The sequence below is a fragment of the Henckelia pumila genome, chromosome 4 (assembly GCF_033568475.1).
Source record: "Henckelia pumila isolate YLH828 chromosome 4, ASM3356847v2, whole genome shotgun sequence".
Lineage (NCBI taxonomy): Eukaryota > Viridiplantae > Streptophyta > Magnoliopsida > Lamiales > Gesneriaceae > Henckelia > Henckelia pumila.
In genome coordinates, this window is record NC_133123.1 from 23,498,151 (window position 1) to 23,570,239 (window position 72,089).

General features: G+C 34.5%; 5 protein-coding genes across 8 annotated transcripts; 3 read left to right on the top strand and 2 right to left on the bottom strand.

Annotated features, from left to right (window-relative positions):
* The first annotated feature begins 5,038 nt into the window (after positions 1-5,038).
* On the top strand, positions 5,039-9,259 carry LOC140860338 (cell number regulator 6-like). 2 transcript variants are annotated; one of them, XM_073263312.1, is made up of 5 exons: positions 5,039-5,276; positions 5,351-5,476; positions 6,351-6,465; positions 7,816-8,084; positions 8,849-9,259. In XM_073263312.1, the coding sequence occupies exons 2-5, from the start codon at positions 5,366-5,368 to the stop codon at positions 9,074-9,076; spliced, it is 723 nt and encodes a 240-aa protein (XP_073119413.1). In that variant the 5' UTR covers positions 5,039-5,276; positions 5,351-5,365; the 3' UTR covers positions 9,077-9,259. The 2 variants fall into 2 exon arrangements, with proteins under 2 accessions (XP_073119413.1, XP_073119412.1); XM_073263311.1 differs by having other exon boundaries at positions 5,039-5,224.
* Positions 9,260-9,721: 462 nt separating this feature from the next.
* LOC140860670 (probable aquaporin TIP5-1) lies at positions 9,722-11,085 on the top strand. Its single transcript, XM_073263676.1, has 3 exons — positions 9,722-9,845; positions 10,291-10,544; positions 10,711-11,085. The coding sequence occupies exons 1-3, from the start codon at positions 9,722-9,724 to the stop codon at positions 11,083-11,085; spliced, it is 753 nt and encodes a 250-aa protein (XP_073119777.1).
* A 6,112-nt stretch (positions 11,086-17,197) lies between these two features.
* On the top strand, positions 17,198-19,306 carry LOC140894345 (NADPH-dependent aldo-keto reductase, chloroplastic). The gene is made up of 5 exons (XM_073302841.1): positions 17,198-17,317; positions 17,637-17,812; positions 17,972-18,215; positions 18,437-18,616; positions 19,079-19,306. Exons 1-5 carry the CDS (start codon positions 17,198-17,200, stop codon positions 19,304-19,306), a joined length of 948 nt encoding a protein of 315 aa, XP_073158942.1.
* Positions 19,307-19,838: 532 nt separating this feature from the next.
* Positions 19,839-27,067, bottom strand: LOC140863364 (uncharacterized). Of its 3 annotated transcripts, none has more exons than XM_073266739.1 (16): positions 26,796-27,067; positions 26,631-26,714; positions 26,398-26,471; positions 26,273-26,306; positions 25,540-25,598; positions 25,263-25,377; positions 25,111-25,148; positions 24,495-24,592; positions 24,362-24,417; positions 22,943-23,210; positions 22,691-22,797; positions 22,360-22,413; positions 21,730-21,795; positions 21,115-21,189; positions 20,770-20,829; positions 19,839-20,274 (listed from the first exon to the last, which is right to left on the bottom strand). In XM_073266739.1, exons 1-15 carry the CDS (start codon positions 26,949-26,951, stop codon positions 20,770-20,772), a joined length of 1,344 nt encoding a protein of 447 aa, XP_073122840.1. In that variant the 5' UTR covers positions 26,952-27,067; the 3' UTR covers positions 19,839-20,274. The 3 variants fall into 3 exon arrangements, with proteins under 3 accessions (XP_073122840.1, XP_073122839.1, XP_073122838.1); XM_073266738.1 differs by having other exon boundaries at positions 19,839-20,269; positions 20,755-20,829; XM_073266737.1 differs by having other exon boundaries at positions 20,755-20,829.
* A 20,069-nt stretch (positions 27,068-47,136) lies between these two features.
* On the bottom strand, positions 47,137-51,629 carry LOC140863478 (uncharacterized). Its single transcript, XM_073266936.1, has 2 exons — positions 48,744-51,629; positions 47,137-47,756 (listed from the first exon to the last, which is right to left on the bottom strand). The coding sequence occupies exons 1-2, from the start codon at positions 51,436-51,438 to the stop codon at positions 47,344-47,346; spliced, it is 3,108 nt and encodes a 1,035-aa protein (XP_073123037.1). The 5' UTR covers positions 51,439-51,629; the 3' UTR covers positions 47,137-47,343.
* Positions 51,630-72,089: the final 20,460 nt, after the last annotated feature.

The following is a 72,089-nucleotide window of genomic DNA, read 5'->3' on the forward strand; positions in this document are numbered from 1 at the left end:
TCCTAATTATGCATGCGAATTTACGTATTAAAATTTCCGGGTGTTACACCTGTAAACTGCTTCTTCGCAGGAGGCTGCGAAGATGGTCGCTGATACGCAGCTTGAAACTGCCTCTTCCCCTGCTGCTCTCTCTGAATCTCTCTCCGACCCTCCTTGGAACGCAAGGCTCTACTGACTGCAGACTCATAAGTAAGGACGTCTGCCATGCGAACATCATGCTTGATATCCGCCTTCAAACCCTCCACAAACTGCCTCAACTTCTCTGGTGGACTATCTGAAATCAGAGGCACAAAGTGACAGCCCCTCTCGAACTGTCTCACATACTCAACCACTGTCTTGTCCCCCTGACGGAGACTCATAAACTCACGGATCATGCGACTGCGCACATCCTCAGTGAAGTACTTGGCGTAGAAGATACGCCTAAACTCTGCCCATGTCAGTGTAGGAAGGTGAACTCCTCTGGCTGCACCCTCCCACCAGAGTGCTGCATCACCCCTCAGCATGTACGTCGCACAGTTCACCCTGTCGGTGTTTGTGATCCCCATATAAGCAAAGATGGACTCCAGAGAGCGAATCCATCCCTCCGCCACCAAAGGATCGGTGGTACCAACAAACTCCTTGGGTCCCTTCTTCTGGAACCTCTCAGCAACGTCCTCCTCATGGGACAACCTGGGACGAGTAGCCTGCTGCTCTAACAGAGCAGTAATCCCTGCCATCATATTCGCATTGACCTGCTCCAATGCTGCTAGAGGGTTCTGCGGAGGTGGAGGTGGAGGTGGAGGTGTAGGTGGAGGTGGAGATCCCCCACGTCTGTTCATCGGTCTAGGAGGCATTCTGCACCACGACATATTTCTTTACGTAAATCACCATGCATAACTAAGTTGTTTAAAATTTAATGCTAACTTAAATTCTAAAAATTAAATCATGCTATAAACACTTAAAACTTACAGACCGGTAGCGTGGATTTCTGAGCTCGCATAGCAGTAATGACCCCTCCAAGAACCGTGCTTTGATACCAACTGAAACGACCCTAACTCTATAATTAATAAATAATATGCGGAAAAATTTTTTTTTTTATACTTACTAAATAAAATATGTACATATATGCCCATACATATATGCACAGAATAAAAAGATTTAAAAAAATAAATAAATAAATAAATAAATAATTAAATACTTAAATAAAAATGCATTCTTTAAAATAAAATAAATATCTGAGTCAAACATTTAATTAAAAATACTGCATAAATAAAATGATTAAAATTTGCATGCACTGACAATATTCAATAAAATATTCAAAACTCACAACCACTGAAAAATAATATAAAATGTGTAACGTGCTGACATAATAAAAAACATGCATGTGACTCAGACATCTATCACGGTCACGGGGTCACTGCATGCCCGCTCATACATCCTCGCCTCCGGTGGGTACAACCTCATCCTCAACGTACTCACCTGCACCATACCAGTGTAGTGAGCCTAGAGGCCCAACATGCTAACATAACAAGGGTTTAAAATAATTTAAAACAATTAAATACTAATACATACATATACATGAATGAGCATGCTTGAAAATTTCATAACATAACATAACTTAACTTAAATAACATAATACATAAACATTGTTGAGCAATTTATTTTCTAACATCGCATGGTTGTATCCGTAGTGTAACCTTAAATCATACATTAAATACTGATCAGCGTGGAAACCAATGTACGTGGCGGTGACGAATCACCTCTTAAATTGGCAGTAAACTGCCCTTCAATAGTTCATATATGGGGACGAATCCCCCTTAAATTGTCACACTACTTCAAATTCCAACATAAAATATTTTATTATTGCTCAACCTTAAACATTTAATTATGCATAAAATTATTTCATGAATGCATGTACTTAATTAAAATGTGTGTCCTTCATATATATTTAATTTAAATTTTTTACTAACATATAAATATTAAAATAACTTCAATGCATAAAAATAATTAAATATATAATCAGGGCACATGCAATTTTCTCATGGATGGTCCTGGACTGCTGGCCCTAAAACTCAAGCCCATTTACTTAAATCTGACCCATAAACACTGAGACTGGCCCAATAACATACTTAAGCCCAATAAAAATTATTCTAAGCCCAATTAAATAATTAAAGCCCATTAAAGCATTCTAGGCCCAATAACAACTTAAACTGGCCCAATGGGCCCAAAAGCCCAAATACTGGCCCAATAACTTTTATGGGCTCAAAAGCCCATAAAATTAATGGACTAACTTAATTAAAATTTTAAAAACCCAAATAAAATTATTTGGAAGTCCAAATAATTTTATTTCTAATTAATTGGCCCAAAAACCCATTAAATCATAAAATACTTTAAAATTAAAAAGACTCGAGCCCGGCCCACCAAACCCGGACCCGAACCCACTTAACCCGACCAACTACCCTACTGACCCGACCCGGACCACACCTAAAACCCTAAACCCGATCCCCCTTGCCTCTTCTCGGCTGCCGGCCTGCTCCGGCCGCCCTTGGCCGGAGCGCCGCCGCCCAGACGTAGCCCACGTCTGGGCGGACCTGACCAGCCCCAGCCCCCATGCAGTCCCACGCACCGAGCCGTGGCCCTCTTCCTCGAAACCCTAGCTGCGCCTCTATCTGCCCTTCCAGCCCTCACCTGTTCGGCCGAGCCCAATCCAGCCCCTAGCCCAGCCATGGCTCGACCCTAAGGACCCTACCAGACCTAAGAACCATCAGCCAACAGCCCTTGACCGATCCATGCCTAAAAGAAGTGAACATGAAATAAGAATGGGAAAATTCGAACTCCTCAAACCATAACACACTTGTTCTTCTGAAAATTCTTGAAAGAATCCAATGCATTCACACACACACCGTTATACACTGATATAATACAAAGAAATAAAGAAGGGATCATGCCTTTCACCGTAAAAACGAAGAGAAAACGAGCGTGAGACGATTCCGGGACGACGGGAGCGATGACAACCGACTTGGACCTTCAAAAACCGAGGCTATGGTGTTCTTTCTTGTGGGAAGCCGATGAAGATGATGAATGGAGGGGAGGGAGGCGGCTAAGAGGGGTAATCGGTTAAGGGTTTGGGGTAGATTAGGTTAGAGTTTTTATTTTAATAAAAATAGGTTTTTAGGATAATTAAAATATATAAATAAGGGTTTTTAAATTCAAAATATATAACTTAAAACTCTAACTAACAATTAAAATCTGATAATAAATTTAACAATCCCGAAATACATAATTAAGAAAATTTTAAAAATACTAAAAAGTCAATATTTTAGCTTATTTTGAATAAAAACGGACTCCTAAAATTATATAAAATTAAATACTAAAAATTTTGAGATAATAAAACTCAAAATAATATTTTAGGGCTCTAAAAAGGCTCATGAAATTAATTGGCTAGAAAGTTGTCATCTCGCCCGTCCACGGTCCCGTCTACGCGATAAAATAATTAAAATACTAAAAATCATAAAAATCACTAATTATGGGTTAAATGCTTAAAAATAAATTTAAATCATACACAAATAATTCACATAATTATTTAACCCTTAAATCTAAAATTTACATAATTAAATATCCTAATTATGCATGCGGATTTACGTATTTAAAAATACCGGGTGTTACACATACTCTACCTTATTGTGTAAATTTCTTTAATTAACAAAAAAATATCATTATAAAAGAAATAAACTAGGGCTGCGTTTACTTAGTAGAATGAGATTACACGTGGATAAATCATATTAGGATTATTAAAATGATTTTGAAGGATTTAGAATAATGATGGATAACAGTAACATGTTTACTTCGAGTTATTAATTTTGAAATTGAAATAATGATTGAAGGAGGAATGACAGTTTTACCCTCAATTTATGATATACAATCTAATGCTTAAATTTGTATTCATATAATTTGGATTGAGTTATTTTTTAACTAAATTATTATTGATTCATACGGAGGCATTTTCATTTATCAAAATTATTAGGTATAAAAATATGTATTTTTTCAAAAATAATAAAATTAATAAATTGAGTTATAAAAAAGAGAGAGACGGAAAGAAATTAGGAGGAAAACAAAAAAATTGAAGGAGGGTAGATTAGGATTTATGTGTATTTTTTTCATAAATATTGGTTAGGATGTGTTATCCATTGTGTAATTAAGGATGTTTAATCTCACGAATTAGGGTTAAATGACGGGTCTTGAGATTTGAGAGATTTGATTTTTTTTTTAAGTAAACAATGGATTATGTTGGATTAATAAGCTTATCATATTGTTATCAAGTTAAGTAAACACACCCTAGATGTTTTTTTTTATTTGGTTGAACTTTTTATCTATACAAAATTTAAACACTTCTCGATAACTTAGTATTACACATCATGTCTAATTTGGAAATTGATTTAGGCAGAGTTTGGTAGGAGGATTAAATATTATTTTACTATTCATATTTGTTTTGTCTAATTTTGGATTCAAATTTTATAAATTATTAGTATCGTATAGCATTATATTATCTAAATATATTAATTTACTATTCTTATATTATTCATTCATCGTCTCGTACTCATACAGAGTCAAACCGTGTCTTAAACTTTTAAAGATGCATTTAAAGTTACATGCTAGCTAGTTACTTCGGATTTGGATAAATAACTTATAAAATATTTTTATAAAAATGATTTTTTTACAATTATTTCACGACAAATTTAAAGTGTTATTTAGGAATAAATACGCGTTCTGACAATTATTATATAAAAACTTTATAATTAAAAATAATTACGAAGATATTTGGATAAATATCTATGAAAACCTTTTAAATTGTAATATTTTTTTTCGATTTATTACTCCGCGTTTAAAAAAAAAAAAACATATTTTGCTTAGGAGAGAGATGATTCAATCCCACGTAAAAAGCAAAAAGAAAAAGAAAACAAATTGATTAACCTGCCTAATCATCTGACGTGGAAGAATTTGATTGGGTAGAACAACACGACGTTTTCTATACTCCGCCTCAGTAGAAATCAGAACTAACCCTCCCTGGAACCCACCTGCAAGTTACCCCAAGAAAATTTTCAGGAATTTTCGCACCAAAATTCTCGCAAATCTTCAATTTTAATTCAATGGCAATCGCGTTACTCATCAGTAAATAATAGCACATTGATTGTGTAATATACATTTATCCCCTGCGGTTACGTAGCAAAGTTCTTGTAACTACTCTGTATGCATCGGTTGTTTCTTTTGAGTTGATTTCTCTTGAATTTGAGTTGAAGGTATTCGAGAATGAATTGATTATTGTTTGATTTGGTCTGGGTTTTTGGGTTCTCTTTTTTTTTTTTCCCCTCAGATCTTTAAGAGGTAAATGGAGGAGGAAGTGAAACACGCGTCTGCGTATGTGAAGTTGAAGAGGGATCAGGTGCCGCTTGAAGACATTACTCCCGGAGAGCTTAATCAGCCCGTTGATGTTCCTCAGGCATGTTTTAGATTCGTGCATATTGTGTTATAATTGATGATGCATTTTTGTAGTGTGGACTCTTCGTGAAAAAGTTTGACTTGAATGGATCTGTGTAGCTCGATTGTTTTTGAGGGAGATGGGTCATTGTAACGAGTCGTCCTGGTTCTTAGATTATGAGTTTTTGTCTCGATGCTTTAATGTGTCAATGATATCAGGATTTACATGTGTATTTATCATTTTGATTCATGTTCTCTATTATGTATGAAGTTTAATTTTATAAGAGTGGGGATTCATTGATATATATATATATATATAGAATTGAGTGTTTAGGTTTGCATAGGATTGCCTTGAAACGTCTGGTTTGGTTTGGTTTGGATGCCTTCGAAAGCAATCTGTTTGACATCTTTTCGAGATGAAGTAACAAGCAGAGAGCTTCATTCTTTTGCTTGAACAATCATTGCTATGATCTTGGGTGTAAGATGAAGTTTCTTTTGGCAATTATTAGTGCCATCATCTTATCAATTGGGGCTAAGTTTGTACCTATGGGGACAGTTAATACATAATGATGAGGAGAAAACATATTCATTGATTTTAATTCCCACTGTGTAGCGGATCATTTGTATTTGAACTGATTCAAGGATATCCCTCATTTAAGCTCTTATGATATAGCATGATACTTCATGATATATTTAATCTGCCACTATTTTATCTATGAAACTTTTTAAATGCCGGTATTTTATCTATGAAACTTTTTAAATATCACTTTAAAATTTTTTGATGTGGTTTCATTCAAATTTATTTTGTGTTTTTGTGCTCACTACAATCTTACGTATTTTAATCAAAACATTTTAAAGTGAGGATTTAAAATCTATCCGTGTGCTTCCATCTGCAGCTGCACGTTCAAAAATGCAACGAATGTGGACAGCCTTTACCAGAAAGCTATCGAGCCCCTGCAGATGAACCTTGGAGTAATGGGATTTTTTCATGTGCTCAGGATACAGAAAGTTGTAAGTTGCATTCTTATCACGTCAGACAAAGTGGATAGTCAACTATTGTCAAATGTTTGATCACACTCTTATTTATTGGATTGATCTTAGAGCTCAATGTCCAATTATAACAGACTTGCGTAGACTGGCACCAGATACATGAAAATCAAGTAAATGAAATAGAAAATTCATGTCTAACAACCTTCCGAATCCACTATTGGAGCATGCTGTGAGCAACCAATTTGTCAACACAAAGTACATCTTGATTCCAAACAAGCGAGAAACAATAATCAACTAGGGTAGGTCCGTATTGATGAACCAAGGATCCAAGGGTAGGTCAGGATCTCTCTATGGCGGATGAAAAACATGCATTCTCATGTCCATGAGCCCTCCTTTCTTCAATTAAGATATCAGCTTCTACCACGGAATGTTAAACAGGTTTCTTGTCTTGTTATTTTCTTTGACCTTCATGTCGATCATGGTCATGTGGTTGATCTCCATGCGTGTTACGTAGTTTGGGATAGAGAGTCGATCCTTCATAGTTAAGCACGGCTTTGAGCACATACAGTTTCCACTTTATATGGATGTCATTTCTGTTTTACGTTCACAACAGACCTTGATGCCATGTATGGAAAACATTGTCACTCCAATACAAAATTGAGGCCTGTCATTGTGAAGCAATTTGGTCACAGAATGTATAAGGAATCCGTGGTCAGCCTAAAAAATTTGGCTATTGTGCATAACACTTTTATGTTATTGGCATAGTGGCTTCCGTGGTATCAAACAGAGATTAGATCTGCAGACCTGGTGATGGAACCAATCATTGTTACAACCATGGATCCATGGTTGTGCTTCCTTTGATTACTTGCAAAATGACCAGTGTTACGAGAGTCCTTTTTGTCATCTAGCATGGTTGTAATCATGGAGCAGGGACAGATTCGTGGTTACCTTGGTCAAGGTTTCAACACTCCATCTTCTCTACATCTTTAGGCATGTGATATGTCCTTTTGCTCGTAGAGTCTACGTGACATGAATTTTGTTGACTTCCCTTGATATTTTTCCCATTTTTTTCTTCGTTCAACCTACACATTCAACAAACAGACAATCATAACCTGCAATATAGGAAAGAAATATGTCAGTGTGCACGAGTACAACGGTAAAATACAGGCAGATAAAGTCATATAATTCACACTTATCAAATATATTATAAACTGTGGGGAAAACTTTCAAGTTTATATGAGCACATTAACTTTAATATACTATGAATGGCTTTCCTTGATTTTCTTCTTACTACCATCTAATCTGTTTGTTGTGACATAATGCCACAAATTAAAATAGTTGCTCTAAAGTTCCTTTCCCCTCCTGCAATAGGCTGGACAGGACTATTTTGTCCCTGCGTTTTGTTTGGTCGTAACTTTGAACAAGTGAGAGACGACGCAACATGGACTGGGCCCTGCATGTGTCATGCCGTGTTTGTGGAGGGTGGCCTAGCACTTGCTGCAGCAACAGCAGCCCTACATGGTTTTATCGACCCTGGGACTACCTGCCTCATTTGGGAGGGTTTGTTTTTCAGTTGGTGGATGTGTGGAATATACACTGGCCTTGTACGACAGTCATTGCAGAAGAAATACCATCTGGAGGTGAACTTGATTCTTTTATTTATTTGAATCTACTTATTGCTGATAAGCTGCCATATATTAAAACTTTAAGAGGCTCTTCATTCTTTTTTGTTTAAAGACTATGAGTGGTTTCAGATTGCCGTTGCTTCATTGTGGCTATCCTTTTCATATAAATGCCCTGTATCTGTCATTTCCCAACAGTCAGGCATGTTTTCCATCGTCTTTTTTTCCATTGGTTTCTTTCTTTTCCTGCCAGAGATTTTTCAAACAAAATAATATTTGTGGGTGTGTTTGGATTTGTTTCAGGAAAAAATAATAATAATTTGTGAATCCCTTGTTTTCAAGACCAATTATATTATGAAGACAGATAACCACATAATCACTGCACTCTCTCTTGGCATTTTTTTTAAATAATTAATTTTTTAATGAAAAGGAGACAATAATCCTAATGTATCATGCAGACACAGTGCTTCAGTCGCTTCAAAAAAGGAGTAGGTATTAGTTATGTTTCAAAAGTATTGGCTGGTGTTCATTCATGATTGTTGCTCTTTCATTTTCTTATGCAGCTGATATTTCCTGCCTTTCCTGAATGAAATATTACTAAAATAATGTTTGTTGTTACGATCCCATAATAGTTAAACGAGAAATTTTGGAATGGTTGATGAGTTTGGGTTGGCTGTTGGGCACTTGTGCTTGTGATGTAACACCAATTAAGCGTCTAAAAAAGGGAGAATATGTTGTTTCAATGTTAATTCACCATATAAGTAATCTGTGCTCCAATGTAGAACTCGCCTTGCGACCCTTGCATGGTGCATTGCTGTATGCATTGGTGTGCAATCTGCCAGGAGCACAGAGAGATGAAGGCTCGCCTAGAAGATGATTCCATAATGCCAATGGCCATTGTGAATCCGCCTCCGGTTCAAGAAATGAATGCTTCTGGTGATAGACAGGATTCGGCATCGCCCTCTAGGAATGATACCGAGCGAGTTACTGTAGAGATGCAAGCTTTATAGAGGCCTTTGTTCGAGATGGTCCAAAAGTACGGTTCATATTTTGAATGGTCCAAGAAAGTTGAGAATATTTTTACTCTAATATCGAACCAAAGGGTGCAGGTTTTAGCCCCCCCTTTTGATTGGAAACCGTGAATATTTGTCCTCAATTATGCTCTTAATTCAATGTTGTCATCGATTACTCCACATGCATGAAGAGATTGGATGCGAAAGATTATGGTTCCACAATATCGTAAAAGTGATTAAATTCATAAATTATGAAGTAGAGATATATAAGTTATTTAATACTAATGTTGTTAATTATAATCATCTTTGTACGAGCAAAATCCTTGTCTGTTCATCTGTACAGATTTTCTATAGATACTTTTTTACCAAGCAATTAATTATTAATTACCATATTAAATTAAATTAAATACTACAAACACACACACTGTTTCATTAAACTAGAAGGGATTGTGTTAAATTCTGGACCAACCACAGGCTGCCAAGTGGCCCAGTCTCAAGAATTCAAAATCCATCAGCAACCGTCACAACTGTTCATCCCGCCGGTCAAAACCAAACATAACCAACAACTCAACACCACTTAATTTCTCCAAAATCCAAAAATTATTATTACATTATATAATTCCGTAAAATCGATAGCCGAAAATGGCGTCACTCGGATCCCGCTTGCAACATTCGATAACTCCCTTTGCACTAAGATCATATCTGGCCGAGTTCATCTCAACCTTCATCTTCGTTTTTGCTGCCGTCGGCTCCACCATGGCTTCCAGTATATATGCTTCAATTCCTTCTTAATTCGACCCTTTTATCTTCGGGATTTTTCTTCATGCATGTTTCATCGGAAGATCGATCGATTTAGAGCCAGCCTGTTTTGCATGCCAAAAATAATGTCATTGTGGATTTTTTTTTTTTAATTTTCATAAAATTAATTTGTTGATCACAAAATCGATGGTGAAAACGCGATTGTTGAAATATTAGTTTTACGTACCTTTTGAAACTTAAACTTGGACAATTGTTATAATTGAACTAGACGTACGTGTTAAATATTGATGATCATTAGGCTTCGCAAGTGATTTCATGCATGGGTCAAATTAATTAATTAAAATGCAATGGCTCTAGGATTATCAAAAAGTGTAAAATAGAAGATTATTTAGATCTAGTGAGAGGGATTTAATTAAGATGTCATTATTACTTTGTTGAATGTAAAATTACAGGGCGGATGATGGTGGATGCGGCGCCGGCCGATTCTTCCAGCCTGGTGGCCAATGCGGTGGCTACTGCCTTTGCATTATCAGTCGCGGTGTATATCTCCGCCAACATCTCCGGCGGTCACGTGAATCCGGCCGTCACATTCGGCATGGCGATTGGGGGACACATTTCGGTTCCCATGACTATATTTTATTGGATTGTTCAAATGCTTGGCTCTGTCATGGCATGCCTTTTGCTGAAAACCATCACCATTAGCAAGGTACGTACATTAAAATACATTCAACACATAGAAAACGTACGTCTAGTTATTTCAAGCATGTTAGTAACAAAAAAATTCAAATGAACGCTTATCATAGACAAATATTTTGATTTCTTCATGAAAATGGTGTCCATTTAATTTATAATTTGGAGTGTTTTGTACGTAGCATGTTCCGGTGCATGGAATCGCGGAAGAGATGACGGGATTCGGCGCAGCCATACTCGAAGGTGTGATGACATTTGCGTTGGTCTACACGGTCTACGCAGCTTCTGACCCCAAGAAGGGTCCGACCGGAGCGATTGGGCCGCTGGCGATCGGACTCATAGCCGGGGCCAATGTACTCGCATCCGGGCCCTTCACAGGAGGGTCGATGAACCCGGCATGCTCCTTCGGCGCAGCCGTCGTTGGAGGGCGTTTCAAGAACCATGCGGTGTACTGGGTCGGACCTTTGATCGGAGGCGCGGTAGCCGGGATTATTTACGATAATGTAGTGTTCCCTGCCGAGTTAAGGGGCGTTCCTGAAGGCCTTGGTGGGGTTTGATTTGCTTAAAGAAACTATAGCTAGCTAGGTTTGGTTATTTTTTTGGTTTAGGAATTTTATACATTTGTACTTTAGAGATGTTAAAAAAACATATCCAATCAAACTAGCATGTATACTATCGTGGGATAGAGATTTTGTTTGTAATCTAATTTAAGTTGAACTTTGATATCGAGTTGGAAGTTGGCCCATTAGGGCAAGAAATGAACATTGTTCATATATATGAACCATGTTTATTTATGTCGACAACACACACGAGTTGCTATCGCGTGAGGCCCGCGGTCACCCTAATGATTCTTTTTTTATATATAATTTTTTTTTTGTTTTAATTTAATATATGTAAGTCCTACCTTTATAATTTCAGTCTTTTTAACAAAATTTCTAATTTTTTGAAAAATGTATCATAATAGTTTTTGTGTAAGATTTTCATTAATGTTTATATTTATATTAAAATATTATTTTTTATAATATATCTTTTTCTTTTTTTTTAATATTAATATTTTGTTTTTTTTTTAAAAAAAACAAACACATTTCGTTTTATTAAAAAATTTGTTCACAATTTTTAACTCTTTCGTGTTCATATTTTTTGTTTAATAATTTAAAATTTTATTATTAAATTATTAAAAAAATTATATATTTTTAATTAATATTATATAAATTACAATTATTATCACAATCATTTATTTAGTTATATTATATAATTTAAAAGTTATTATTTGAAGTATATATTTATTTAAATATGTAGTTGCAAAATTTTTAAATTAAAATGAAGGAATGCATGAGTGATTGGATAGTGGGATCCCAAAAAATTATGTTTTTTTGGGTTCATGATTGGGGATGAAAATTTTAAAAAATAGTGAGTTTTAAATTTTTGATTTGGCTATAGACGTCGCAAAAATGAATCCATTTTCTAAGCGGGTATTTATATTGACCAAGTTTTGGGCTCGTAAGTCGTAACTGACCATTAATCTACACAACTCAATCAATCGGCGAACTCGACAAATTCTCTTACAACGTACATTTAGCAAATTTTAAGTTATCATAATATCATTCCTTGTAAAAAAAAAAAAATTATACATACGTTAGGTTCTTACTGGTTTAACCTTGTGTTCAAATAATTTGGAAAATTCCTTTTGTTGTTTCAAGTTTTTTCAGTAAATTTTTTGATTTTAGTTGCATTGAACCGGCAAGAATATATATAGCTGATGATCGAATCGGTATCCATTTTCGCTTATTGGAAGTTGATTTCAGCTTCATGCATGGGATTGAATGATCTCGTAGAAATTAATATATATATGGAATGAAAACTAATATGGAATGAATATGGCCTTATAACGAAACAACACACATGAAAATATGAGTTCATTCGATTCTGACAGATGAATAATTATCCGAAAGATAACATCGAATTTTCGGATCGAGAACTTAGCGACTGTTCCAAAATCTAAAATTTGCTGTCAGAAATCAAAATCCGTGAATTGAAATACCCCATATATCGAAGAACGTGGCATAATCTGGAAGCCACATGCTGGGATATTCTTGAATTAATCTTAATACGGTTGCGCCTCAAGTTCCTAAATCCATGTACATATCTTTGTAACTATAAATTTATTATTTTATCATCGTTGTAGGGGTTACATCCGCTATTTAATTTTGTCTCATCTATAATTTACTAATTTTCAAAATAACAATTTTTTTTTTTCTAAATCATGATTTATCATTGTTATGAATATCCCACATTGAAATATTAAACTAATAAAGAGTTAGTTATAAATTCATGAGGCAACCCACCCAATAAACAAGCCTTTTGGAATGGACATCTCATGAGTTTATAACCTAACAATCATCGTCGCTTCTCTCCTTAATTAATTAAATTTAATTTACTGGCACCACCCGTAATTGTCGTCGTAATCGGAACTTGGTCGGTTATATGGTTCGGTCATTTTTTGTTCTATTAAAAATTTGTGATTTTAATTTTCTATTTTGTCAAATTTTATTTCGATGTTTTGAAAAATTTTCATTTTTTTCATAATCAGAAATGCTGATTTCTGCACTTATCAACATCCTTGGTATCAAATTAGACTCAAGTCGAAGAAAAATACTAAAATTACAAAACACTGAGGATTGAAATCGCAAAAAAAATAAATATACAAGAATAAAAATACAATTTTCCCAATTTTATTATTTTTTTTCCAAGCCCTGATAAATTCTCATGTATTCAACTTACTTTAGGGCTTGGTCGGCCATTAATAAATTTGTTAAATGGTATTGTACTTTTTTCCGTTAGGTATAATGAAAACATCATTTCTCGTATTATTATTTTTTATTACAGTTTTTAAAGAAAAATTTTATCCATTGTCATTATAATCTTCGTACATTATTCAGATGCATGCATATGAACAGGTGGATTGGGATATATATCGATTGAAGATTAAGAGGTTCTCTGTATGTATGTTATTGCATGCGTCGCTATCTATTACTACTTTTCAAATTTCTTCATTTAAAATTTAAACTAATTAGTTATATCAAAAATAAAAATTTTTGAATAAAGATAAATATAAAATATAGTTAAAAAAATTTAAAAACGAGGGTTTCATATTTGCATGACTAGCATAAACAGAATTAAAAAATTTTGGGTATTTGAGAAATCACAAAAACTTTTATATGATAATATCATGGATTAATTTTATGAGACGAATTTTCAATTAAATCCATGAAAAAAATATTAATTTTTTTTTTCTCTGTAGAGTTGAGTCATTACCATCACGAGAATTATCCCTTTGAAAGGTTTTATAAAGTGACCAATCTTAACTATTATCCATTTGAAAGGTTTTATAAAGTGACGGATTTGCAAAGATTTAAACAATCGCTTTAACTGGGTGAACAAAAATTTGTTGTTATATATAACATATTTTGGAGATCACGACAAAATGCTGAAAAATGACCAATCTTAACTATTATCCCTATGAAAGGTTTTATAAAGTGACGGATTTGCAAAGATTTAAACAATCGCTTTAACTAGGTGAACAAAAATTTGTTGTTATGTATAGAATATGTTGATCCATCAAATTTATTTTTACTTGTGATAATAAAAATTACTTCAATTTGCTCAGTTTTATCATCTGATTTCTCTTTAATAGATAGTGTATGTTGATCACCAACTTCATAATTTTATTTGACATATGAAGTAGCAATCAATTTTCTGAGGTTGCAGAAATTAGCGAGATTACTAAAATGTTAATAGAAAAAACATCAATTATTTCATTTGATATATTTAATTTGGAAGTTAGCATTGCTATTATCCGTTATAACTGCATCTGTAGAGAGTTTTTAGTAATGAAAATTATTAAAACATCACTTCGTAATCGACTGAAAGATGATTGAATAATTTTTTGGTACCGTATATTGAGTGAGATGTGTTTGATACAATTGATAATAAAAATATTATTAAGTATTTTCAAAGCATGAAATTTGGGAGAGTGTTATTGTAAAAAGTTAAAAACATAAAAAGTTAATATATGATATTTATTGTACATTTTCTTAATTCTATTGAATTCGCCCCTTTGATCGAAAATTTTGAGTACGCTACTAGCTGCACACGTATATATGTTAAATTTTTTTATATAAAATGAACAGATTTTGGGACAAACAACATAAAGAAGTACTAAGTATTATTAGATTATATAATGAATTTGTAGTACTGGAAATGATATAATTTGGTCGGCGGTTGATGTAAGTTATGAATAGTAGTCAATCTGGTAATCACGTCTTAAAATCTATTTAGGGATTTGTAGACCATCTGAAATTTAAGCGGACAGGTGTTTCCATCTTATTATATTTGTTTTGACTTTTGAATCAATTAAAGATTATTTAGTGCCGACCAATATAATTTTTCTGTCAGTTTTGAAACTGACTGAGAAAATCAAATGATTAATTATAAATCGAACAAAATATTTTCTCCAAATATTTATGCACTATCGAAGATTAGGGTTAGTTCGATCCTATTACAAACAATCGATTATATATGATTTATAGATATATATATTAGATAACGTGAAAAATTATATGTGCATGATGTAGGGTGTTCTTCTTAGTCTAGGAACCAGGAGGAAAGGTCATCCCCTCTCAAGATTAGTCGTACAAAATTGGAATATTTAGGTTTTTCATGTGAAATGATTTTACAGATTTATATCAGATGAGTTGATGTGGTTCATATTTAGAGTGAAAATTAATAACTATCATATCAAAAGTAATTTTTTTTCATAAATCAAGTTTGAATAAAATATTTATCTCATTAAATTAATTCATCGGACGGTCACAAAAGTTTTTTTGAAAAACACAAAGGATGGAAGTTGGTTATTGATATAGTGTGTGTGTGTGTTTTAATGATATAGTTAATGTTTGTGTGTGTATAATATAATTATAATTATTATTATTATTATTAGTTGACTATCCACTTATCTAAAATATCAGGGGTAGATTTGGAACGTGATAGATAGTCCCCCCCTAGAGCTTGACTAAATCCGCCAATAATCACTCGTGATTGTGAATGTTTTCATCTAAGTACATTTGACTTTAAAATTGGAGCCTTAATTATATATAGTTACACCATATTTCCTGAGGTGAATTAAGTCAACCTTTTGACATTTCTTAATAATAATTAATTTTCTTTATAGTTTTTGGTTAAACTCATACCCAAACGCCACCTGGCCGCCGGGCATCTCCGAAGAAGACGGCGGCGATTGACTTTCAATAAACAAATCTCAATTTATTTCATTATTTTATTACAGAGAAATAGGTCAATTTATATAGGGAAAATATTTGAAGTCAACAGGCAACCACCCTCCAAAATGAATTAAGCTAATTAACATAGTTATCGTTCGTGATTGAGGATTAATTGATTAATTGATTCGATTCAGTCAAATTAATTAATATTTGAATTTATGCATATAGTTTTTTCGCAATGCAAATTAATTTGACTTTTTGAAAATATTACATTGCAACGTTGTTCAGTTGTTCTACATGATAATTGGAAACAGTTAAAATGATGCTAATATAAATATAATTCTCAAATATAATTGAGTTGAAGATACTACTAGCTAGTATTCAACAATTTTTTTTTTTTGAATATAGTATTCAACAATTTTAAATGTTATCAGAATAAATTTTTAATTTGGTCCATCCATTATTCAAATTTTGGTCAGTAACTTTGGTTTGTTTTTTTTAAGTCTTATTCCGCGGGAGTATTGAGATGACATCATAATTGTATTGGTCTGACACCTAGAAAGTGGAAAATACTGTTTTGAAACAATGAATTGCTAATATGATGTCGGAATTACTGACCTGTTTGGTGTCAGATCAACAATTAGATCAAAATAGACATAAAATATCAAAACTAAAATTTGAACACTAGGTACATCAAATTAAACCCAAAATGATGCAAGATAATAGATCGAAAAATCTATTTCCCCATACATTATCCAATACTAGATATCGTTTTAAATAGAACTTTTAACCGAAATCAAAATTTTCTGAAAAAATTGATTATAAAAGATTCATGTTATGTTTATTTATGATTTTTCATGTCAAAAATTTTGGAAGAAAATGTAGTGATCGAAATGATTCTCCAACAATGTGTAGCTATCTTTTACTAATGACTTAACATTTTAATAAAGTATTTTGATATATATATATATATATATATATATATATATATATATATATTAATATATTAAAACAGGTTTTCAACTTGTAAAACATATTAGAAAGATCTGCAACAAAGTACCACGTATTTATATTTTAGTTAAAGTATATTTTTTAAAAGATAAAGTTAAACATTAAGATCCCTAAACCTTGTTGTGTACTTTAAGATACTGTTTTTAGAATTGGGGAATCTCTCAAGACATGGAAGATCCCCTCATTTCTTTATTATAATATAATATTTTCTTGACATCTTCAAATAACTATACTTCAAAGATAACAATCTAGTTTATTACATTTAATGGCTATTTTTCCCTCTAGAATTTGAGTATAAATAAGCCAATCCACATGTGATGTTTTTCATGCAAATTGAGTTTAACACAAATTGAGAGATAATTTCTAAGAGTTTCAAAGAATGAGAGACAATTATCAGATATTGAATAATGGAATGGCCATACCAACAATTGGTATGGGGACTTACTCCCCCGAAAATGATAGAAGAACCACTGAAAATGCTGTCAAAATGGCCATCAAGGTATGCAAATTTTCGATAAAATCTTTCTTCAGTAATGTTCTTCATGTGTCTTTTCAAGGTTTTTAAGGGGGGAAAAAACATAATTCTCAAGAATATGTATCGATTTTTCACCTTCACTTTGTGTGATCAAGGTTATCAAGAAAATAACATGCATATGTAACCATTTACTTGTGTGAGGGTAAGCAGAAACAATCGCCTCAGCCGCCCTCGAAATCCATGTCTTTGAATACATTCGAATATAGTCATGTTTCTATTATATGTCTCTAAATGCGAGTGGCATATGTTGAACATGAACTCAACCAAGATTCAACTCTTACAGATGGGATACTGCCATTTTGACACTGCTCAAATATACGGCTCCGAACCGGCTTTGGGAAATGCCTTGAACAGAGCAATCTCCAATGGTCTTGTTGAAAGAGAGGACCTTTTTGTCACGTCCAAACTATGGGGAAGTAACCACCATGACCCTGTTTCAGCCCTTGAACAAACTTTAAAGTAAGTACTAATTACAAACTCTTCAAAGCACACTTTAATGAGGCCTAACTCAGAAAATCAACGCGAAAATCGCGACTCAATACATTTTTTGAAACAAAATTTACATTTCCAGAAAGTTTACAAAGGTCTTGGTTTTGAAAGTTTCCATGTCATCTGCAGCAATCTTGGGATGGAATACGTCGATATGTTCTTGGTGCATTGGCCTGTGAGATTGAAGCCATGGGTTTTTACCCCTTTGCCAAATGAAGAAGATTTCGAGCAACTAGACCTTGAGACAACATGGGAAGGAATGGAAAGATGTCTGGAATTGGGTTTGTGTAGAGGAATTGGTGTAAGCAACTTCTCTTGTACAAAGATAGAGAGGCTCTTGGATTATGCATCAGTCATTCCTGCTGTCAATCAGGTATCTTGTTTGTGTCAAATCTCAAATGGCTAAATATCGAACGCGAGCACGTACAATACATTCATTCATTGAATCAAAGGAGAATCAATGATGTACAAACAGTACTTCAAAAAGGAGTGATTGAACATGGATGGATAGTGTGATCAACTAGGAAAAGATTCAAAAGATGATTAGAGGAAAAATTATTGGTGAAGAAATCTGATAAAGTTGATTTGATACAGGTGGAAATGCATCCAATGTGGAAGCAAAGTAAACTGAGGGCATTTTGCAAAGATTACAATATCCATGTAAGTGCATATTCAGCCCTTGGTGGACCAGGCAATTATTGGGGTTCAACTGCAGTGGTTCAAAATCCCATTATTCAATCCATTGCTCATAAGCACAATGCCACCCCAGCTCAGGTGAGCCATGAAAGTTTTGGATCCTTGAATTTAGAAAGTGCTTGCTATACATTCACTCCATCTTGTATGCAAAATCTACAATAAAGCATTCATACCTCCCTAGTGTGTCTTGTGTGATTTTCTCAAGCATCCATGTATGTTGAATAACTGAACAAATACAATTTGGCTGACCTAGAAAAATCCCTAGTGTGCTTGTAGGGACCACCTAATGCTAGGTGCAAAGTCAGTACATATATTTCTAGAGATTTTACTTGTGTCGGGTACAACAGTTTTTGTGTTTGTGTTAACAGTTAAAAAAGTGAATTTGTGTAAATCTAACATACACAAAATGATATCCAACTTAGAAATATTTCGCGTTAAACATTGCATAGACATGTGTGCTTTCATGAAGAATCACAATTAAGTACTTGAATCAAGTACATCACTTCAGCCAAAGGTAACAAGTTTTTGTCTTTCTTGAAGGTTGCTCTGAGATGGGGATTGTCTAAGGGGGTAAGCGTAATCGCGAAGAGTTTCAGCAAAGAAAGGTTGAAGGAGAACATAGGAGCCCTTGATCTCGAGCTAGAAGACGAAGATTTACTTGAAATCGAGCAGATGGAGCAATGGAAAATAATGAGGGGGGAGTATTATGTCAATCAAACAACAAGCCCTTACAGGACCATCCAAGATTTATGGGATGGTGAGATTTGATCATCGTACCAAGACGTTCGTTGTATACACTCTTGCAACAAATAAACGACTGCCCATCACAATCTGAAGTTGTTCTTACACAAATCATGTTCTGCGTTTTCTGTTAGATCTTGGGTCTTACATTAAGCCACGTCACCTATTTGTATACCATCTTGTTCAATGGTCGAATTTGATCAAAGTTAATACATAAAGTTTTGAGTTATAAATGCCAAAGCAAGCACAAAAACTACTCATATAGTACCTCTTACCTAGTTAACTAACTGCACTGGAGACTCGGATTATGGGGTAGCTCTAGACCAACAGTCTCAATCTTTTTATTGCCAGGTAGCTCGAGACCAAGAGTCTCAATCTTTTTATTGCCAGATCAAGCGTTATTCACCTTCTTCGACAAATTTCAACACGATAACCATCATACTATCGATCTATTACAAAGAGTATTATTCTGAAATGGTGAAAACTCTGTAGAGCCATATAGAAATACTTGGACCATTTAAAGACAGAAAGGAAACAATTAAGAAACAATGCACACATAACACATTTAAGAGTTGAGACATCGATAACATCATGAACTTTAATATTTTACAACCCCAAGTATATGATTTACAATGCATAAATAGAGCCCGACTGCAACAAAGCTCTCAACGGCAAGATCCTTGTGCAAAACATAGTGTACCGGAGATTTAGTTCAATAAATATGTTTGATGGACATTGGACAGCGTTCTTTACAAGTGTGACAGTACACAAGTAATACACCCTTGGTCATAACAGGCTGTGGTGGTGGTAAACTGAGAGATTGAAATCGTCCATCCTTCAGTACTTCAATTCAATCGAGCAATCGACATTAAAACCCCCAGACCTCAATCCTCGATCTAAACTTGTGTCTCATCAAGTTCAGCTGGCTTGGAGCAGAGTCACCATTTCTCATTTGCTGATCCATTTACAGTATTACAATGCTGGCAATTGCTGTGCTGATACACAGAAGTTATCACATAAACATAAAATATCAGGCATTAATTTGTCTTCCTGTCACTTTGGTCAAGTCAAAGCACAAGGAAGAACCCTAAACATTCACACATTATATTGGATGAAATAATTTATTTTCTAACTGGTCTAGAGCTTGCTTTCTTTTATATGTTTTATGAGCACACGTGTGGATAAAGGAGAAATTATTGTAATAATATAAAATCATATTTTCCAACCCTTTCAATGTTTCTCAAAATCCAGTGGTTCTATTAAATGAAATTGGACAGACAAGACAAGGGAAGAAAGAGGAATTTGAAACTTTCGTGAGAGGAGTATGTTTTAAAAGCAACCAATAATTTCTACTAACCACAAAGCAATTCACCCCACCGGCCTGCCTATACATTTTGTAACAGATATTAACAGGACAAATCCACACGAGGAACCACAAATTTGCATATAATAAAGAGATGGCATGAAAAAAATACCTCGAATCGACTGACCTAATTTTCCACTGTCTGACCACCCCCACTGGAAGTAGATGGTATACCTTGCTCGATACACTGGTGTAGAAAAGGAAACATATTGTTCAGAATGGTATGATTGTTACCATGCCAAGCAAATTGTAAATATGCAGGTGAGTAAAATTTGGGCTTCCACTCTTTTCAGGGTTGTTATTTGGGGACGTGAGTCGTACAATTGATTGGTATTGACGTATTCTGTTGAAAACACAATACTTTCCTATATAAGAGTCCTCTGCCCAGTTTTCATTTAATATAAGTATAATATGATGGCAAAATACTATAGCAACGACAATGTTCTTCAAATATAGAGAGATTTTCAATAACCTGAAGAAGATGATTATGTAACCAATCCAGTGTTTGAGGGAAGGTTGTCGCTGATATGTTAACAACTGTTAAGCCCTGCTCATATTAAAACACCATCACCATCTAAGTTAAAATCGATGTTGCAACATAAAAGTAAGATAAAACCCTACAATGTGGTTTGTCTAACAAAATAACTTGCTCAATTGAGACCATATTCTGGAATTCCATTTTACTTTTGCAAAACATGCTCTTCATTTTTCTTTGTGCTGTTGATACGAGTTTGCAGTTGTACAATACTGTGGAATTTCTTCTTTGCTTTTGCAAAATATGTATGTTTTCAAACTTTTCAATATGGTTACGATAGCAGTTGCTTTCTGATTAATATAATTACCAGGATTAACGTGGGAGAACAGAATAACTTGCCAAATTTCAATCTATTATGTCTTGAAACTAAGGGGTAATTATTTGACCAGCAATTATTTGCAAATTTCTTTCACAACTTTCGAAAAGTACCATAAAGGAAGGAGTATCCTGGGTATTTCTACAGCAGGATGGCCCCTGAATACCTTCAAAAACATAAGTTTGTATTGCATTCTCGATAAGATGAATATTTTTGTAGCATAAAAACATACATACCTGTGACTCAAATGAACAGAGATAATCCTGGAGTGTTTTTAAGTTGCTGATTAGTGTACTCTTGTCCTGGAAAAGATTGGAGAAGGTTCACGTGTCAAAAGATTTATTTGTTATTTGTGACCAACATAGATGACAAGAACAGGAATCTAAATCAAACACTGTCGTGCAGAGTATATAAATTTTTTAAAATATATATATACAAACCTACAAAACTTTTGAACTTGCAAGTGCTTACTACGCTATTGATAGATACAAACCAGCAAACAATGTTTTATCACCTAGATAAACATACGGTAGGAAAAAGTAAAATTATGCCTGTCCCTGTAACTCTGAAGATTGATGTTCATCAATATTATATAGTATCATAATGTTCCTCAAAATTTCTCTATACATTGAACAATATTACAGAGCTTAATATCAGAAGAGAATCCATTTCAACAAGGGGATACTATTCATGACATCACCATTAAAAATATTGTTCAGGACTCATGTGAAACAAGATAACTTCACTTATTTTCCTACAAAGACAATCAGTGACTTAATCCACAGGAAGAACAGTTATTTATCTTCATAATGTGTGCAAATGGAACCGAACTCTATGACAGAGAAAGTTTTAATTTTCAGTAAAACCTGAATAGGATATTTTTCAATGCTCCTAGTAGATATCCACTCCTCTAGCAATGCCTGAGAAGAATCGACAAAAGTACGATGCTGAGAACACGGAATAATTAGAGCAATAGTAATAATGGCAGAATCCCCAAAACCAGGTTGCATGTTTTGCAATATTAATAGATATTGGGTCATAACTCATACGTGATTTGCACGTGGTATTCTAACATTGTGATCATGACTTTGTTGAGCAAGCGGAGATTCAGGTAACCTTTTGAACTTAAAAGGATTTGGGTTTTTCACTTTGCTCATAAGGACAACACTTAAAGAAGAAACTATTTTTTCAACAAACCTTGTGATCAAATTCAGCCATCTTTAGAATTATGGGGATAATTATGGGGTCAGCACCAGCCTTGTCCTTTTTGTTAGGACGAGCCTCAATTGCATCAGATTCTTTTGCTGTTCCACATGAAAGAAATAGGTAAAATTTAGACGCAAAATTCTAATCTGGTAAAGATAAATTTTAAAAGAAGAAAAGTAATATTCAAGATAGTCTGATTCAGTTATATTATACAGCAGCACAGGAAATAATGAGAGTTTTCACCTTCAGCATTGGGAGTGTCACCACTTATATCCACAGATTTCAGAGCACCTGAAACCATATCTACGGCAGATTCTGTTTCCCCTGAGTTACCGACCTGGGGACAGGAATTTCTTTCGAGTTGATTAACAAATGGATCGCTATGATTATTCTGAGCTGGGATTCCATTTTTACTTTTTTCTGAACCCTTATCTTTGTCTGTTGCTGTAGACTTTATCGGTGATTTATTTTCATCATCCATTAAGTATATGCTAGGATCCAAATGTATTCCCTGCGATTGTCAGAGATAACCGAATATATCAGCATGACTGTAGAAATTATATTTTCCATTCCACTGCATAAACATCCATGCTTTTCATTACCACCACCTATGTTTCTTCTTCCCCTAGTGATCAACAAATAAAGGCGGAACAACTAATAATTATCATGATGTTGAGAATTAGAGCGTCAATTCGGGATTGGCCCGTCGGGCCAACCCGTCCCGCCACTAAAAAAAGGCGGGTTGGATTGTGCTTTTGGTGGCCCGTTTGGAAATTTTATATTATTTATAATGATTTCTGTATGGTTAATGAATTTTTAAAAGTGTACATCATTTATAATTGTTTATGTATGATTTTTAACAAAACTTCATTTTTATTTTTTTTTTGAAGGGTTGGCCCTCCCAACCTTCAACCCATGGCGGGTTGAGTTGGGTTGGGGTATTCCCAACCCGCCATGTTGGCGGCCCGGCCCGCTTGATGGCGGGGTGGCCCAAATTGACAGCCCTATCGAGAATGGTTGAAATTTCAACTACGAACATATTCACATTTTCTTCTTTCTCGTAATTACTCTTTCTTTTTTACACACTATATCAATTACTATTAACACGATAACATTGATTCTACTGTCACTCTTACGATGATTATGACAGCTTTTCCCTGAGCAAATCTTTCTCGAGTACCTTTACCATTTCTTTCTGATATATGCTATTTTTCTTAACAATAATGAACAAACTTAAAGATCAACGGAGAAATGTGCCAAGACAATCGAATATTTTTCCCACCCAAAACTGGAGTTATTAACACTGATGTTTGCTTAAGGCTTTCTTTTCTACTTCAACGCCTGTTTCTCCAGCCGTCATTACTTGAGCCACTCAACCAAGTTTCTCTGTGTTCGACTCTGTAGAGCGGGTTTAGTCTGTTCACCCTCAGTTCTAAATTTGTCAAAATACTTCCACCTCAGTAACTGCTTCTCTTTTGTTTGGTAAGAGACATTTGGACCATATATCATGTGTATTACTTGAACTCTACCACATTTATTTTCACGGGTTATGGTAACGGACCTTTGCTACTTACTTTACAACGGAGTTCAACTATCACTCACCATGGGTATAACAACCAAACAAGCAAAGCCATCACAGTATTATCTTGTCAAAAATCATACCTCGATTATGATTGGCTTTCCATCCTTCATTGCTTTCTTCAAATCACCACCCAAACCTACAAGCAATACCAATAATATACCTATCATAATCCCTGTAATTCTCGAGAATAACGTAAGTACAGTCATGCAGTACCTTTACGAACAATCCGGCATTCTCTACAGAATTCAGTTATTAATTCCTCGGATGAGCCAAAGTCTCGCGCCCATACGGGGGAAGACATTAATGGGGCACTGAGATATAGACGAATCAGTGATTTAGTATTACGTAAGATTGCACAAGATCTCTCAACAATTTAATAGTTGGTAATATCATGAATAGAGAGATTTCTAATGACAATAAATTTAATGGGAGAGAGGAAGGAAGCAACTAGCAACCAATATTTCTCTGATGGGATCTGACAAATCCATCAACCTTCAAACAAGGTTCTGTCGCACATAAAACAAACACATATACGAACTCACTCATCAAGGCTAAGGATTATCGTTATTTAATGGATATTGATGAATATGTATGTCATAAAATAAAGCATGCAAACATAAACTCGCGGTTTCAAATTGTAATAACTTAGCCACTTAAGTTGTAATAGCTCTTGTTAGGTTTAGAACCTAGATAGCGAGAATGAGTCAACATTTATCCAAGGAAGAACAAGTCAAAACATTATTAATAAAATCAGTTAGGTGCGGATTTGAATATATAAATTGTCACAGTGATAAAAAAGATAAATCAGTGCCTTAAAACAGTCACCTACTCTGTTGCTGTCCGTAGTAACTCATACACCATGTCTGTCTGTGCCATTGAGAAAATATACTAAATCAGTACGAGGATGGAAATGTTTAAATAATGAAGTGCTGGAATCGCTCTCCAAAAAAGATGCAAGAAATTATACAAAAGAGAAATCACCTGCAAAACATTTGGCAGGTTCAGTCTTTGGGCAAGTTGAGTAGCAATGGTAGACTTTCCAACGCATGCGGTACCACATACAAGAATAACCAGTGGCACTCTTTGATGGTGAAATCTAAAGATAGAGAAAATGAAGAAGAGAATGAAAAAGAAGTTTTAGAAGTTCATTTTTTTCTAATCGATTCAGGAGAATGTAACCCGAGATCTTAAACCTTTCAAAAATAGAATCAGAAGAGTGTTATATCATTATATCTATAACAATCAGACATAGACTTGCCTTGTCATCATTTTATATCTGTTTATGTACTCTTGGCCAAAACCTCGACGCTCCATAAGCTGCAGGCCCCAAAGAAAGTAGGAAAATTTCTTCATCAAACAGATACAGATGATGAAAAATGGAAAAAGACTACGAAAAAGTGAAACTGGCTTGCGGTGAAGCTATATAATTCCTAGCAGTACCACAGGCTAGATATTTATATGCCTTAAAGAGTACACTTTTTCAATTATGCATCATACAGAAGGTGGAACCATTACCAAACAGGGACCTTTTTGCTCATGGTATTTGCCAAGATAACCACCAAAATTAAAAGCCTGATGTAAATGATAAAGCGCCTCTGGAAGGAGAAAATACTCGAGTAATATCCAATTGCACAACTGTTTCTCTATATACGCAATAAAGAGATTTTAGGACTAGGGTGGCAATAGAGCACAAGCCCACTCTAACCTGTTACTGTTGAATGTTTGAAGTCTTAGTAAACACATCAATCAGGCTAACATAGAATTCTTAACACGGGTCACTGGTCAACAGTGGCTTACACTTGTTCCTAAGCCAGTTGCACACCTTCAACAACCGAACTAATGCAAAATATTGAAACACACTTCACTACAGGGAGTAAATGGCTGTTGCCCTGATATAAAGGTCTTTGATCCATTTCACAAAATTTCCATTCACATATAAAAAGTCAAAAAACAAAACCGAAAAGAAAAAGGAAGAAGAAAAAACAAAGTACCTTAAATAAATTAGCTTCCAGGTCCGACTGTGAGCTGCAAAATAAATGAAACAGAAGTTACCAGCAAACATTCCTCATAACTATAAGCAAGAAGATCAAATAAAATGACAACTGCACGCACATACACGTCAAGAAGGCTGTTGTCTATGAGAAGCTTTTTCAGTTCGAGAGCAATTTTAATGGCCACATGATTAGGAATCTGTAATCAGGACCCAAAAAAAAAAAAAAAACCAGTGACAACCATCAGCAAAACTAAACTTAGGAAGAAAAAAAAAAAAAAACACACACACACACACACACAATATCAAAACCCAGAAAGGAAACGCATGAAGAAGGAATTTTGACGACGATACCGTACCTTAGTAACCGTCAACATTCTGCTGAGCAAAAATCGAGAGAGCACGTAATAGTGATCGGCATTATCACCCAACCACACCTTAACCTAAAATTACATCGATAAATAAATAAATCCAACTAAAAACTCAGAAATTCCGGAAATACACATCCGATTAAAAACCCAAACCTTCACAAAATCGTATTTGGACGACGCATTGCGAGTGGAGAATGGTAGAACTTCAGACGGTTCTTTTTCTTTCCGATGCTCCGAGTCTCCTCCTTCCTCTCGCCGATGATTCTCCCAGCTAGGGTCTGCGATTACCACTCCTTTATCTTTCTTCATTTCAATTTCAATTATCTGCAATCGGATTGCATGAAGACTTGGATGCACAAGGAATTGTGAGCGAATGGAGAAATTGTAATATTATATAAAATCTTGTTTTGCTCATTACATTTAATTAGTATGAAATTTATATAATATTTCCCTTTTAAAAAAATCTTGTTTTGCTCATTACATTTAATTAGTATGAAATTCATATAATATTTCCCTTTTAAAAAAATCATTCCTATGATATCTTTTTGTGTATATAACATTCCTATAATAACATTGCTATAATATCTTATATAGTGTTTGAAATAGTTTTTAAAAAGCACTTTTCAGTCATTTTTTTACAAAATTTTGAAATTTTATGAAATTTTATAAAGAAAAAACTGAGAATTACTTTCCAAAAGTTGTCCCAAACACTACCTAAATATATAAACTTGTGTGTATAATGTAATATAAAGATATTATTTGTTGCTTAAATATATTTTTAATTTGCAAATACTGGTTATAACTATATTTTTATATTTAAATGATGATTAAATATATTAAAAATTAATTATTAAATATCTAGAATTTAGTTCAAATAAATGTCGATAAATATTCGTGAGATGTGTTAAAAGCAATAATTACATAAAATGAAATCTCAATTTATATATAATTTTGAGGGCAAAGTTGAAAAGAAAATTGTGAGATAGGTGGCAATTGGCATACCAAAATGGTTATTCGATCTGCTCGAGTATTCTAATCTTTAAAATAGTGTATTGGTGAAGATTGTTATTTTTTTTTCTTTTGTTTTTCTTTCTTCAACCCCTTAATCTCTCAAGTTTACAATCAACCAAACAAATAATACAAATTTTTTTAGGTAAGTTATATCATATCTATACAGACACGGTCTTCGCATACATCTAACGGTTGATATTTATCATAGGACGCAATGTGTATGCGTTGGATACTCGTATAATATATAATAAATTTATATTTTTTGTTGCTGAAAACTCGCAACCGCTGCTCGTGTACATTAGCATTATGTAAACTTTGGACATAATATCTTACAAATCAGGTCAGTAAATCGTATTGGACAAACTCGATGATAAATTTAACCAAAACAATATTGATATGATAATTAATATATATATATATATATATGTATGTATGTATGTATGTACATCAATAAATAAAAAAAAGTCGAACTCATTATCATTTTGAGCTGTCCACCAATTTCCATATAGGTATTGCAAAGCCACGACCCGTGAAAAATGGCCCTGAGCGATTAAGTCCGAAAGTAGGTATTGTAACATCATTAATTTGTTAGATCATATATAGTTATATAATAGAATAGAATAGAATTACAACATAGGAAGCAAATGAATTATTTCCAAGATAAACGGGGTGGTGAAATTTTTTAATGATTATCTATTTAATAGGAATAACAACATAATAATATACTTATATTTTAAAAAAATTAATGATAAATTATTTTTTTTAAAAAAAATAACCCTTCTTAGAAAAATTAACCCCTCTTAAAAATATGTCTTGGTACATCAGAATGTAAACTTTTTATATAAAAAGCATTAAAGCGGCCCTATACTATACTTGATCCATATAGTTGATTCGATCGAGTCCGTGATATAGGCTCTTACGAGGTAATGGGCCCAAATAGGCTTTGTTGTAAATTAACTGACCTTGCAATTAAGTCTCTGTCGATTTTATTATTAATTTGAGAAATGTTTGAATATAAATATATATATTAATAGATTGGATAGAGAAATTTTTTTTATTAATAGCCAATGTCTTATACAAGACATCGTCATTAATTTAAAATTTTGATTTAAGTTGCAATCAAATTTCTTTACAGCTAAATTTTTTTATATTTTTTATAATAAAATTCACTAATATTTGTTGTATTTCCTACTAAAATTTGAGTTAAAATATTTATTCGATCTAATAACTACTCTGCAACAGAACTGAAAATTCTATGGCTTGGATATTTAGTATTTTTTATTTATTACATGTGTCTAAAAGTATGGAATTTTGGGGTTACTTATATATGGTCGAATACTCTCATTATCAATCCGAATTTTTTTTTAATGATATTCAAGAAGAAAATATTTTAGAAAAATTCATACAATTAGAACATGTTTGGTAGATGGGAATGAGATAGGAATATAATGAACATTCTCATCTCATTCCTTACACCAATGTTTGGTTTGCCTTTGGAATGAAAGTTTTTATTCTCATTGAAATGATTATTTCTTTCAAAAAGGGTTGACCCCGAAGGGGACCCTATCCCATATGAGTCAGAGGTTCATTGGCTCATGAGAAAGTTAAATCGAGGGATGTGCACGAGCGGCAGGTCTAGCAACATGGCCAACCCCCAGAGCATACTGCATACCCCCACAATATTTCAACAGAGAATATGCTCCACACGATGATCGAACCCGCAACACTGAAGAATTTCTTCACACGTCACCTCAGGTCTTACCAACTCGCATATACCCCTGTGGACGAAATGATTATTTCCTTGTTCATGAAAATAGCGATTCCATCCATTTTGGATGAGAATGGCAATTCTCACTCCCATTCCTTTCATATTTATAAAATATTTCCTTATTAGCTTAACCAATATAAATCTATATTTTATTAAAAATAATAATAATAATAATAATAACTTAAAATAATAATACTATCACACAAATCACGATCATTTATAAATGTAAAAAATAATGATAATACTAATTGTAGTGACCCTTACTTGGATCACCTACTAAACAGAACTTAAGCATGCATTTAACTTAATAAACATATATCAGAATAAACTGCGGAAACATTTCTAAAATTACAATCCCAAGGCAAGGAATCTGTAAATATCCAAAATAGATTATACAACCAGATCGAACAACTGTAACAATCCAAAAAACAACAGAATAAAACCTAGGCGAAGCTCCAGCTGGCCAACAACTGTCTAGCCCCTCTTGGATCCACCCGCCTCATCCAATCGCAAACCTGCTCCATGGAATAGGGTGTCCAGAAACACAGAGTACGAGACATGAGCATAAAACGCTCAGTACGAGAGTATGAGTATATATGCATGCAAAGTGAACTCCCTATAACTCGAGGTCAAAGATCAGATAACAGAGACAGACCGGGCCCTGGTATGTAGCACGATGTGCCGTCGCTTCAGGAGGTGGCTCCCATACCATAATACCAGTGGATTTACCGGACCCAAAGCCATGGAAGTCCATCCACTAACAGGATAGGGTACAACCCTACTAATAGACATCTCGAAGGAGATAGCTCAGTATGCAAATGAATGCAGCATAAATCAATGACATATAAACCATGCAGTCACATAATACATGCATACTCAGTCAGGATATCTCGAACAGTACTTTCGTACCTCAAATCAGTGCAAGCTCTACCAACTCTAGGTCCACGCCTATAGTCTGCTCTACACTGCCAAATGATACTACTATCATTTAGTGCTCTAAAAGCCTTAACTAAGCTATTGCATACTCCTAAATATTTATAGGAAGCAAAAGCTATACCTTCGTCCGTCATTAGCCCTTTGATGTCGATGCCTTCAGAACTTGGGCACAACTCCGCTATGACTATCGAACGCCTCGACGACTCCCGGGTCAAACCTAGAAAGGCTAGAACAACTCGAATACGACTAGAGTAGAGAGGAAATCCGGAATTGGCAATTGAAAATGAATTCTCGGCCTTCTATTTATAGACAACGATCGGAGCCTCCGATCCTCTATCGGAACGTCCGAACCTCGATCGGAACGTCCGACCCTGCCATCGGAGCTTCCGAAGATCCTGATCTGCCACGTGTCAAAATATCACTTGTTTACTTCGGATAGGGGTGATCGGAGCTTCCGATCCTGCCACACGTCATGCCTGACGTAATACCATCGGAGCTTCCGATCCTGCATCGGAGCTTCCGATCCTGTTCGGAGCTTCCGAACTCACCTTCGGAGCTTTCGAACTCTTCCCAAGTAATTATGATTAATTTCTTAATTACTGATTTTGGTTACGGGCTACTACATTCTCCCCCATTTAAGATGTTTCATCCTCGAAAACAGATCTTAAGTACTGAATGTAATACAGAGATCTAAACATTCTTTATTCAAATCAAGCTTTTACAGAGTTTGCAACTGAATACAACTATAAGAATGAAATCAAAACAACTCAGGATGGTCTTCATGCATCCTGTCCTCAAGCTCCCAAGTAGCTTCCTCAGTGCCTCGGCGCTGCCACTGAACTAAAACCAGAGGAATGACTTTGTTCCGCAAAACCTTATCCTTATAATCCAGGATACGAATAGGTTTCTCAACATAGGTCAAATCCTTGCTCACCTGAACCTCAGACCGCTGCAGAATATGAGACTCATCCGCCATATACCATCGCAACAGAGATACGTGGAACACGTTGTGAATACTGGAAAGATGCGGTGGCAAAGCTAGTCGATAAGCCAAATCGCCAATGCTCTCCAAAATCTCAAACGGACCGATAAATCTGGGAGACAACTTGCCCTTAAGGCCAAATCTGAGAATTTTGCGAAAAGGTGACACTCTCAGAAACACTTTATCCCCGACATTGAACTGCAAAGGCCTACGCTTGGTGTTAGCATAGCTGGCCTGACGATCCTGTGCAGTCTTAATCCGTTTCTTGATCTGATCAACAATGTCTACCGCCTGCTGGATAAACTCTGGTCCCTCAGCCTGTCTCTCCCCCACTTCTTCCCAGAAGAGTGGAGTACGACAACGTCGTCCGTACAACGCCTCAAAAGGTGTCATTCCAATACTAGTATGATAGATGTTGTTGTACGCGAACTCGATCAATGGCAAATGATCCTGCCAGGCTGAACCAAAATCCATGACGCACGCTCTAAGCATATCCTCCAAAGTACGGATAGTGCGCTCTGACTGACCATCAGTCTCCGGATGATAGGCAGTACTCAAACTGAGAGTAGTACCCATCGCACGCTGAACACTCTCCCAGAATCTAGAAGTAAACCTGGGGTCTCGATCGCTGACAATGCTCATAGGCACTCCATGAAGTCGAACGATCTCCTGAATGTACAACCGAGCCATACGATCCACATTGTACTCCCGGCTATAGGCAATGAAATGCGCTGACTTGGTGAGTCGGTCCACCACAACCCAGATAGCATCACAGTTCCTCGGGGATACCGGCAAATGGGTCACAAAGTCCATTGTGATAAACTCTCATTTCCATTCAGGAATAGGCAGATTGTGAAGCAATCCTCCAGGTCGTCGGTGCTCTGCCTTGACCTGTTGAAATACCAAACATCTCGAAACAAACTGATAAACACTGCGTTTCATTCCTTTCCACCAGAAACGAGTACGTAGATCCTTGTACATCTTGTTGCTCCCAGGATGAATACTCAACTTAGTGCGATGCGCCTGAGACAAAATCTCCTCTCGCAACTCTTCATTCTGCGGAATCACAAGCCTACCAGACAAACACAGAAAGCCATCTGACTGATAGTGAAATCCAGACGAGCTACCCTCGTTAGCTAGACGAGCTAAACGCTGGGTTTTTGAATCAGACATCTGAGCATCTCGAATCCGCGAATACAAAGCTGGCTCAGATAATATCGCAAACCTCTGGATACTCTGCATACCTTTCTTATGCTTGAAGGTATATCCTGAAGTACAACAGTCACCGATCGCACTAGACATCGAACAAGTCTGAAGTGCGGATAGTCGCACCTTGCGACTCAATGCATCAGCAGTGAGATTAGTAGCCCCCGGATGGTACTTAATCTCGCAATCATAGTCCTTAAGCAAGTCCATCCAACGTCTTTGCCTCATGTTCAATTCCGCCTGAGTGAACAAATACTTGAGACTCTTATGGTCGGTGAAGATCTCAAATTTTTTGCCATACAGATAATGACGCCAGATCTTCAAAGCGAACACAATGGCTGTCAATTCCAAATCATGGACTGGGTAGTTGTCCTCGTGAAGCTTCAGCTGTCTAGAAGCGTATGCGATCACATGCCCATTCTGAGTCAGGACACATCCTAACCCCTGAAGAGAAGCATCAGTGTACACCACATACCCTCCAGATCCGGACGGTAATGCCAACACCGGCGCAGAAGTCAACCGCCGTCGAAGCTCACAAAAATTCTCCTCACACTCGGAGGACCACTCGAAATCCACACCCTTGCGGGTAAGCTGCGTCAAAGGTCGAGCTAGCTGAGAGAAGTTCAGAATGAAGCGACGATACCCTGCTAGACCCAGAAAACTACGGATCTCAGCAACCGTCGTCGGACGCGACCAATTAAGCACCGCCTCAATCTTGCTTGGATCAACAGAAATCCCCTCCCTGGATATGATATGGCCAAGAAAGACCACTCGATCCATCCAGAACTCGCACTTGCTTAGCTTGGCGTATAACTGCTCATCTCGAAGAGTCTGCAGTACCAACCGCAAGTGAGAAACATGCTCTTCCGTATTACGTGAATACACCAAAATGTCGTCAATGAAGACCACGACAAACTTGTCCAAATACTCCCTGAATACATGGTTCATCAGGTCCATGAATATAACCGACGCATTAGTCAAACCAAATGGCATCACTAGAAACTCGTAATGCCCATAGCGAGTACGGAATGCAGTCTTGGCTATGTCCTGATCACGGACTCTCAACTGATGATACCCAGATCTCAAGTCAATCTTGGAGTAAACTGAAGTGCCCTGCAGCTGATCAAACAAGTCATCAATACGAGGAAACGGATACTTGTTCTTCACAGTGACTCGATTCAGCTGCCGATAGTCAATGCACAACCGCATAGACCCATCCTTCTTTACAAAAAGAAAAGGAGCTCCCCAAGGAGATACACTAGGACGAATGTACCCCTTGTCCAAAAGATCCTGTAGCTGATTCTTCAACTCACGCATCTCTGTTGGAGCCAGACGATACGGTGCTCGAGAAATAGGAGAAGTACCCGGCATCAACTCTATTCCAAACTCAACTTCCCTAACAGGAGGAAAACCCGGAATCTCATCAAGAAATACATCTGGAAATTCATCCACGACCGGAATACTCTCTATCCCAACGCTCTCAGCGGACAAATCAACTGCATAGATAAGGTAGCTTTCCCCGCCAGACTCTAGAGCTCGACATGCTCTCAAAGCTGATACCAAGGGCATCGTGGGTCGCGCTCCCTTACCATAGAAAAAGCAGCTCTCACTCCCTTCCGGATGAAAGCGTACTTGTGGGGCCTCGGGTTGCTAATCTCAAATCTTAAGGGCAATTAATGAATAAGCAATCACCAAGCATCCGAAGCTGTAACAAACAAATTTTTTTTTTTAATAGGCTGCGCTCGAGCGGCTGAAAAGCGCCGCTCGGGCGCGCCCTGCCCATTTCGAGGCAGAACTTCTTGCCCCGGGCTGCGCTCGGGCTGCTGTTTTCTGCAGCTCGAGCACGGCCCTGGGCAGATTCTTGCCCACACTTGACAGCTCCAAAACCTGGCAATTGACAGCTCCAAAACTTGTTTCCTTTGATGTAAACACAAACTTATACATCTAAAGAAAGTCTGAAGCAAGTATACATGCATTTTATTACATCAACCAAGTCGTTAACGAAACGATAACGATAACGACACAAACTATCTCAAGTTTTATACATGTATTCCAAAACCAAAAAGTTCTAAAGTTCCTTGCTTCTCACATTCAAAACATCATCTACAACCCGAGTCCTCACGTGCTAGACTCTCTCCCAGCTGTCAATGACGTCGATGATCAGCTCCTGCCCTCTCTGTTGTCATGCACACATACAAAACAAGACAACAGCCGGATAAACTCCGGTGAGATACAAATCTCGGTATAACCAACATATCGAAAGCGTTAAATAAATCATATTAACTCTATTTAAAATTCGACTCAACAAATAGAGTACTCAAACGCTTTAAATACGAATTGATTCATATAACTTCGAAGCCATCAAGATTCACAAATGATCTTGACATGGATATCCATCTAACGAATTCGTAAACGACTCGCAAATAAGGTTAACCGCAAACTTGGCTTAGATTCAATTCGATATAACATCATATCAACTCAAATTTAAAGATCCACTACCTGAGATGGATCGACAACACCACAATCAAATCAAAACATAAACAAATATGTGATTTTTACGGGCCAAATCAAAGATAATCATTCTTGAGTTTCAAAGTCCCTACTTCGCGATGTCGTCATTATACCTTCGTTTATTGAGGTTCTGAACTCTTCAAATCTGCGAGATATAATCAAAATACATATATCAAACTTCATACCAATCTATCATTTCAGAAACGAGTCAAAACCATCAAGAATTCATCAATCAATCGCATTTCAAACCTCAACTATTTCTTCGTTCGTTCAAGTCGGCGTCTTGTGTCGTTAAGCCTTCAAACTCAACTGAAACTGAATAAGAAAAATACTATAACATTGATAACATCTCAATAACAACTTCAACTCAGAATTCGGCTATCAAAACAGTTCCAAAAATCGATTAAACGACGTAACGATTTCAATTCGATAACCGACGTAATCCCGACTTTGAAATCATTTCTCTTTTCAATATCATTCAAACTTATAGATATATTTCACAAACCAGCTGATATAACTCATTCAAATCTTCATTGAAATAGCTATAATCTACAATCATAAGCTGGAGATCATATTTGGACACAATAACATAAGCTCATCAATTTCGGTGTTGCATATTCAAACGATAGAACACCAAGCACAATTCCAAAATTTTAGAATCTGATCTTTGCCAAATATCAATTTCGAAAGCCATAAAACATAACATAAAACTTACACAAGATCGAAGCCCTCGTTGTAAGGATTCCAGAACACTTTTTGGAATCGAAATTGGACAACCGGAACAAAAGTTATGGCAATTCGAAAATCAAACTTTCTAAAGAAAAGAGGAAGAAAGACGGGCTCTGCTTCAAAAACTTCTGAATTCTCAATATCATGCACGTGTACATGATGAATCAACAAAACAAATCTGATAAATTTCAATAGATATTGCAATTTAGTCCCTAGATTCTTCAATAATTGCAATTTGGTCCTCGACCCTTATTTTAATTCAATTTCAATCCTAAATAATTTAAGAATATTAGAATTTAAATCAAAACTCCAAATATTCCCAAATTAAATATACTCGAATTAAAATTAAATAAATTCGGATTAATCTCTAATTAATCCCGGGCCTTACATTTTTCCCCCACTAAGACATGAGTTCGTCCTCGAATTCATAAACAGTATAGATATGCAGTCCGTATGCTCATAAGAATAAAGAATAACTGAAAACTGAATAAGAACTCACATCAGTGAAATAGATAAGGAAATCGTTGCTTCATATCTTCTTCGACTTCCCAAGTTGCTTCTTCAACTCCGTGTCGACTCCATTGAATCTTTACCAATGGAATGGTCTTCGTTCGGAGTTGCTTTGTCTTTCTATCAAGAATCTGAATAGGTTGCTCGAAATAACTAAGAGTGTCATCCAATTCAGCTTCATCGGAGTGAATCACATGAGATGCATCAGATATGTACTTCCTCAACATCGATACATGAAAGACATCATGTATTCCAGATAAAGACATAGGAAGAGAGAGTCGATAAGCTAGATTGCCTATCTTTTCGAGAATCTCATACGGCCCAATATACCTCGGAGATAATTTCTCTCGTTTACCAAATCGAACGGTGCCTCTGAACGGTGAAATCTTCAGAAACACTCTATCTCCCTGATCAAAAGATAACGGCCGTCGTCGTACATTCGCATATCTAGTCTGTCTGTGCTGTGCTGTTCTCATTCTCTGCTGTATCAGTTTCACCTTTTCAGTCATCTGTCTGATCATATCTGGCCCTAACTCAGGTACCTCAAAAACATCATCCCAATACAAAGGTGATCGACACTTCTTTCCATATAACGCTTCGAATGGTGCCATCTCTATACTCGTCTGATAACTGTTGTTATAAGAAAATTCCACGAGTGGTATAGAATTTTTCCATGTAACACCAAAATCAAGTACTACAGCTCTAAGCATATCCTCAAGCGTCTGAATAGTTCGTTCAGATTGACCGTCGGTTTGAGGATGGTAAGCAGTACTCAAATGTAAACGCGTACCTAGAGCTTCCTGTAGGCTATGCCAAAAGTGCGAAGTAAACCTCGGATCTCGGTCAGATACAATCGACTTTGGCACACCATGAAGTCTTACCACTTCTCGAATATAAAGATCCGCCATTTGATCATGACGATAAGTCATTCGATAAGGAATAAAGCACGCAGATTTCGTCAATCTGTCAATGATCACCCAAACAGCATCGCATCCTCGAGATGATCGTGGCAACTTCGTTACAAAGTCCATGGAAATGTTATCTCATTTCCATTCAGGAATTGATAAACTCTGTAATAAGCCACCCGGTTTCTTTCTTTCAGCCTTCACCTGTTGGCAATTCAAACATTTGGATACAAATTCAGTCACATCAGACTTCATTTGCTTCCACCAGTACTGACTCTTCAAGTCGTTGTACATCTTTCTGCCTCCAGGGTGAACACTAAAGCGACTACAATGGGCTTCTTTCAGAATATTCTGTCTCAAGTCTGCAATATTGGGAACAACTATTCGGTTATTCACATACAAGATATCATCGTCACTAAGCTTGTACTCAGACTGATGTCCTGATCTGATCATTTCAATCGATTTCTGTACATTCTGATCAGCTTTCTGTGCTTCTTTGATACGAATCAACAACTCTGGCTCAGCACTGATTGCATAAACTCTCATAGGCCTTCTATCTGTCTCAAATATATATCCAGAAACACAACAATTCTCAATCAAATTAGATACACCTATAGTAGATAAAGATAGAGCACATACTTTTCTACTCAGGGCATCTGCTGCTGCGTTAGATTTTCCCGGATAGTATTTGATTTCACAATCAAAATCCTTCAGTAAATCAAGCCATCGTCGTTGTTTCATATTCAATTCAGACTGTGAAAATAAATACTTCAGACTTTTATGATCAGAAAAGATTTCAAACTTCTCGCCGTATAAATAATGTCTCCAGATCTTCAATGCAAAAACGATAGCAGCCAATTCAAGATCATGAATCGGATACCTAACCTCATGTGGTTTCAGTTGTCGAGAAGCATAAGCAACAACATGTCCTTTCTGAATTAAAATAAATCCCAAACCCTGGTGAGAAGCTTCACAATAAACAACAAAATCACCAGTACCTGTAGGGATTGTCAACACTGGCGCAGTAGTCAATCTCTTCTTCAGTTCAACAAAACTCCTTTCACATGCCTCAGACCAAACAAATGGTGCATTCTTCTGTGTAAGATGTGTAATAGGCTTCGCTATAGATGAAAAATCTCGAATGAATCGACGATAATAACCAGCTAAGCCCATAAAACTTCGAATTTCTGGCACAGACGTCGGTCTTTGCCAACTGATCACAGCTTCTACTTTGCTTGGATCCACTGATATACCATCTCCTGAAATTATATGGCCAAGAAACACGACTCGTTGCAACCAAAACTCACATTTGGATAACTTGGCATATAATTTTTCTTCCCGTAACGTTCTCAATACAATTCGGAGATGATCAGCATGTTCACACATATTCTTAGAATAAATCAAGATATCATCGATAAATATGATCACGAAATCATCTAGATATCTTTGAAATACCCTATTCATCAATCCCATAAAAACTGCTGGTGCATTCGTTAGACCAAAAGGCATGACTATGAATTCATAATGACCATACCTGGTTCTAAATGCAGTCTTAGGAATATCTTCGTCTCTAACCCTCAGTTGATGATATCCGGATCGCAAATCAATCTTCGAATATACTGACGATCCCTGCAATTGATCAAATAAATCATCGATACGAGGTAAAGGATAGCGATTCTTTACCGTTGCTTTGTTCAATTGCCGGTAGTCAATACATAGTCTCATCGATCCGTCCTTCTTTCTAGCAAACAATACCGGAGCACCCCAAGGAGAGACGCTCGGTCTGATATAACCCTTGGCCAACAAATCTTCGAGTTGGTCTTTCAGCTCTTTCAATTCAATCGGTGCCATTCGGTACGGTGTTTTTGATATCGGTTGTGTACCTGGCATCAATTCAATACTGAAATCTACCTCTCTGTATGGTGGCAATCCTGGAATCTCATCAGGGAATACATCTGCAAACTCGCTCACCACCGGTATATCAGTCAATTTCGGACTAGTCTTCAGTATATCGACTGCATAAATAAGGAATCCTTCTGCCCCTTTCTGTAACAAGTCAGTCATAGAAAGAACAGATATCAAAGGAATTCTAGCTCGTGATCCCTTACCATAAAATTTCCATTCATCAGTCATATCAGGTCTGAACTTCACAATCTTCGGAAAACAGTCTACTGTAGCTCTGTACTTGGTTAGCATATCAATACCGATTATGCAATCAAAATCAGACAAACCGAGTACAATACAATCAAGCTCAATCTCATGCCCCTCACACTGTAATATACAATTTCGTACAGACTTCAATGATACAATACCTCGACCCAGAGGTGATGAAATAGATACAACAGTAGCTAAGGGCTCAACAGGTAATGAATGCAATGCAACAAACTGCTCAGATATAAAAGTATGCGACACACCAGTATCAAATAATACATAAGCAGGATAACCATAAAGAGAACAGTTACCTGCAATCACATCATCTGGTGCCGCTTGTGCTTGCTCCTCAGTCAATGCAAACACCCTTGCTTGTTGCCTTGGAGGTTGATTCACCGTCTGGCCTCCTCCTCTACTCGGTGCTGCAGGCTGTGGTTGAAAAGAGTGAACAGAAGATGTAGATTGACCCACCGGTCTCGATGCTCCAGTACCCTGTGCACCCTCAGATCCTTGTTGTGGACACACTCTTGCAAAGTGTCCCATCTTGTTGCAAATGTGGCAGCTTCCAAACACACCTCGGCATTGTTCATCAGTATGGCGACCTCCACATTTGGTGTAATATACATTAGACTTCTGTCCAGCTCTAGACTGTCGGGATCCACTAGAACTAGAAGAGCTACCACCATCTGATCTCTTGAACTGTTTGCTCTTACCCTTGAAGAAATTTTTCTTTCCACTGCTACTACCTCCAGCTTCAAATCGAGGTGGCTGTGGAATTTGTTGTTGTCCCTGTGGTTGTCTCACTGGCTGTGGCACAAACTGTGCTCCTCGTTGTTTTAGTATCCCTGCTTCTGCACCCTTTGCTCGATTCAGAGCATCAGCAAAGGTATTCGGTCTTCCCGAATTCACCAGTGTAAACACATCAGGATTCAAGCTATTGATAAATTGATCGGCTTGAGCTTCGTCACTAACAGCGATATGTGGTGCAAACTTCAACAGCTAGTGAATTTAGCGACATATTTTTCAATATTCAACTGTCCCTGTTGCAAACTTGCAAATTCTGCTCCTTTGTCCTTGCAATAAGACACAGGAAAGAAACGCTGATAGAAAGCAGTTCAAAATACAGACCAGGTAATAACAGTACCTTGGTTTTCCAGTGCTCTCTTCGTCGCTATCCACCAACTCTTGGCAAGGCCATGCAATTGATGAATTATCAGTTTCACACGACGATCATCTGTATAATCAATGGACTCAAATAACTGCTCAATATCTTCCAGCCAGTTCTCACACTCTATAGCATTCTCTGTTCCTTGCAACTTCGGTAGTTTGAATGACTGGAATCGTTTCAAAAGTTTCTCCATCGGATTCGCATCACTAAACTCATCAGTAGACGTACTACCCTGTCCATGTTCAGACACTGTCACTGGGACCTGTGCAGCATTTGTCTGTTCAGGCTGATTCGTAGCCAATGTCTGCCTAACTCTCGGTGCTGGTCGGGGAGGCATATCTGATAATCAAACACATTAGTGTACAGTTCATCATATCATAACACATTTCTGTTTCAGTTCCTCAATGCCTTCTCAAAAGATTGAATCTGATTCAGTCGTATTATTACATGCTTCAAATAATATCAGATAACGGATAGCATGCAATTCTTAAAGCTGTAAATCAAGTCAGATAATAAACATGCTTCAAGAATACTTAAATCAGAATAAAAGACTCGATCTACCCCACTCATCTATTCTTAGTCCGAGAAACTTTACGCTCTGATACCACCTGTTGTGGGGCCTCGGGTTGCTAATCTCAAATCTTAAGGGCAATTAATGAATAAGCAATCACCAAGCATCCGAAGCTGTAACAAACAAATTTTTTTTTTTTAATAGGCTGCGCTCGAGCGGCTGAAAAGCGCCGCTCGGGCGCGCCCTGCCCATTTCGAGGCAGAACTTCCTGCCCTGGGCTGCGCTCGGGCTGCTGTTTTCTGCAGCTCGAGCACGACCCTGGGCAGATTCTTGCCCACACTTGACAGCTCCAAAACCTGGCAATTGACAGCTCCAAAACTTGTTTCCTTTGATGTAAACACAAACTTATACATCTAAAGAAAGTCTCAAGAAAGTATACATGCATTTTATTACATCAACCAAGTCGCTAACGAAACGATAACGATAACGACACAAACTATCTCAAGTTTTATACATGTATTCCAAAACCAACAAGTTCTAAAGTTCCTTGCTTCTCACATTCAAAACATCATCTACAACCCGAGTCCTCACGTGCTAGACTCTCTCCCAGCTGTCAATGACGTCGATGATCAGCTCCTGCCCTCTCTGTTGTCATGCACACATACAAAACAAGACAACAGCCGGATAAACTCCGGTGAGATACAAATCTCAGTATAACCAACATATCGAAAGCGTTAAATAAATCATATTAACTCTATTTAAAATTCGACTCAACAAATAGAGTACTCAAACGCTTTAAATACGAATTGATTCATATAACTTCGAAGCCATCAAGATTCATAAATGATCTTGACATGGATATCCATCTAACGAATTCGTAAACGACTCGCAAATAAGGTTAACCGCAACCTTGGCTTAGATTCAATTCGATATAACATCATATCAACTCAAATTTAAAGATCCACTACCTGAGATGGATCGACAACACCACAATCAAATCAAAACATAAACAAGTATGTGATTTTTACGGGCCAACTCAAAGATAATCATTCTTGAGTTTCAAAGTCCCTACTTCGCGATGTCGTCATTATACCTTCGTTTATTGAGGTTCTGAACTCTTCAAATCTGCGAGATATAATCAAAATACATATATCAAACTTCATACCAATCTATCATTTCAGAAACGAGTCAAAACCATCAAGAATTCATCAATCAATCGCATTTCAAACCTCAACTATTTCTTCGTTCGTTCAAGTCGGCGTCTTGTGTCGTTAAGCCTTCAAACTCAACTGAAACTGAATAAGAAAAATACTATAACATTGATAACATCTCAATAACAACTTCAACTCAGAATTCGGTTATCAAAACAGTTCCAAAACTCGATTAAACGACGTAACGATTTCAATTCGGTAACCGACGTAATCCCGACTTCGAAATCATTTCTCTTTTCAATATCATTCAAACTTATAGATATATTTCACAAACTAGCTGATATAACTCATTCAAATCTTCATTGAAATAGCTATAATCTACAATCATAAGCTGGAGATCATATTTGGACACAATAACATAAGCTCATCAATTCCGGTGTTGCATATTCAAACGATAGAACACCAAGCACAATTCCAAAATTTCAGAATTTGATCTTTGCCACATATCAATTTCGAAAGCCATAAAACATAACATAAAACTTACACAAGATCGAAGCCCTCGTCGTAAGGATTCCAGAACACTTTTCGGAATCGAAATCGGACAACCGGAACAAAAGTTATGGCAATTCGAAAATCAAACTTTCTAAAGAAAAGAGGAAGAAAGACGGGCTCTGTTTCAAAAACTTCTGAATTCTCAATATCATGCACGTGTACATGCTGAATCAACAAAACAAATCTGATAAATTTCAATAGATATTGCAATTTAGTCCCTAGATTCTTCAATAATTGCAATTTGGTCCTCGACCCTTATTTTAATTCAATTTCAATCCTAAATAATTTAAGAATATTAGAATTTAAATCAAAACTCCAAATATTCCCAAATTAAATATACTCGGATTAAAATTAAATAAATTCGGATTAATCTCTAATTAATCCCGGGCCTTACAGTACTAATCTCTGATAGCAGTCCACTGAAGCTCGATAGGTAGTCAACATGTCTATTCCCAGAATGCAAACAAAGTCGTCCATCGCCAGGACCATGAGATTCGCAATCAAAATGTTACCCTCGAACTCTAAAGGGCAACCCATCACTATACGCTTAGCCAAAGCAGATTGGCCCGTCGGAGTAGAAACAGACATCACTACGTCTAGTGCAATGCATGGTAACTTATGCCTCTTAACAAAACGTGTAGAAATGAAGGAATGAGATGCACCAGTGTCAATAAGTATAAGAGCAGGTATACCATAAAGCAAAAATGTACCTGCGATGACTTTCTCATTCTCCTCCACTGCTTGATCATGTCTCAGGGCAAACACCTGGCCAGAAGCTCGTGGCCTCAAATGAGAACTCCCAGCAGGCTGTCCCTGCGACCTCTGCTGAACGGTGGCCTGAAAACCAGATCCTGAACCAGAACCGGAACCACCTCCCCCAGATAGTAGACAATCCCTCCGGATATGACCAGTCTCTCTACAACGGAAACAAGCTCCAGAAGCTCTACGACACTTGTCGGATGGATGGTTCTTCCCACAGTGATCACACTTGTCCTTCTTTCCGAAACGGACAACACCAGCAGAGCCAGAGGAAGACGAAGTAGATCCAGACTTCTTGAAAGATTGGGCACGGGGACCCAAAGAACTAGCAGGTCTCGACTGAGAAAAAGACCTGTTCCGTCGAATGCTGTCCTCCACCTGGTGACAACGGCTCACCAAACCCTCGTAGGACATGTCGTCACCAACCGCCACACAGTCATGGATCTCAGGGTTAAGGCCCTGAAGGAACAGATTATACTTCATCCCAGAGCTGTCAGCAATCTCGGGGCAATAGGATAGCAGATCAAAGAACTTCTGCTGATACTCACCAATAGACATGGCTCCCTGTCGCAAACTCAGTAGCTCGCCTGCCTTCGACTGATGGAGTGCAGGAGGAAAATACAGCTTCTGAAAAGCTGTGCGAAACTCGGCCCAGGTGGCCACTCCTCTCGCCGCAACAAAAGGTGCAGAAGTAAACCTCCACCACCTACGCGCACGTCCATCCAGAAGATAACCCAGGTCTCCATATTCTGCTCCTAGGTGCATTGGAAAGTCTGAAAAGTCGTCTCCATACGGTCTAACCAGTTCTCCGCATCCTCCGGAGACCCACTTCCAACCAAGGGCTTAGGCCTTGTCTGCAAGAATCGACGTATACTGAAACGGTCCTCATCTCGATGACGATGGCGGCGTTCCCGACGAGGCTCCCGGTCGGCATCACCCCAACGCCCACCAATACTGCCATGAGAACTCTGGTCCTCACGATCTGCCATCTACAAAATTAACCTAATGGTTATCTTAATGTAGAATCTAAATCCCAAAAATACTTTGCATGCTCTGATACCATAAATGTAATGACCCTTACCTGGATCACCTACTAAACAGAACTTAAGCATGCATTTAACTTAATAAACAGATATCAGAATAAACTGCGGAAACATTTCTAAAATTACAATCTCAAGGCAAAGAATCTGTAAATATCCAAAATAGATTATACAACCAGATCGAACAACTATAAGAATCCAAATAACAACAGAATAAAATCTAGGCGAAGCTCCAGCTGGCCAACAACTGCCTAGCCCCTCTTGGATCCACCCGCCTCATCCAATCGCAAACCTGCCCCATGGAATAGGGTGTCCAGAAACACAGAGTACGAGACGTGAGCATAAAACGCTTAGTACGAGAGTATGAGTATACATGCATGCAAAGTGAACTCCCTATAACTCGAGGTCAAAGATCAGATAACAGAGACAGACCGGGCCCTGGTATGTAGCACGCTGTGCCGTCGCTTCAGGAGGTGGCTCCCATACCATAATACCAGTGGATTTACCGGACCCAAAGCCATGGAAGTCCATCCACTAACAGGATAGGGTACAACCCTACTAATAGACATCTCGAAGGAGATAGCTCAGTATGCAAATGAATGCAGCATAAATCAATGACATATAAACCATGCAGTCACATAATACATGCATACTCAGTCAGGATATCTCGAATAGTACTTTCGTAAATCAAATCAGTGCAAGCTCTACCAACTCTAGGTCCACGCCTATAGTCTGATCTACACTGCCAAATGATACTACTATCATTTAAGTGCTTTAAAAGCCTTAACTAAGCTATTGCATACTCCTAAATATTTATAGGAAGCAAAAGCTATACCTTCGTCCGTCGTTAGCTCTTTGATGTCGATGCCTTCAAAACTTGGGCACAACTCCGCTACGACTATCGAACGCCTCGACGACTCCCGGGTCAAGCCTAGGAAGGCTAGAACAACTCGAATACGACTAGAGTAGAGAGGAAATCCGGAATTGGCAATTGAAAATGAATTCTCGACCTTCTATTTATAGACAACGATCGGAACGTCCGAACCTCGATCGGAACGTCCGATCCTGCCATCGGAGCTTTCGAAGATCCTGATCTGCCACGTGTCAAAATATCACTTGTTGACTTCGGATAGGGGTGATCGAAACTTCCGATCCTGCCACACGTCATGCCTGACGTAATACCATCGGAGCTTCCGATCCTGCATCGGAGCTTCCGAACTCACCTTCGGAGCTTCCGAACTCTTCCCAAGTAATTATGATTAATTTTTTAATTACTGATTTTGGTTACGGGCTACTACACTAATAATCATGTAACAATAATACAAAATAAATAATAAAATAAAATAATTGTTAAATAATAATAATTATAATATTTCATTGAAATAAAATTATTTTTTAAAAATACTAATAATAATAATATTAAGATTAATAACTATTAGTTTTATGATAACGAAAATTGTATAATAATTAATATAGTATTAATATAAATTTAATTATTTAATAATAATAATATTTTTTTAGTCGTTATTTTGAATTTTAGTTAAAAATTTATTTGATAATTAATAATAATTTCATTCCAATTTTAGTTAAGAAATTATTTGATAATTACAAAATTATTTCATTCAATTTTTGTTTCATTTTTTGGTACAAATCATTTGAATGGAATAGACCTATCATTTCATTCTTATTCTTATTGCATTCCAAAGTTTATTTCATTCCTACCTTATTCCATTCTAGCATATCAATCATGGGCTTAGAGGAAATCCTCTTCTTGGACGAACTGATCAAGGATTTTTGTTATTTTATAATTTCTGATGTCTTACTGATATATGACAAAATTACGAGAAATTTCAAAAATATTAAAATTAGTTGTCAGCGTACATAAATATAGTATTTAGGCTTTTTAAGGTAGATCAAAATATTATATTATATAAATAAAATAATTAAAAGGGTGTTATTGTCTAGTAGTAAATTAATAGTTAAATTGGAGTTTGATTAACATATTTTGGAGTGTAAATATATAATATTCTCTTTACTAAATTAGAGCTTAAAATAACTAAATTTGTTGTCAGGACATGTTTCTTGATAAACCAATTTTTTTCTCAAATTACACATATTTACCTATATTTTGCATTTTTAAATGATAATTTCAACTCTAACATAAAAATTTATGATTTTTTATACAAAAATCATTTAAAGGCAAAAATTTTAATATGTTTGCATATAGCACGCTGCATGTGATAAAAAAAAACAGAATACTAATTTATATTAGAGTAAATCTTTTGTGAGACGATATTACAGATCTTTATTAACAAGATGAGTCAATTATGTTCATATTTAAAATAAAAAATAATACTTTTACATGAAAAGTAATGTCTTCACTCAAATAAAAAAAAAATCTAATTTACAAAATTTATCCATAAAATTATCTCAGAGGAGTTTTTTTGTGTTTATAATATCATGCTATCACCGCATATATAGTTTTGAATTTGGATACATTTGTTTCCAAATCCCTATAGTTTTGTCATTTCTTTCGGATAATAGTATGTGTGAAAAAGTAATGGTGAGTCCACATCTTAAGAAGTGTAGTGGGGGATGTAGGCCATATCATACCACTACCACTTACTTTTGGAATGAAATTCAAAAATCCAGGTTACTATTTAGTACAATATACAAAAAGAAAGAGACCTGAGTAAAAAAACAGACAAGAAAACAACTTCTTCTATACCAATCCCCACAATCTCCGACTAACATAATAAAATAAAATAAAATTGAAGGAATAAAACTTTAAAACCCCCCAAACTATCTATATTAACATTCCACAACTGTTGGCTTTTGTGGCTCGGGAAAATCCAGCACCACGTCACCACTTCCGCAGCCCCCGCTCCCCGGCAATTTCCGGCTAGGCTTGGCTTCATGCAACATCGATAAAACGTCCCTCATGGAGGGCCGGTCAGCCGGATTCCGGCTCGTGCATAGCAATGCAACCCTAAGGACTAACATCATCTCCTCCCGAACGGAACTACACGACGCGCCTGCGTTATTATCTAATACATCGATTAAACTATCTTTCGTCTTGATCTTGGACCTCACCCAATCCACTATACTGTTTCCATCCCCGAACTGTGCGTCGACCGATCTTTTCCCCGTCAAGATTTCCATTAGTACCACCCCATAACTGTAGATATCACTCTTCTCATCGACTTGTAAAGTGTAAGCATATTCTGCCAAAAACAAAATAAAGACACAATTTTGAAATTTATTTCATAAGAATTAATTAAAAAAACGTTAAATTAAGAACCAATATCGTATCTTTGTTTCGAGAACAAGTTGGCAAATTCATGGTGGGTCCTCAGTAATTGAGTAAAGGCTAATACTAAAGTGAAAAGAAGAGTTCACGCCTAATAGTGGGCAGCCCACTAAACAGTAGGAAATCGCGGCGACAAAGGGGCAAAGAGAATGAAATGCATAAAAAATTCAATATTACATATCCATATGAAATCAAACTTTTTGATGAATTGAATTGTGTCTATTTGGAGGTGACAAATTTCAACCTACTATTAAATTTTATATTTTGTAAAAAAAAATTTCGACGGCGACTTTTCGATTAGTGGATCGATATATATAGACTATTGTAAGAAGGTTTTCTTGGCGCCTAAAAGTGTGTATTGTGATTTGAAAATTGTGGATTTTGTTGGTGCTAGCTAGTTGAGGGCCAATCAAGAAACTATATATTATGCACAATAAGAAAACTTTGAAAAACATAGCCCATTTGGTTATCCTTATCAACGGAAAGGGACCCCAAATGCATCACATGAGACGTGACACCACATTTTGCACGCAAAGGGAACACATATATCTCGTCACCCTACACAACGAACTAGAAACCAATGTAACCAAAGAAAAAGGCATGCATGACACCCTTCTCTTATTCCTATTTCCTAGCCCACCAAAAAGAAAAGTAAATAATAAATTAATAAATAGATAAAGTAAATATGTCAACCATGTTGTCTCAAGAGTCAATATTTACAAATTGTAAAATCTTCCAATAACTTTCTTTCAACTCCTACTTCGCATGCATGCTTAGTACAAAGTTGAGCTTGGGGTGGACTATGGAGGGACTAGGTCTCGTTTTCTCAAGAATATATGATTGAAACCAAATTAATTAACATAAAAAGTGATTGAAAAGATGGAGATTTCTTGGACCTAACCTGGTGCAATGAAACCATATGATCCAGCAATGACAGACATCGATTCGTCGTTCTGGATCAACTTGGCCACTCCAAAGTCGGCCACCCGAGCCTCCATCTCGGCGTCCAAAAGTATGTTACTCGGCTTCAAGTCACGATGGACGATCACCGGATCACAGTCGTGATGAAGATAACATATCCCTTGCGCAACTCCTAATGCAATGTTATACCTTGTGACCCAATCCGCCACGAAATTGTCGCACTTATCCTTCCCATGTAACAAGTCGTCTAGGCTCCCGTTGGGCATGTACTCGTACAACAACATGGTGCATTGGTTGTTAGTGCAACAACCCAATAACCTTACAATATTGCGATGTCTCACATTACCTAAGACATCGACCTCTGCTAACACACCTCTCCTCCTCCTGATGGCATCCTTGTGCTTCCCCCATAGCTTCTTGACGGCTATGATCTCGCCGCCAGGCATCTCGGCCTTGTAGACGGTCCCCGTGGACCCCATCCCGACGATCTTATCCGTCATGTTTATGCACTCGAGCACATCTTCGGCCGTGAAATTCAGCCGTTGGAAAGCGGTGAGTTTCCACGGCCCGACTTCCCGGTCGTCCGAGAATTTCCGGCCGTATTTGGCCTGGAAACACCTACTTCCGGCGATGAGTATAAACAAGCCAACACCAAATGCTGTGGCCATGATCCATACAATGGCACCGGCCGTCTTCTTCGGCTCGCGGCGGATTTCCACCGCTCCGGCTTCGAGCCCGTCTTCCCGGCAAGGTTTGTTGAGAATTTCACCGCAGAGCCCTTCGTTTCCAGCGAATGATGATGGGTGAAGGGAAGAAAATAGTAATCCTGATGAAGGAACAGGGCCTGTGAGCTGATTGTATGATACATTGAAATTCTCCAATGTGCTGCAGTTGTTGAAATTAGAGGGGATCGCCCCTGTAAGAAAATTATGGGACAAATCAACGGCTGTTATGGACGGGAGTGCTGAAATCTCCCATGGAATGATTCCTGTCAGGGAATTTTGGCGTAAGTTTAGGGTGACTAGCTTCTCACAATGGCCAATGTCCCATGGAATGCTGCCACTGAAATTGTTTCCATCAAGCTCGATCCTGTAAAATTTACAACACCCGATAAAATCAGGGATTTTTCCATTGAGATTAGCAGAGCTTGCCAAGAAAATCTGTAAACTCGGTGCTTTCCATATGCTATCCGGCAGCTCGGAATTGAAAGAATTCTCTGATATGTTCAAGAACTCCATTTTTGCAGCATTGCCAAAATCTTTGGGGATTGGCCCGGACAGGTCGTTTTCGCTTAAATCAAAGTAAGTGAGGTTTGGCAATGAGCCAAATCCGACCGGAATCGACCCGTTGAGCCTGTTGTTTTGAATCCTCACTCTTGTTAAAGCCGTGCAATTTGCTAAAGTTGGAGGGATTTCACCAATAAGCTGGTTGGCAAACAGAATGAGCTTCATCAGCATGTTGCTGAGGCAAAGATTTGGTGGAATAGGACCCGACAGTGAATTCGAGGAGACATCGAGTTGCTTTAACTTCCCATTCGAGCCGAGTGTTTGAGGTAACATCCCTGAAAAAGAATTGTTCCAGATATACAAGATTTCCAAATTGGGAAGCTCACCAATCCCTCGTGGAATTTCCCCTGTCAGCTTGTTGTCCATCAACGACAGCCTGTTTAGCTCTTTCAAATCTGAAAATCTTCTAGGGATTTCGCCTGTGAGGTTGTTGTCTGATAAATCAAGAACCTGTAAGGATACTAATCCGGCCCAGCTCGCTGGAATCGACCCCGATAGATGATTCTTGAAAAGCAATAGAGTCTCGAGCTTTGTCAAGCCGCCTAATTGAGCTGGAATGTTGCCTGATAAATTGGCTGATGAGATATCAAGATAGACTAAATTTGACAGGTTTGAAAACTGTTTCGGTATCCCTCCAGAGAACGCATTAATGTATCCCAATTCTACATGTTCGAGTTGATTCAAGAAACTCAATTCGGGCGGGATTGGACCTGTGAGTAAATTCCCATGCAAGTACAGAGACTTGAGATTCAAGAGCCTGCCGTAAGCCGCCGGGATTTCGCCTTCGAAGTAGCTTCCGCCGAGGTTCAGGTACTCGAGATTTTTGAGGTAAATCATCTCCTCCGGCAAAGGGCCGGAGAAATTATTGCTATAAGCATTGAAAAATGTGAGAGACTTGAGTTTGGAAATCCCAGGAGGGAAACTCGAATTAAATGAATTGTGATTGATATCCAGAGTCCTGAGATTCGGCAGTTCAAAAATGGAATCTTCAAAGGGTCCATCAAGAGAATTCCCACTCAAATTCAAATGATGCAAATGGGACAGATTTCTGATCTCCCAAGGAATTATGCCAGAGAGATCACGCCCCGACAGGTCCAACGTTGTTACCTGGCCTGTCTTACGGTCACATTTGATCCCAGACCAGGAGCACCAAACGGGCAGTGAACCAGGCCTGGAAAACGCCGTATCCGTGTCCCAATCACGGAATGTGTTCGAAGGGTCTTTGAGGGATGATTTTATAGCAAGAAGAGATCGGAGCTGAGGAGGGGTCGCCGCCGCTGCGGAGGAGGAGGAGGAGAAGAAGAAGAACAACAACAACAACACTGATGGTGTGACAAGAATCAAGAAAGTGGAGAAAATCAAACTAAGGAATGGGGGGAAGTGGTTCATTTTTTGGAGAATTTTGCAATGGTGGGAATTGGTGAGAAAGAAATTGTGTGGAGTGAAGTAAATTTAAGGTGGGGAAGGGGGAGATTTTGATGGTTGAATTTACTTTTTTGGAGTGCAAGATGGAGAGGTTTTTTCATGATGATTAGTTTCACTCAATGGGGTGTGTGTGTGTTCTTTGGCATGAAGGGAGAGAAATAGGAAAAAAGAGAAAGGGCAATGGAAAAAAAAACAAAACTATTCCTTCTTCTTCTATACTACCACTTTGTTGCATTTATTTCTAACTTCCACGCTAAAATACTTTCAACAAGAAGTATGGACCATACTAAGTGGTTTCATCTAAAATAAACAATCGACATGTATCGTTTGAATTATCGTAAATTTACGTGATTGAAAGTTTAACTTAACACGATAATTAATGTTTGATTGCATCATTGTTTTCATATATTAGATTCTCATTAGGTAGATTAGGAAAAATAATCTCGGTTGTTAAAATTATTTGAATATTGGTTATTATAAAATGTTATGAGATTTATCTCATGGCAAGTGAGTGTTTCCTTTTTCTATGTATGTTTTCTATCTTTGTCTCCTCTCCAACAATACTTTTGGTTATCTTGGATTGCATTCCACCTTTTTCTTTTGTTTTTTTTATTTAAATTTTTATTTTATTTTTGCCCCTTACCTACTTTTCATCATTCCTTGTTTGCTTTATTTTGTTTGGGCCAGCCAGCACTCAGCAGCAATTCGATAAATATGGGCACAATAAGGGCAATCCTTGTTGGAGGATCCAAGAAAGTATTTACAAATTACAATTTCTCACCCTTTTTTTAACTATTATTATTATTTTTTGAACAATAATAACAACTGCATCAGGTGTGCTATTATTGAAGACTACAAAAGATCATGCAAAATTTTAAACAAAGCCAATATCTCCTTGTTTCTATTTCTTGTGGTTCTTTGATTAAACAAAGCCAAAATTTTAAACAAAGCCAATATCTCCTTGTTTCTATAAAGCACAAAAATCTCGATAAATTATTAAATTATAAGAGTTAACTAATTTTTTGGGACTGAATCTTCTTGTTTCTATTTCTCGTGGTTCTTTGATTATTTCAGGAACAAAATTCTTTAATTTTACATAAATTTCCTTAAATTAAACTGTCTTAATTGTTGGAATAAGGATAAGAGACCACGGATGTATGTATATGAAATTGGTTTAGGACCACAACCATCTTAATTAGGGAAAAATGTACAAAAACCTTTTATGGAAGGGAGTAATTACTAATTAGAGGGATAATGACATTTATCGGAATTATGAGTGTCATCATTATCATCATTAACAGTTATGATTTTTCCATGTGATGACAAACATGTAATCGCCCTAATCAATTAAAAGATTGACAAAAAAATTATAATAATAACGTTTTGAGGAAAGAAACCTTTTGTCATGATTTGACATTATAACAATTACAAAGGGATACATTAATTGTCATTTACCTCAAATAATAATAATGATAAAAAGAATGCTAATTGCAATTTGCAAGAGCAAAACCTTGTTGCTTTCTTCATAAAGTTCTCAAATTAAAGGCATAATTTTTCAGAGATATAAATTTTATTTTTTAGATCACTTAATTCTTTGAAGATGATTTCTATCTCCAAATATAATGGGGCACATGATCTTATTTTTATGATTTTTCAAAATTTCCTAGATAACTATAATATTATATAATATTCCAACTTAATATATAACTCCATATTTTAAATTTTGAAATATTATGCTTAAAAAAGTAAGTAGATAAAATTGACAAAAAGTAACTCCACATTAAATTATATTCACCTAGAAAAATATTTCATTCAAAATGAGTCAACGTAGTAAATTTATTTATATATTTGTCTATGCGTATTTTTGATATTATATGTTATCGAATTTTAATTTTAGTTATATATATTTACTTAATTATTTTCATCATGAATGTGGACGTAACATTAAATACATCCGTGCCAAGTTGACACCATATTGATGTTATATTTTATTCATGATAGAAAAATAATTAAATAGGGTGGACAAAAATAGTAATATAAAAATGAATATTGACAACATAATTATTAAGATTTGCGGAAGATTAATATTATGTATATTAGATAAAAAATACACTTCTTCTCCATTTTTAAAATACATTGACATTTGAGAGTAAACATATATATCTCCGAAATCCGAATTGAAGCAAAAAAGAAATAGTCATTACTTCTTTCGTGAACATTAATTCTTGAATGTGTTTCTAACTAGACATCTCGCCCGCAACAGTAAAATATTAATAACGTTGGTAACTGCCCAGCCACCAATATTTAATTGGCATTAATATTTTATTGGAATAAGGAAATAATTCAGAGCAGTGGGATCAGAGTTTTAAATCTGCAAATACCCTTTATTTATCAATAAGGAAATTAAATAATATCGGCATTGTGTAGACAAAATAATTGTTAGAAATTATGGAAAATTATAAGTGGGATATTAAATTCTCCGACTGCTTTATCAGTACTTTTTGACTTGGAGAAGGTTTAAAAATGATGGCTATTTACTTCTCATCATTAATATTTTTTTTATTCATCATAACAAGTTCGCTTTGTACCGCTTTGAAGACATGGATAAATCACTGTCAATTTAAGTTTCTTGATTAACAAAAAATGTAGACCATAATTTTACATTTAAATCACAACTGAATTTTTCCCCCAACCGCAATTGCAAGTAGCTATGGTTCATGATGTTGGATAATTTCTCGATAATTGCACGTTCATCACATACACTGCAATTATATTTCTCGAATATAATGTTACGTTTCATTCTTCGCTTGTACCAAAAATATAGTATAGTGTTTATATTTATATTATTATAATTTTTTTTAAAACAAATGCTCCTATTAATTAAATATATTACTACTTCCAAAATTGTTTTATGATATACCATAGCAGCCATCGATAGGAGTATAAATTATATTATATACTCGCATAACTCTATATAAGCTTGATGTATATTTATGACTAATTAAAAAGTAGTGCTGTAGTACAATATTCATTTATCATAATTTTAATCAGTTATTAGGTTTTTTAAAAATAAATATGATATATTATGTTATAACATTTAATTCTTGCAATATATTACATAAATCGTATGCAGTAATTGCTCTAATAATCTGCTTTTAGATGGAAAATCAAGCTCATAAAAAGAGCAAGAAAACATGGTTTTTAGATTATATAAATTTTATAGGTATCATTCGTGTGTAGTCATTTTAATTTTTATGACGCATACAATCACTTTTTTTTTTATGTGCACAAGACAAATTTCGAATATATATAGTTTACCTTCAAAGCACACATCAAGTAAAAATACAACATTTAACTTAAAACTTTAATATCAAGTTTCATACACTCGTCCCTTAAAAAAAAAAAAAAAGTTTCATACACTCAACCAACTCAACTATACTAAAAGAAATTAATCGTATGTCGGTATTGCTCTAATGCTACAACATGTATTAAAGCATGCAACTTTTTTTACATACAAATAATGCGATTGGCTAAACGTTAGGCCTAGTAGACATTAATTAGAATATATAAAATATATAGTCTATTAGTAAATAATTAGTCGCAAGGACCTTAGGATATCTAAAATAATCGGTTAATTAATTATTTGCTACTTAAAAAATACTTTTATTAAAATTACATTTAATCATTATTAGCATTATTTGTATGTAAAAAAAGTTGCATGTCTTAATACATGTTCGAAAATTAATACATTAGGTTTAAAAATATATATTAAAAAATTAATGAAAAAAAATCATAAATATAAATAGGCTGGATATATTTTTAAAACAAAAAATAAAATAAAATACAAATAGGGTGAGTAAATGAGAAGGAAAAATATATAGGTTGGCTAAAAGTACTGATGTAAGACGCAGCGTAAACAATTGAGATTTGTCCATTTGCAGAGTTCTGAATTATTGAATGAGAAATCAAAGAACGCAGTGAAGCCGATCAGGAAACATGCAATTAATGATTTTATTTTTTCAATTTCTATTATTTCAAACATATAATATACAATTAGTTTTTTTTTTTTGGATCAAATATGATAAATTTCCCGTTACATCTGCATGGAAGAAAGTTAGAAACTCATACTCGGGGAAATATTTGATCTGAAGAAGGATATGAAGAATTGATTTCTAAACACTGATCAAGAATCAAGATGAGTGCCCGTTTTAAATTAATCATAATTATTATTGTTGAAAATTTTAACTTAAAACGTCATTTTTTAAAAAAGTTTCCGGAATCAGTGTTTTAAATTAAATCAGTACTTCCAAGGGGTATTTTATTTTATTTCTTGTTAAATATATATTTTAGGCTTTCAAATTAGAACTTGGTTATATAATTTCAAAAATAAACCCAAAAAAACTCTTCAATAAATAGAATAAAGTAAAAGAAAAGAAAATTAGTATTGTCCAAAACAAGTAAAAAAAATCCTCAAGCAATAGCGACTTCAATAAATAGTACCATGAACACAAACAAATACCAACGAATCCAATAACCACTTGAAGTGTTTTAACTTTTACATTCAAAATAATAATAATAATAATAATAATAATAATAATAATAATAATAATAATAATAATAATAATAATAATAATAATAATAATAATAATAATAATAATGGATGGAAATATTTGTTTCCTCGTAATTTCTTTATTTAATGGTATGCTCAGACAATCATTAAATCTAACCTAAATGAGAAATGTGAGATTCGAAAATTTTTAATTACCTTATATTTATCTTGTTGGGACAATTATTGTTTTTAGCCATTAATTGGTGGTGGGTGCTATCCACAATAATGAAAAATAAATGGTCCAAATCCTATGATACTCACTATACATAATTGGTAATAATTGATTTCAGTATTATTTGTCTTTAGGTCTTCCAACTTGAGCCTCGATCAAGCCTAGCTAGCGTCCATTCTATGAAATTTAAATTTATTCTACAGTATCGAGATAGTAGAATATCATCGACTAATTAGCCAGATATTTTATCAACCACATTCTAAATTTTAATTTAATTTAATTTAATTTAATTTTTTATTTTGCAAACTAACATAAAATTTTTAATTATTAGGGATAAAAAGTAATTTATGAACACACTTCATTTGGCTTCAACTCTAACGAAACTCACACACATCTTACTTTGTTGATGATATGTAAGAGATTGTACAATTTTTCTGGAAGATCGCAGCGCGCTCGAGCGGAGTCACAATCTTTGAAATGGACCATCGCGCTCGAGCGCAAGTTTTGCGCACTCGAGAGCGAGTGACGGTCTTTGAAAGGGCTGGACAGAACACATGCGTGCTTTAGCGCATCTTTGCACGCTCGAGCGCGATACACGCTACTTGAAATTATTTGCAACGTTTATTTCCTAATTGTTGCACTTTTTCACATCCTTTTACGAGTAGGAAGAAAATACGTGTGTCTATTTGATTGAATAACTTCCTCTAAACAAACCAGTCTTTTGTTCAATGGTTGTATTGTTTCTGATGCAACTTTCCATATATATGTTCTGCAGATTTATATATATATAAGTAATGCAACCTAATCTTTTTGCTGGATATTGTGTTGAAAGGTTTCTTGTATCTTGAGGGTAATTTTTCATTAAAACTTATAAGCAAACTTTTGAGAAGTGAAAGCAAATAAAACCGTAAAGAATAGTATTTATATACCTCAAACCTGATCAATTTTCAGATTCCTTTTTGTTCGTTCACGTACATTTGTTATTTCTATCATGATATATACTCACCAGGTATAAGCTTCTTTTTTTTTTTAGCATAGGTATAGTCTTAGTTATAAACATTTGGATTTGAATTGTTATGGCTACTTCGGCTTAACATTTATGACTTAAGTAAAACATTATACTCCGTATGACGCGAGCGGATTTGAATTGTTAATCACGATGTAACTTATTTCTTCGTATTTTTAGCGGCATGTAACCTCGTACTAAGCGACGAGTGAATGCGAGGATTTGCACCAATTTGCGTGTCAGTGGGTCGGATTGTTAGGTATATAAGTTTGGGGAAATACTAAAAGACATGTCTTCCTGTTAGTTTTGTCTCATATGTCTTTGCCACTGATCTTATTTATAATAAAGACAGTCTTACTCATTAAGATCTGACGCCCTTGTTTTACAACTCAATTAGTCAACTTGATAATACGACACAACATAAACAATTTGAAGCACGAGATCTTCTCAGAGATCACGCATATCAGTAGTACTACTCTCACGCATATATACATGTTGGAAAATAAATTGAATGAAATAAATGAGAAATAAATGGGAAAAAGGCTTGTCCCACACTGGAAGTATATCAATGTGTTCCCTTCTTTAACGAGTCTAAATTTGGATTATGAGATTGGACCCTTAGGATTATGAGATAGGTCACCGGATGTTTTGTAATGGAACAAGACGTTAGTCGATGGAACAAATACGCGCGCGGCCGGTCGGCTCGGTAGGGTCTTATGACCATATTAATCTTTTCTGGAAAAAAATTAATTGAAATAATATTTATTAAATTTATTTTGCACCTTACAGTCCGATTCTGTGTGTGCACTTGACTGGTTTCAGAAAGTGCTCGCCTGATTTAACATGCTCGACCGGTGTCTACAACTACTCGACTGTTCCTCAACCGATTCAGTATGTATGCTCGACTGCTCATCGATCGGTCTGTTTAGTATGACTGCTCGACTGCATCACTTCGGATAAGTGCGTTTGTTCCACTCGATGAGTTGTGTCTTTTTGTCGCAACCTTGTGGCGTCCATAAAGATCTCTCTCCTGTCTTCCGTCAGATTTAATTCTTCTGCATGCTATATTGCGCTGCTTTCTCACTTAAAATTTATTCCATCCTTTTGTTCTCTACGTTCGAAAGATTTGTTGTGCTACTATCTTTCATTCATTGTCATTATATCTTAGAGGTGATTGACACTACCGTCTAAACACTTATACAGGGCAATTTTGTTTTGCGGATTGAGAAAATCTCTCGCTACGACATCCTTTCTGATGTTGTGTTCTAGAATCCAAAATACTTTAATAACAATACACACTTTTATTCCAACAATTATCATGTTATTATTATATATATATTTTTGTGAGAAGATTTTGGTATAGTTCTCTTCCTTCCGTAAAATAAAAAATATCATAAAATTAAGAAAAATTGTCAAACTTTAACTTCATCGATCATCACAGAGGATACTAATAAAACTTAAAAAATATTGAAATATGTATGTTTTTTTTTTTTAAAACTAAAATATGTATGGTTAAAACTTTAAATACTTGATAATACTGAAAACTAAAACCGAAAAAAATATACATAAAATTGAAGCAATTATCTCAATCTTTCATATATTATCATATTCTTATTTTTATTTTTATTTTTCTGAGAAGAGCAATCTTCATCATCTTTGAGACATTGACACACACTTTCAGTTTTTTAAATTAAATTTCAAAATTTTGAATTATAAAATTTCAAAATTTTATTAAAAACAAACTAAAAAACAATTTATAAAAACTCTATCAAATATATTATATATATATATATATATGAGTTTTGCTATGCTGCTCACCTCCATGTCCACTTATGAGGTGGCAATCATCCAATGGATGAGATGAATCATATACAAATGGTTCATCCAATGGATAAGTGTGTGCATGAAGGTGGACACGGAAGATGGATAACATAGCAAAACTATATATATATAAAGCAGGAATGGTTGTTTAAAATCTCAATTCTGCCCATAACAATTTAGCACTAATCCGCCGCGATCATAGGGGCAAAAGCGGGAACGAAGAATTGAGCCAGCCAGCCTACGAGTTCGAGCTGCTCTTCGATGGGGATAGGCCCAGTAACAGCGTGGGCCCATTAAGTGGTGCATGGGGCCCATGAACAGTTTTTGTCTCCTTCATTCTCTTCAATGCCCACTCAACAATAAAAAGAAGGCTAACTGCTGTTGATATCTTTTTTCACGTGCCAATCGCACGTGCCGAACCAGACTCCACTCGCGTGAACTACGTGACCCACTTTCACACGTCACGGGCCCACCACGCGCGTGGATAGCACTGCGTTCTGTTAACCTTCAAAGTTCAATGCCTATAAAAATCTATATCTATATATATATTTAAAAGCAGAGTTTTTACTAAATATAATAGTTTTTCGTCAAAACATACTTACTATAAATAAAAATTATGGATGAAATTTTGTTAAAACCATAGATAATGTTTTCAATTCAAATAATAATAATAATATGATGATTAAAGTTATAGATAATGTATTCGGTTCAAATAATTATAATACTAATAATATTTTTTGTTACATTTGTAAAAATAAATTTATATTTACTACTTTTATCAATGTTTTTTTTTAATTTCAATTGATTTATTGTGTCCATATACAAATTAATATTATCAAAAAGATCGTAAATTATTTAAATATCGTGTAAATATATGTCAAATTAATAATAAGAAACTTACGACACAACCTAAAACATTTATATATGCTTACATATAGTTTTCATAGATGATATATATATATATATATATATATATATATATATATATTTGTGTGTTATATTTTAATAATAAGGAGATATGATAATTTTCTAAAATAATAATAATAATAATAATACACCAGTTTCGGTTCAAAATCGAACATTTTTGAATTTAAATGTTAGTATTTTTTTCATTTAATTTTATCTTATCAAAAGAATCCTAAATAATTGACACATCCAAGTTAATTTAAATGTTATATACATTTCAGATAAAATCTTATCAAATATATTTAATATACCAACAAATTTACATATTTGATATTCTATAGATCTTAACAGCATATACAAATTAATCTTATAAAAAATAGCGTAAATAATTACCACATTAAAATTTAAATGATATATATATATCAAATTAATGTTATCAAAAATATCATAAATAATGAGCACATCAAAATTCAAATGTACGAACTAGGTAATTTATATAATTTTAAATAAAAAAAACTTACAACACAACCTAAAACCTTTAAATTATTTTATTTTATTTTAACAGTACAATCGTTGAAACTTGCATAAACTTACATGAATGTCTAATATATATTATTTACAGATATGATAAAATTTTAACTACTAATCATGACCATTCAGCAACAGATTAAATTTTTTACATTTTGATACACGCACAAATAATACGTACACAATTAGATGTTTATAATTTGAAAAAAAATCTCAGAAATTTGGATTCATGTCTACGTAATCTCATAATCTATGGGATCCAGATACACAACTTATCACTTTTAAAGCAAAGTTTTTACTAAATATAGTAGTTTTCCGCCAAAACATACTTACTATAAATGAAAATTATGGATGAAATTTTGTTAAAACTATAGATAATGTTTTCGGTTCAAATAATAATAATAATATGATGATTAAGGTTATAGATAATGTATTCGGTTCAAATAATTATAATACTAATAATATTTTTGATTACATTTATAAAAATAAAATTATATTTACTACTTTTATTAATGTTTTTTTTAAAATTTCAATTGATTTATTGTGTCCATATACAAATTAATATTACCAAAAATATTGTAAATAATTTTAATATCGTGTATATATATGTCAAATTAATAATAAAAAACTTACGACACAGCCTAAAACACTTATTTATGCTTACATATAGTTTTCATAAATGATATATATATATATATATATATATATATATATTATTATATATATATATATATATATTATTATATATATATATATATATATTTATGATCCACTGCACACCAGTGTGCAGGGATTTTGTGTGCACCGCGGGATGTTCGCGCGAACATCTAAAAAAAAAATTAGATGTTCGCGAGAACATCTCAGATGTTCACGCGAATATCATAGGGTGCACACAAAATCTCTGCACACTGGTGTGCAGGAGAACAAGATTATATATATATATATATATATATATATATATATATATATATATATATATATATATATATATATATATATACGTGTGTGTGTGTGTGTGTTATAGTTTAATAATAAGGAAATATGATAATTTCCTAAAATAATAATAATAATACACCAGTTTCGGTTCAAAATCGAAAATTTTTGATCATTCAATGTCCTTATATTTATTGTCTGTTAAGAACAACAATTTAGCATGTACTTTGTGGGAAAATTTCGTAGATGACATCATCACATATTTGGATACGATCGGTGAGGATCCTGTGGGTGTGAAGTGCATGTTTCAAAAACATTTCATATCAGTAAGATGATACTAAATGATAATTGGAATGAAACTCTTGAATTTCAAAACATGTATATTTATTTTATTTTTTTTAGACTATAATTTATTTTTTGTCTATTATATAATTTAATATTTTTTTAAATTTAGAATGAATTCGGATGACAAAATTCCAACAAATTCAATCAGCAACACGTCAATGTCAAATACCCAAAACCATCATGGAAAAGCTTACTAACGCAAACGATATTTTTAAGACTATAGAACAAATTTCAAAAAATAATGAGGTATGATTAAAATTTTATATTATGTTTTCTGGACAATATAATTTTATGTATATCAATGTCAAATACCCAAAACTATCGTGAAAAAGCTTACTAACGGAAATGATATTTTTAAGACTATAGAACAAATTTCAAAAAATAATGAGGAATGATTAAAATTTTATATTATGTATTCTGTACAATACTATTTAATGTATGTTATATATATTTTTAATTATTATTTAATTTTAATACTCCAGTATGTATAATTGTTTTGAAAGGACAAATTCTTACTACGGAAACAATATCCTTCATTATATCATACACAATGACAATCAACAAAAGTCAAAGTCAATCATTGTCTCACGTAGAACTTCTTTTGAAGAACCCCATTTTATGTCATGATCAGTTGTATGTTGCTATATCTTACGAATCCTCGGGGTATGAAAATTTTGATATGTGCTACTGATCGTGACAGCAACCAGAAAAATTTAACGACAAATGTTGTGTTCAAGGAAGTTTTTCAAAATTTGTAGAATAATTTTTTAGTTTTCTAATTGTCTATAATGCATTAAGATTTTTGTATTTAATTTTTTATTCAATTGCTGCTTACTAATTTGAATAATTAATTATATAAAATAATATTCCGTGCATCGCACGGGTGGAATACTAGTGAATATTAAAATCGACTTGAAAAAAAAATGATCAATTAACCATTGTTTTTATTGAATTGTTTTTTAATTATTTTAAAACTCATGCCAAAAAACTTGAATCTTGATATATGACATTAAATTTAATTTTCTGAAATATATGTAAAATTTATTAAGTTTTTGTTGTCTTCATTTGAATGCTTTTAAGGGTTATATTTAAAATTATAGAAGTTTTTTTTGTCTTCATTTGAATGCTTTTTAAGTTATTTTTATAATATATATATATACAACAAAAACACGTTAGAGGTTGTTTGACAGAGCTTAATAACTCTTTTAAAGCTGTTTGAAAGAGCTTGCTCTCAAATTTTGTTTGGCAAAATTTTTTAAAACAGCTTATAAGCTGTCAAAATAAGTTGTTTGACAACTTATAAGCTGTTTTTAAAAAAATAAAGGAAAATGTACTTTTTTTCAAAAAGATCTTATTTTAATATTCTATCTCACTAAAATATCCTTAAATATTTTCATAAATCTCCATCATATCCTCCACCCATTAAATATTAAATACTATTTTTTAAAAAATTATAAATCACATAAATTTTTCTAAAGTAAAATATTAAAACAATTTTATATTTTAATATAAATTTATTCTAAAACTATTTTCATATTTGTATAACTTGAAACATTATTTTTTCATATAATTATACTTTTTTTTAGTAATTTTGACAATAAAGAAATCTTATAATACCAAACATATCAACATCTTTAAGTTGTTTAAAATAAGTTTACCCAAACACGCTTATTTTTAAAATAAGTTCTAACACCTTATAAGCTTGTAAAACAACTTTTAAGCACTAAGAGCTTATAAGCTCTTTTTAATAAGTTTAGCCAAACACATTCTTAGTGATCTCTTGGTATGCTCATTTAAAAACGTTTTTTTTATAAGAAAAATTCCCACAAAATTATCAACTTGCAAAAAAAAAAAATCAAATCAAATTCTTAAAAAAATAAATGTATATTATATACGCACAAAACATAATATTTATATATAAAGTTATACACGCATTGCATGGTGCGGCTAGTTTAAAATTATAGAACTCAAGTCAAATTCGATTGTACGTGTTCTATTCCATTTTGACTTGGATGTTTGATTGAATAGTTTATTTGATAGATTGTGAATTCAATGTTTCCTTTATATACGTTATAACAGAATATTGTATTTGTATGATCTCGAATCAGATTCAAGTTTTAATCGAGTTCAATAAATTAGCGCGAATCAGATGTATCAAGCTCAAATTTGAAGTTTATGAGTCAAACTCAAGTTCAAAATAATATGTTTTTGAAACTATGAATAAACTTTAAAAAAATCCAAGTTGAAGTTCAAATATAGATAAAAAAATGATTATTACTGATATATAGGTATGTCAATTGGTTTGCGTCTTAGGTCCAAGGTAAGTGATATGAAAGAAACTATAATTACTTGGAATAATTTTTTTTATATATATCTTGATACTTAGAGTTAGAGGTAATATCAATCCAAGGTGGATTGACGAGATATTCTATGTAATATTGGGGGAAAAACTCCATGTTTTTTTTTTTTTATGAGATGATCGTCTTATTTGAAACAAACATGTTATATGTTCATCACTTATCAGTATATTTTTTTTTTAAAAAAAGAAAATGAATTGATCATCTCATGTAAATACACCAAGAGTATTTCTTCCTGTGTAACATATAATCTCCAGGCATTGACCCTTCATATAACAAAATTTTGCTCTTAATGTAGTAAGAACTTAATCATATAATAATCCAAATAAGCGGTCCCGTCGAAAAAAAGGGAGAAATTGCTAATTATAAAATGAACTTCTCAAGATATATATAAATAAATTGTTTAGGTTTTTTAAGGGAAAAAAAAATAAATGAATGTTGAGTAGTGTGTGACAGAGACCTTTCCAAAATCAGGATCAAAGCTTCTCAAAATCACTGCAAATAAACAACACAGAATCCTAAAATTTTTAAACTGTCAATATCTTAAGAGGCAAATGGGAATGCAGCCCACTTATTGAAAGGGTCGTCGTCAGACTGTGGGAACTTCATTTCTGAAAAAGACACTCGAGTAATATCATTTAAGTTTTGCGCAATCTATATAATATATATATACTTCCAATTTAATTTTTGAGATAAAAAAAATCAAGAATAACACTCTTGTGAGACGGTCTCATCCATGAAACGGGTCAATTCTATCCATATTTATAAAAATAAGCAATACTTTTGACATAAATTGTAATACTTTTTAATGGATAACCCATATAAAAAATCCGTCTCATAAATATGACCCTTGAGACCGTCTCATACAAGTTTTTGCCAAGAATCAAATATTCTTATAAGATAGAAAGTTTGGTTACTTCATTAAAAGTGATTTCATTGTTGGGTCATTGGGTGCAATAATGGTATTTGTTGAGAGATCAATCAAAGCACGACACATATGTTATTGTAAGTTTTAAAATGTTGGATTTGCTTCATTATCATCATTTATACTTTTTTTTCTAGAGCACCAAGTGTTTGGTCTTAACAATAGGTAACGAAGACAAAATTCGATTATCAAATATTGCAAGAAATGTTATATATATATATATCGAAAGGAAGCATAATATTCAACTAAACATCAACGGCTGTTACAACAGAAATAAATGAAGGCGAAGGGACAATAAGACCTTCAAGACCAGATATAGAACTAGCCGCCCTAGCTAGAATATGAGCCGCATAATTCGCTTATTTACGTACAAAATCAAAAGAACAACATGAAAGTTGCGCTACAAGAGATTTACGTACAGCATAAACTATTAGAACCAAACTCAAAACATCAACAATAGAATTCTTCAAGGCGTTAACGATCAGCTAAGCATCCGACTCAATTATAATATTTGAAAGATGTAGATCTTTGACCCAGCTTAAAGCTTCTCGAATGGACAAAGCTTCAGCATAAGTAGGAGGGAATGAACCTCATAAGCATCCATGAATAGCAACAATAACCGCACCAAAATCGTTCCGGACTAAGCAACCATATCCCATGCGAGGGGGGTTCAAGAAAATAGCAGCATCGACGTTGCATTTGAGACAGCTCAGTGGCGGTATATCAACATGTTGTTGTACTCCAAAATTGTTTTGGATCGACCTGATGTTAGAAGAGAGCCATAATGATTGAAGGTCCATAGCTAAAGATTAATTGTATGGAACGAGAGATTTCTATATATTTAAAATATTGTAATCGCAAAATTGTTATTACTTTTAGTAAAACTACAATCACACGATCCTAACATCCATGCATGAGAAGGATTATGCCAGATGTTATTTTGAGCTATATAACACTAGAATTAATATAGATTTTATGAATTTTTACCGGAGTAAATCAAGTTGAAGTATAAAAATAAGAAATTTTGAGGAAAATAAATTCAAAGTTAGTGTTTAATCAAAACAAAAGTTTATTTTCTAAGTTACTGAGTTACCCAAGCATATCTTATTGCATATTGCTAATTGTGTTTCATTTAGGTTTTGCCATAATTTGATTCATTCAAATAATCAAGAAATGAACTCGATTTGTTCATTTTATAAAGGTGTGTTTGGATATGGAGGGAGTGAGCGCCTCTATGAATTCCACACAGAAAGGTAATCTTTTAAATAGGAACTTTTGCTCATGAAATAATGGCGCCATTTAATTGGGTACATAATTAGTGGAGGACATAATTATGATTGTTTGAAGGCGAAGGAATACCCCATATTTTTGAAATTCAAAAATTTTACGGTTTCTAATTCTAAGGTAGATTTGATAAATAATTTTAAATGCAATTTGAAATTAATTAACGTGACGGGAGACTCTATGCTCATCCTGGAGTGCTACTCCCTATAAATCCTTTAAGTGACATGTGTCTCATTCTTCTTTACCATTTATCTTTCCTCTTCTCTTCTTTTCTCTTTCCTCCTTATTCTTTTCTTATTTTTCACTTTGATTTAGTCCATTTTTGCTCCCTATTTCTTCCCTAATAAATTATTTATTCTCTACTAACTATTGTAATTTCCTATAAATTTGCCTCTCAATATATTTACGGTTTAATGTTAGATGGTATTAAAATTTTAAAGCTCGGTTAAAAAAAATTAAATTCAAAATAAATTATCATTACTAATAAAAAAAAATTATTCTAACCTTCTAATTATACATGCTAAAATAATCCACAGACAAGTTTTTTTTCTTATTCTTTTTAATTTTGTGTAACATCTAGAATTTTAAAATTGGATATTTTAAAATTAAATATAAATAAATATTATAATAAATTTATATTCATAATATGAAAAATAAATTTATTAAATGCTACAACTACACGAAATGATATTTTCTTAACTATATAAAGTATATCAAAATGATAAACTAATAGTTAAATTCATAAATTTATTATTTAAGTTGTTCTCTTTCCATTTTTATTTTTATTTGCTTTTCTTTGCTCCTTATTCTTTCTTATTTTCGTCCCTTTGTCTATTTACCTGTTATCTCACTATATATTATTAATTTGTTCCTTTTGTAATTCCTATAAATCTACATATTCCATGTGTTCTTCTTTGACTATCAATCTGTTTACAAATAGAAATTCAATCATAGAAAAATAAATCTGATCGAATTTTAAAATTAGAAGGGAATTTATGATTATTGAAAAAAAAAAATTATTATACCTCCTATTTGTGAATGCTATATTACCAGAGACAACAATTTTTTTTAATTCATGTACTAGAATTGAGAATTTGAAAATTAAATATTATAATAAATTTATAATCATCATAAAAAATAGATTTATTACATGCTTCAAATACAAAATATATTTTTGCTTTTAAATTAAAATTTAAAATATTACTGTAAAGTAATTTGTAAAAATATAGAGATATATTTTTAATATTTATAAAATCACAAAATATGTTACTACAAACCAAACATATTAAATATACTCATAAAAAAATCATTTTTGTTTTAGCCAAATGATAGAATGAAAAAAAATAATCATTCAAATTATGAATGTATAGCAATCTAATAAATCAAAGTTCAATAGCATAATTTTCAATTTTCATGTGCATAAATACAAATAAACACGTGTTTTAAAAAAAAATTGCCGAAATATATTTTTCAAAAATATGCTTGTAATTAATATTTCATTGTAGTATTATTTGAAGATATTTTTTTTAAAAAAATATTCTATTTATATATACATGACTATTGGAGAAAGTATAAAAACCCTACACTTAAAAAAGAAAAAATGAAAATGTCAAAAAAAAAAAAGAAATAATGAAACGCAAAAAAAAAAAAAAAAAGGGGCAGAAAAAAAGAAAGAAAAGGAAAAGGTAAAAGAATAGTTGGGGACACATGTCATTCAATGAGAATATGGGGAGTAGCACTCCAGGAGGAGCATAGACTCTCCCTTAAAATGACATTATGCAATTTACGCTTATTGACTTGCAACACAATGTAAGAGATGTAGTTATTTATTTATTTGTTTGTTTCATTTTTTACATGTAATTCTGGTTTCACGTTATGGTTTTTTATGATGGAGTTAATGTATTTTTAGTAACAACCTGAGAATTTTATTTTGGATCATGCTACATATACAAATTGGATTACACGTTGACTTACAAAATACATTTGAAATTACAAAATTATCCTAAATGTAATTTTGAAAGATTTTTTCTATATAAAATGCTGGGATAATTTTGTAATTTGAAATGTATTTTGTAACCCAATTTATAATCTTTATTATACATATAATATTTTCTTTTTATTTTTGACATTTGAAGTAGCAATTAGTTCTACGAGATTACAGAGATTAGCAAGCTTGCTAAAACGATGGTTTAATTCAAAGAAACATTGATATCCTTTGACATGCGTAGAGAGATGACTTATGATCAGCCAAACTAGTGTTACAGTATTGATTTGGTGGATATGTAGGAAAAACGAAAATTTTTGTTTTGGGAGGAGAAACAGAAATTTTAATACAAATATCTTAATATTTTGAATGTATGAGATTTAGTTTTTCTCAAAATAAATATTAGACACTTCATTTAAGGATTTTTTGTAGTTTACTTCCAACTTGATCAATTGTCAAATCAAATAATTAGGAAAAGAAAAATTTGAGATAATTCTAAAACAGGTTTTCCATATTTATCATGATTAATTATTACATGTCATTCTCTATCATTTCGTTGTTAATTAATAAAGTGGCTTTATTGTGAGGATGAACCTAACAATATAATCTCCTCCACCTGTCTTGAAAATTATGTGAAGATATTGATTAAAATTACGACCAAATGAATTAATGATTAATGACTTTCAAAATTAATTCTGAAAATTTTATATTTATTTGTATAACCTGAATTTGGATATCGTTCCAAATTACTCTACACTTGATAATCCATAAAAGTGATTTGCATGCGTAAAGTACAATGTTGGTTCGATAAGTACTTTGTTTTTCTACCATTTTTCATTATTTATGTTGGTAAATTTCAGGATTAGTCCATCATTTTTGTCAATTGTGTAATTTAGCCATTTTTTCACGTGTAGTTAATCTGACATATATCATATATGCGACACCTAAGTAGTTATGACCTAGCGCTGAAATTTGGATGAGGCTTCTTGCTTGTTCTGATCTTAACTTTTTTATAGGAGAATTATTATTTCTTGACTACTCAACGAAAAATGAGGAAAAATAACATCGGCATTTTATAGGAGAATTATTATTCAAAGAAGATAACTTGGCATACAATTACAACTTATGTCAAATTTTTTTTACATGTTTTTTTTTAATTATAAAATCTGACTATATGTCTAAAAAACTAGAACTCATTATCATTCCACGATATCACTACGGAACTAAACAGAAATAGCCACCATGGAGATAGCTGATCTAATTCTAATCCCAGGGCTTCATTGGATTCTTGTACAACGATAAATCAAAGTAAAATATTTTTCAGTACCTAATTTTTTGCGAAAATATTAACTTATGTAGCATAAAGTAGAGGCTATTAAAATAAATAAATCGCCACATCATTTCAATTCCAAAAAGACTTTTCCAATTCACCGAGAATGAAGATTCAATTGATTATGTGAATAAAGTATATACCAGGGATTTGATTTAAACATAACCTTGTTACGAACTTTTCAACAGCATGCACGCAGCAACAGAGACGATAGCGGGTCGAGAGTTTGACTCTCTATCTTTAAGACAAATTTGCCCGCCTAGGTACTTACGGGTTGATCAAAGTGTCTCCCAAGATAGAACGCTATCTCCAACTTCGATTAGTAGCACTACAAAATCGAAGCACTTCGAACACTTCAAAGTGTTTTAGAAACTCAGACTCTAAACTCAGAAGTATGAGTATGCAAGAGGAAAGAAGAGAATCAGAAATGAGCGATTTGGAATGAATGCAGATGGGGTCTATTTATAGACGTTGGAAGGCTGCCTCGGATAGTCGCACCACTTCACTGCACACATGGCCGAGGAGACGCAATGATTCGGTCTGAAGAGACGCACCAGTTCAGCCGAAATGACGCACTGGTTCGGACCAAAAGTTCGCGTCCGTTTGTGAAAAGTTGCACTGTTTCGGGCTGAATGGAGCAAAAATAAAATATTTAATTGATTTTTGTCCAAAAAAGTTATATCATGTTAAAGCCCAGCCCACGCCCACGCCCATGTCCGTGCCGGGCGGTCGGACGGCGGCGCGCGTGTGGCTAATGGTTCGAACCTAGCATAATCTAGGTCCACTCCTTTTAACAAACATGGGTACCTCTTGGGGCACCAACTCATTGTCTCATTTTAGGCTATATATGTAGACATTTATTGCCACATTTTACCAATGTGGGACTATGAGCATCAATGTCTCATTCACCACCTTTATTCCAACAAAAATTGTCAAACAATTTTTTCAACAATCCCCCACATGAATGTGATTTATGCGAATATGTATGCATATGCTAAAACAGAGTTTCTTGCGAAAAATTATTGCATGGGGAGAGGTAGCTTGCGGCTTTGAACCTTTCTTAGTGAAATACTATCGGATGTACTAGGCTGCCTAGTGAACGTGATGTCTTGAACTATTCAGCTGTTGATGTAAACCCAGACAACAGTATTCACACAATAATTTTTTCTCACACTTTATTTGTTCTCATGGTTAATTTTGTACTTTTTGGCCCTGGACAACATCTTGGATTCTTAAGTGTTTCATTGAAGCGGCCCGTCTTCACACTTAAATAGGTGACCTCCTATTATATGAGTATCCTGTCATACTCTATTTCTTATAGAAATATAGGAATCATTAAAAGTTTGTTAAAACTTAACTTCACTACTTGCACAGGTTGCACTTTTATCCTAAGAATGATAATAGAACGAAGTTCTAAGCGCACACGAACATTCATAACTTGATTTTCCCATTGAACCAAGATCTTGGGATCTCCAATCTACAAGGTTGGGTTTCCGCTATGAATTATCCTTTAATTTTGTAGGTTTTAATCACATTCCTCTTGATAAGCAGTTTACTTGATCTCTCCCTAAACCTTTTGTCAACGGATACGCTAAGTTATCTTTTGATTTTACATAATCAACTGCGATAACCCCATTTGAGATCAACTGCCTAATGGTATTATGTTTTCGACGTATGTGTCTTGACTTACCATTATACATACTACTTTGTGCCCTACCTATAGCCGACTGACTATCGCAATGTATCATTATTGATGGCACTGGTTTCGTCCAACACGGAATATCTTCTAGGAAATTACGAAGTCATTCCGCTTCTTCTCCCGTTTTGTCTAAAGATATGAATTCCGATTCCATAGTTGAACGAGCTATACACGTTTGTTTAGAGGATTTCCACGACACAGCTCCTCCACCGATGGTGAACACATATCCACTTGTGGACTTCGAGTCTTTTGTGTCAGAAATCCAATTTGCATCATAATATCCTTCAAGTACAGAAGGGTATGTTGCATAATGTAATCCATAGTCCATTGAATACTTTAAGTATTTAAATACTCTTTCCAATGCTTTCCAATGATCATGACTAGGATTACTTGTGAATCTACTCAATTTATTTATTGAGTAAGCAATATCAGGACGAGTACAATTTGTAATATACATTAAACTTCCAATAATCCTTGTATATTGCTGTTGAGATACGGATTCACCACGATTTTTAGATAAATATAAATTTAAATCTACGGGTGATCTAACCGGCGTAACATCATACGCATTGAATTTCCTAAGTACTTTCTCAATATAATGAGATTGTGTTAGGGTAATTCCTTCAGACGTTTTTTCAATCTTAATTCCTAAGATAACGTCTGCTTTTCCCATATCTTTCATGTCAAAATGTTTTGTCAACATTTTCTTAGTAGTC

What these genes read in the sequence shown, in the direction of transcription:
- LOC140860338 (XM_073263312.1), top strand. Translation starts at nt 5,366, where the DNA reads ATGGAGGAGGAAGTGAAACACGCGTCTGCGTATGTGAAGTTGAAGAGG. An exon ending in TGCTCAGGATACAGAAAGTT is followed by an intron (nt 6,466 to 7,815) that starts GTAAGTTGCATT and finishes CTCCTGCAATAG; the next exon opens with GCTGGACAGGACTATTTTGT. An exon ending in AGAAGAAATACCATCTGGAG is followed by an intron (nt 8,085 to 8,848) that starts GTGAACTTGATT and finishes GCTCCAATGTAG; the next exon opens with AACTCGCCTTGCGACCCTTG.
- LOC140860670 (XM_073263676.1), top strand. Translation starts at nt 9,722, where the DNA reads ATGGCGTCACTCGGATCCCGCTTGCAACATTCGATAACTCCCTTTGCA. An exon ending in CGGCTCCACCATGGCTTCCA is followed by an intron (nt 9,846 to 10,290) that starts GTATATATGCTT and finishes GTAAAATTACAG; the next exon opens with GGCGGATGATGGTGGATGCG. An exon ending in AAACCATCACCATTAGCAAG is followed by an intron (nt 10,545 to 10,710) that starts GTACGTACATTA and finishes TTTTGTACGTAG; the next exon opens with CATGTTCCGGTGCATGGAAT.
- LOC140894345 (XM_073302841.1), top strand. Translation starts at nt 17,198, where the DNA reads ATGAGAGACAATTATCAGATATTGAATAATGGAATGGCCATACCAACA. An exon ending in CTGTCAAAATGGCCATCAAG is followed by an intron (nt 17,318 to 17,636) that starts GTATGCAAATTT and finishes CAACTCTTACAG; the next exon opens with ATGGGATACTGCCATTTTGA. An exon ending in GCCCTTGAACAAACTTTAAA is followed by an intron (nt 17,813 to 17,971) that starts GTAAGTACTAAT and finishes TGTCATCTGCAG; the next exon opens with CAATCTTGGGATGGAATACG.
- LOC140863364 (XM_073266739.1), bottom strand. Translation starts at nt 26,951, where the DNA reads ATGAAGAAAGATAAAGGAGTGGTAATCGCAGACCCTAGCTGGGAGAAT. An exon ending in TTACTACGGACAGCAACAGA is followed by an intron (nt 24,593 to 25,110) that starts GTAGGTGACTGT and finishes TCTATATCTCAG; the next exon opens with TGCCCCATTAATGTCTTCCC. An exon ending in TACATAATCATCTTCTTCAG is followed by an intron (nt 20,830 to 21,114) that starts GTTATTGAAAAT and finishes TTTCTACACCAG; the next exon opens with TGTATCGAGCAAGGTATACC.
- LOC140863478 (XM_073266936.1), bottom strand. Translation starts at nt 51,438, where the DNA reads ATGAACCACTTCCCCCCATTCCTTAGTTTGATTTTCTCCACTTTCTTG. An exon ending in ATATGGTTTCATTGCACCAG is followed by an intron (nt 47,757 to 48,743) that starts GTTAGGTCCAAG and finishes TGTTTTTGGCAG; the next exon opens with AATATGCTTACACTTTACAA.